We start from the raw sequence: 60,948 nt of genomic DNA, 5'->3' as shown, positions 1-60,948 counted from the left end.
ACAGGCGGTAACACAGCTGGGACAAATCAGACCTAAAGAGACAAGGGGAAGCACAACCAGACACACTGCATACAGGACAGGGCCTATCAAAAATAAAACAGGAAACACACGACAGGCGCTGACGAGACACTGAACAGAGGGAACACGGAGCACAGGGACAGGAGTAACAAATTACGACATGAGACACGACTGACTGGTGCAGCAAGAAAATAAACATGAAGACAGAACTAAACCTATACTAACTAAACCTACATGAGGGGCAAAGGAACAAAACCCAAGAACTATAAATCACAAAGCAAAGAAGAATTAGAGAAATACAGAACTATAAGCCAAAAGACTAGTAATGATAAACCATGATGAACTCAAATATTAATAATAACACAGAACACAATACAGTGGGTCACCGACCCAGGACTGTGACAATATTCTTTTAATCATTGGTATGGGAGCAAAAACACCAAAAAGAAATACAACACAAGGTATAGAATTTCTTCAACAATGGTGGAGGTAGTCATAGATTTTAAATAAACAAAAGTACTAATATTGCTACACAAAAATACAACATCACAAGATGATGTTGTGCATTAAAGTGTAATTAAGTAAGTTTATGGAGATTAAATAAATAGCTATCAAAAGTACACACTGGTCTGAAAACAGGCTCCTATATTTGGGAGGTTGTTTTTTTTTTTAACTTTACCACAGGTCGAGCCAGTGCAACAGATTGCGAAAGATATAAGAAGTATCTGAGCTCTCCACCACTGAATGAGAAGTATTTTTTTATATTTGGTGTTGTTGTTCAGCACTTTGGTCAGCCTTGTTGTTTTTAAAAGTACTTTATAAATAAAGCACTGGTATAGTATAGTAAGTAAGGAATAATATAATGAATTGCCCGACTGGTTTCCATTTTTAAAATAAACTGTAGACAGACGTTATAAGTGAACTTTTTTTCTGCGCACTTCCTCTAACAGGTCTCTGCGCGCCCCGGATGACGCCTTCCTCTTTTACGCCGCGCGCTCCCGTCCTCTTACGCTGGGCGCTGTGACATTCCTCCCGGTCTCACGTGTTTTGTGTGTATAAAAGGGTCCCAGTCTCGCCTCATTATGTCTAGCGGGTCACCAGACAAACGGCGAAAGATGGAGTCGGCGCTGAACCAGCTGAAGAAGCACACTGTGGTGGTGGCAGACACGGGAGACTTCAACGGTAAAACCCGTTTTATCCCATGCTAACGTTAGCTGGTTAGCATGCTAACTAAGTGACAAGGAAGGATCCAGCGTTGAAGTGAATGACCGCGGCGGTGTCGATGTCATGAAGTGGGTGTGAGCATCGAAGTGACTGTGTTTAGTTAGCCAGCTAACGTTAGCTATATAACTGTTTCATGTCAGTTGGAAATTAGTTTTCCGGTTAACTACTGAAGTAGATGATCCTATTACTGGTTATTAACGTTACTTAACAGTATCTACGTACTATTAGCTGCACTAGCAAACAATGCAAACTGAATAATAGCACACCTCTCTTTTAGTCTAATAAAAATGTTGTTATCTTTATATAATAGAGTATGTGTGCGGTGTGAGCGCAAAATTGATTAGGCAAACCAAAGTTGCAGACTACTGTGTGCACACTGCCTGTGTAAGTGGTTGTAAAATCAGACTATCCTTCCTCGTTTGTCCAGTTCTTGTAACAGAGGTAAAGCTCATGTTTCTCAATAGGTCAGAATGAGGAACAGGGCTGGAAAAATATTAGATTTACACTGTGATGCAAAACCAGATGGTTCGTCGTGCACCGCCTGCGCAGTCAGGATGACACGACAGAACTGGACTCATGTTGCCAGGCATGACTCTGGAAAGCTGATACTCCCAGATCCGTATACTTTTTATTTCTTTAGCCTTTTGCTGAACTATAAACTTAGTTTATTGCCTGTAATTTAAACAAATATGTTTGTGAATGCCTCCATAATAAGAATGGGCATAACAAAAATGCTGTGCAATACAGTCCAGTCCATTTATGTTAAAATTAGAGTTTTACCAAAAATTGGTCTGTGGTGAGAACATTAAGAAGGCTTTGGCTTTAAGTATATATTAATCTGATTATCACCAGTTATTCATAGTTGTCTGTACTTTTAGATTTAATTGTACTTGGAGAAGTATGTATTTTTCCTAGTACAGTTTGCAGATGCTTTACAGCAGGAGTGTCACGTTTCACTGGTCTGTTGAGGCGACAGTTGTGATTTGATGCTATTTAAGTGAAATTGAATCGAAATGGTCTGACCCACTTTAAGATCAAAGTAGGCTGTATGTGGCCCATGCTATGAAATGGGTTTGACATCCCTGCTTTACAGGAAGAATAATGTAACCCAGCAGTTTGTACTAGCAGGAGTAAAAAAGTTGAAGAGCAAGAATTTTCCAGAAAGAAGCAGATACTTTTTGTGATCAGCTGTCTCTGTCACTCAATGCTGATATACACATGTTAATCTTAACTGCTTTGAATACCTCTGTCACTACCACCATCAATAAAAAAACAAAGATGTTTTGCAGAGGGTTGCGATAAGAGAAGTGGTCAGTCGAGATTTGCCCAACAGCTCATCTGTCTTTTATGAAATGCATTTCTCGTCTTTCACCTGTTGCAAGTTTAGACATGCGTGTTGCAAGACCAGGTCAAGCAGAAACATGTTTGCTTTCACATGAAGACATGGTGAAACACAGTTAACCAACACAGTTTTGCTTAATTTAATGAAGTGAGGGGATAAAAAGTTCTCAGCAGTGGACTAAAAGTTAGTGGAGGTTGCTCTTATGAAATTTGGCTACTTAACTAATTAGCCGGCTTGAATATTGACGTTTTAAAGGAAAACGTGCATTTTGTTAGGGTTTCTTATTGAACAAAGACTCAAAAGTTTACATAAGAAATATGTGATTTGTCTACCAGGATCAATACAGACTTTGAGTTGACATTGAGATCAAGGCAGTAATGTTTATGTATTTGCAGGTAGGTTATGGATATATGTTTAGTATACAAACGTGTCTTTATGCACACAACGTTTTAACTGACCAGTCAAATTAAACTCATTCACTGATTTAAAACAATGTTTTTATTTTCTTATCCTGTGGGTAATTAGATGTGATCTCCTGTGCTTTTAAATGTCCCTCACCTACCAAGTCATGCAAGTGCCATCATCAGTTTATTTGTAGGAACTCTGAAGTATAGTGTGTGTAAATGTAATTACACTGGCACATATACACAGTCTTGTTTATGATCAAATTTATGTCGAAACTTCACTGTATTTTACCTGCTTAAACACCTTTGGCAGTGGAAGTTTTTTGGATTCCTTTTTTTTTTATTTTTTATGTCAAACCTTAAGTATTGGGTATGTTGTCATAATCAGCAGTACTTGAGCAGTTGATGACGAGTGTCCAGTTCAGACCTGCTGACCTGTAGAAGGAGGGGGTTGAGAGATAACGTGCAACAGGACAGACACAGCCTTTGTTCTGTGGATGAAGAGTTGGCAGCTCTGACTGAACCATGCTGCTACTATTCAGTGCTGACATAAAACCCCTGTGGTGTGTGAAAAGGCCCCACCACTCATGCATTTCAAATAAAATTTCTGTCCTGTGAACTGCAACAGGTTGTTTTCTTTAAGGCCTGTAGACTGGGGCATACATTTATTATATACCTTGTGAGTTAATGTTTTGCATCAAAGACATTAGGTTCTTTTAATTTAACTTTTTTGGAATTGTAGTAAGTTGATGTTGAATATTAATTATTAGATTAGGTTTGCACAACAGCCCTGCAGTATATTGGTAACCTGTCCAGGGTGTACTCTGCTTGGCCTGGTACAATTTAATAAAGTCTTATTCAATGTAGAATATAAAAATAACAAAAATCAGTTTTCTCTTTTTTTTTTCTTTTTGGAGACTGTACATGTTTGCACAGTAGATGGCACCATCTTCTACCTGCAGGTAGCAGTATGTTGATTCAGCATGAGTGAGTTATTTTCTTGTTCTGTCAGTTCTTTTAGTCCTCTTTAACACTGATATGAATTTTAGTTGAAAATAAGGAAGATCTAAACTAGTTGTTTAGTGGGATAACCAGTCTTAACTGTGCTATTGACACACACGAATACACGTGTCCTTGTTGCAATACACTGTGTCTTTGTTGGCAGGTCCTAGCTGTTACTCCTGATGGCCTAGCTTGGAAGTTAAAATATAAATTTGTATGGCAGGTTTGGGTATTTTTAATATAGATCTGATGTGTGGAAAGGCTGGTGTTTATATAAGGTAATACATTTATTATTAAGCACAGCAGCCAAGAGTTTCTTGTCCTTCTGTTTTGCCCCATATGATCCTGAGAACATTTCCAGGTAAAATGTTTCCATAGGCCTTTAGTTTTAATTATACGTTGTAAGCTAAGGTGGTGGAATATTTAAAATTATGTTTTTTGCTTCATGTAGTATTTAGCAAACTTTATTACCATTAGATATGTATTGGCCATCAGTGGTACAGTTTGCAGGTAAGTTGGTGGATACTTTCAGTTGCATCATTATTTCCCCAGGGGTCGCCACAGTAGATGGATCCACATGTTGATTTCGAACAGATTTAAAAAACAAACACAAAATGAAAACACCACATGCTCTTCCTGACACAACTTTGATTTATCGAGGTTTGGGACCAACACCAGTACAGTAGGTTGTGCTCTCCATCCTCAGGCTATATTTTTGGGTCACCTTCTGACCTCAAACCAGGGCTCTTTCATGTGTTAGATGAATGTGTTAACCACTGTACCACAAAGGCATTGCTTTTAGTCACTCAGCAGCAGTCTTTAAAGGGCTACCAATTAGCATAGCATTATTTCAGAAGGGGCTGCGTCTGAAACACCATCCCCCCTGTGGTCAATGCTGTGTTTGTTTTGTTATGTTTCATCTGTAATTTATTATTGCAGATTAAACATATTTAAACACATGGTTGGTACTTCTCTGTACTCCTGCTTTAATCTAGCCTGGCTAACGGGGTGTTTATGTGACTGAACTGTTTTGATCTGTGTTCCAATACGGCAGCCATTGATGAATACAAGCCTCAAGATGCAACCACCAACCCATCTCTTATCCTGGCTGCTGCTAAGATGCCAGCCTACCAGCAGCTAGTGGATCAGGCCATCAAGTATGGCATGGCCAAGGGCGGGTAAGTACAGTGCACAAATGGGTCAAACACACTGTGGCTAAACTGTCCTTTAGTTAAATAGATGTTGGACTACACTGGGGGATATTTTGTGCCTCTTAGATGTCTGCACATTACACAGCTCGTCTGTGGAAGCTCTCAGGACATTCCTTAATTTACAGCAGTGAATCCAATAAAATGTGCATCTTTTCTGCTTAAACCTGATATCTGATGGATTTTTTTTTTTCTTTAATATGTTGTCGATTCATGTGGCATGGAGTTTAATTAGACATTACACACCTTAGTATTTAAAAACACCTTTCGTGCCTCTTGGAAAATATGATGGGTGATAGGAAGCGCGTTTGTCTTGTTTTCCCAAAGCTACATGGTAAACTGAAACACTGTGTGAACAGAACATGTTAAAGACATAGTAAACACCTAGACCAGTAGTCTATGATTTTACTAATGTGGACTTCTCAGCCATTGTGTAATGTGTTCTAAAATTAAACAATTTGAAGAAATGTTGATTGGTTTTCTGACTTGTTGTCATTGTAACTGAAACGTGGAGATGGTCAGCCTTTTTGTCTCTGTCTCCATTAAGATCCGAAGAGGAGCAGGTAGCAAACACCATGGACAAGCTGTTTGTGAGTTTTGGGCTTGAGATCCTCAAGAAGGTCCCAGGCAGAGTCTCAACTGAAGTGGATGCCAGGTACATGCAAACCTATAACAAAGTGCTATTAATGACACAAGATGTGAAATGTTTACTGGCTTGAGCTTTTCAAATCTACACAGTAGACAAAGAGAAACTTTAAGCAATGAGGCAAATTTCAGAGGAGTTTCAGATAAGATGCCATTCTTGCACAAAAAACCTTTTATTAGAGGGCAGCACATAAGTGTTTCCTAATATATTAGTGTCATTCAGAGCATTAGGGAACATTTAAGAGCCTGAAATTTGAGATTTTTAACCACTTGTTTTTTTTTTAACCAGCAGCTAAGTTGTGTTATTGATAATAAACAACTGGTAGAAGCTAATTAACTTTCTCTGAGAAATACAAATTGATTTAGCAAACTCTTATCATTTATGTGTTCTCTGTAAAACCAATGGGGGGGAAAAAGTACCTGAATGATTGAGCTACAGAATATGGCATTTATAGCAATCTCTTAAAAGCTGTTTAGCATTTAACTTGTTGTCACAGGAAACACAGTCGCAAAACAAATAAAGCAAAGAATACTTGCTCTTAGATTTTAAAATGCCAAACAGCTGTGTTGGTTCTCATTTATGTCACAGGCTGTCTTTTGACAAAGATGAAATGGTTGCAAAAGCCCTGAAGCTCATTGCGCTTTATGAAGAGGCAGGCATTAGCAAGGAACGCGTACTCATCAAGCTGTCATCAACATGGGAAGGAATCCAAGCTGGGAAGTGAGTATGAAGTGTGCTATACTCTCGGATGCTGCACTTGCGTATGTGTGAGTGAGTGTATTTCATTTTGAAAGCATAAAGTCTTCTAGAGAAGGAGCAGCTTTTTTTTTTTTTTTTTTTTTTTTTTTTTTTTTTTTTTTTTTTTTTTTTCAGTCCTATTACTGATAAAGAGACCCCAACATATATGAGCCCTTTAACTGACCTCAGATTAAGCACTGCTTTCCAATATTTGTTAAATGAATTATAGCAAACATGTAATGGAACATCAAAACACGTTCGCATAAAATCACAGCCGGTGTATTTCACTGGTTAGTCACGTCTGTGTTTACTTCTCCCCACAAACAGGGGCACATGCAGCATGAGTGCAATAACAGCTACTCAACAAGTGTGAAACCCAGCAAACAAACCACTATTTGCTGTTAAATCATCACATTTTGTTGTAAACCAGTGTAAAAAAGAACATGATGTAGCTTTTTACCCTGACAACATGGCTGCTCATATCTGGTGCGACAGTACCCACAGGCTAGAAAACAAAGTGAAAGAAAGAAACCCCTCAGAAGTCAGTGGGCTAAAGAACAACATGTTAGTGTTTTCATGATGAGCTTGAGCTTGGCCCTTTGAGATGATGTTTGAAACGGGAGCTGGTATAACATTGTGTGTAACTTATTTCTGTTATTAATGTGTTCTAAATAAATGTTTTTGTTTGTTTTGCTTGTTTGTTCAGGGAGCTTGAGGAGAAGCATGGTGTTCACTGCAACATGACGCTGCTGTTCTCTTTCGCTCAAGCCGTAGCCTGTGCCGAAGCAAAGGTAACACTTATATCGCCCTTCGTTGGACGCATCCTTGACTGGTATAAGGAGAATACAGATCGCAAAAGCTACGAGCCACATGAAGATCCAGGTAAAAACACTGCAGTTATCAGACGATATTGTCAATCACCAGTTTATTTGATACACATGGCTAAAACGGACTTGCAGTAAATCTTGTGTTTTACTTTATCCATTGACTGTATCATTCTGTGGTTGCTTGTGTTAGAAACGCAACAGCATCACAAAGCTATTCAGTGAAAAGAAATGTTTAATCACAACTCTGCTCGTCAGATGAGAACGGTTTGATTTGTGGATGGGTGTGCATCATATCCCTTTTTTCTGCATTATTGTATTCTCACAGTTTAAAAACAGAGCTAATAGAGATAATTTGTTTAAAAAGAGGTGTAATTAAAATAAATGAAACTTCATCGAAGCTTCTGCAAGTGGATTACAAATTACTGAAGAAAATGGTCAGAGACACAGCAGCTCACTTATAATGCATGTGTTCAGTGTTGCTTTAGCTTTGTGGCAGTGCCAGATGATATGCAGTTAGGGAAAAGCATTTATACAGGCTTTAGTAAGTTGATGAGACATCGATTAAATTATAACTTCTACAGTGACACTGTGTGACAGCTTACCTGTCTGAGGTAAAGAATGTGATTTGATGTTTGGATCGATCACCTCTGGGATAATTAATTAATGTAATTACAGTTTCTGATGTTGCAGGTGTATTGCGTGGCAGTATTGTGTAATATAATAATGAGTCAGCCATGTAGCTGAAAATTGGATTGATTGACACCATTACCTTAAAAATCAAACTGCTACAACAGTTGTATCTTGATCAATTGGTGACCTCTTCTTCTTTGGTTGTGTATTTCTTCTTCTCAGGTGTGGTGAGTGTGACCAAGATTTACAACTACTACAAGAAGTTTGGCTATAGCACTGTTGTGATGGGGGCCTCCTTTAGAAACACAGGGGAAGTGAAAGCCCTCGCAGGCTGTGACCTGCTCACAATCTCCCCCGGTCTGCTGGCAGAGCTCAGCCAGGATCACAGTGCTGTCACGGAGATGCTCAGTGTGGAGAAAGGTAGTGCTCTCTGACTTTAAAAAGATGCAGAATATTGCTCTCTGAAGTATTTTTGCCAGTTTTGTGTTAATTATGTTAGGGTGGATTAAAAAATGAGAACTTGGTCTACCCTAGATTATTGTGGTTTGAAGCTTTTAACTGGATTTTACCAAAAACATATTTTCATTTAGTTTTAAAATCATTTCTGGCTAGAGTACATTCTGTGCCACTGATGAGAACAATGTGGTTCTCACACCTGTTTAATTTACATGTAACAACAAAAACGTGTGTGCAAGACATTTCCTTGTCAACAGAAAGGGCGTTTGCTCTAAACTCTAAACTAAACTCTAGTACCACAGTCACCTTATCTAAAAACTAAACAGACCTAAAAATGCACTTTGGGTTTTTTTGGACCAGTCACAAGTCTGCCACACATCCCATCTTTTCTGGAGAGTTTCACCTAACCATTTAAAACAGATTAAAAGATCAGAAGCACAAGCACAAGCTTTCTATTGCTCTGTACAAGTAGGACTTGTTTAATTATCTTCTGGTTTATGTTTCCCCAAAACCTAGGGACACTTTCCCTAATGCAGAGAAGAGTATTCTAGATGCATCAGGACAGCTTTTGATTGAAATCTGTAAGCAGCCTTTCTCTGCTGCCACATTGAACCTGATGTTTTTGATTTTTGCAGCCAAGGCCTGTGATCTGGAGAAGGTCCACCTGGATGAGAAGACTTTCCGCTGGGAGCACAACGAGGACCGCATGGGTGTGGAGAAACTGTCTGACGGCATCCGCAAGTTTGCTGCTGACGCCGTGAAGCTGGAGACCATGATCAAAGTAAGATTGTTTGATTAAACAAATAAATATTACACATTCATTATGCTGTCTGCCTAAGCTATCTCCAAGTTATCCTTTTTCTTGATTTTATTTATTTATTTATTTATTTATTTATTTATTTTTCCTCTCTGAAGGAGAAAATTCTGAGTGTGAAGAACGGGCAGTAATTGAAACACATGTGGTGTGTCATGCCCTGTGACAAGAGGTATGAGGAATTGGGGACCAAGGCAGTTAAGAAGGTTAACTCCTTCTTAAAAGATCCAAAGCAACGGTGGGCCTTCCCCTCCTCATCTGATCAAACTCCAGAGATCCTTCTCCCAAATGAAAACCTTTCCTCTCGTGGGCTGGTACTGACCAACAAGCTTGTTTATAAAATTGTCTGATTATTAACAGAAATTTTTACCTGAAAGGAAAAATAAACAGCTTCATTGAAAAGATGTTATGAGGCTTAACCAAGTCTCTGTGAATGATGTCATGTGACTACTAGAAGGGAACATGGATGTTTGTTTTTTTGGCAAGACAGGACCATAGTTTTGGCACTAACTTTTTTTTTTTTTTTTTTTTTTTTTTTTTTTTTTTTTTTGCCCTTGACTATGTAACAATTACATTTCTACCAATCATTCCTCCTAATGTTTGATCTTTCAATAAAAAAGCATCTGTCTTCAGAGTTGTGTTATTTTGTGTGTTTGTTGTGTTATTTTTTATTTTTGGTTTTTCTCTTGCTGTATTTAATATAAAAGACTGCAGCAGGTGTCATATATACGGGGAAGGCGTACCTCATGCAGGGCACAATAATCAGAGCTTAGTCACTTCAGTTACGCTTCTCTTGGCATGCAGTAATTTTCATGTTTTCTTTAGAAGCTCTGGTTGAACCAGTTCAACTTCATTCTGTCGTTGCTCAAATTTAGTTTGCTTACATCTCAGCGCTCAAGACTGTATAGAAAGAGAATGGAGGCTGTAAGCTCCTAAGTTGGACTTTTGAAAATGAAGAGCTGACGACTGATTACGGTAAAAAAATATATCTGTTCCTTGTCTGACATTTTCATTTCAGAGTGCGCGTTTTCTATATCTGGCTTTTATTCTGTGGAGGTTTTCAGGGCAGAACTGCCTGAGTAATTGACTGGAGTTTCATTTGTTATTCACCAACATTTAGAAACCTGATACTTTTTAACAGCATACAGTTCGGAAGTTTACCTACATTCAGCATGGGCATGAATGTCATGGTTATTTGGGCTTTTAGTTAAGTTTTTGTTTCCCAGGATTGTACAAGTTACATTTTTAATCATTTTAAAAAACAGTAATTGGATGTAAAAGTTTTAATTGATTTTGGATTTTCTGTAATCAACACTGTGAAGAGCATACATATAGGCTCATAGATACACTCAGATCTTTTAAAGGTTCTCCAGTGTCTTTTGACTTGGCTAGCCCAAGAACTTTGGCTTCTCATTGTGTAAACCTTATGTAGAGGTGCTTAGAGAAATGTATATTTAGCCGGTGTAGCACATTGTAGTCTGCTGCCATGTCTCAAAGCAGTTGCATAGTGCAGTTCACTACCTGGACAAATTTGTGACTGGAAAAGACCTAAATATTTTCCACGGGACACAAGATTTAAGTTAATTGTAATGTCTTATGTTTTCATTACATACACCTGTCAATATAAAAATCAGTTCTGTTTTTTCCAAGTCAGTTTGCCTCACAATATCTTTGACAAACATGGATCCAGCTCACTGGATATATGTGGACTAAAAAGAAGAGCATACATTTTTGGACTTTTGTGTGTTTTCTCATTAGTTTTGCCTTCTTACTGACAAATAACCCTCTCAAGCACCAAAGTATGAAAATATTAGTGTATGCACAAGGAGCTGATGGGTTTCTTTGTAGTCAGCAGCATTTCTTCACATAGTGGAAAAACTGAGATGCATCTTTAAAAAAAGATTTCTGAAGATACCTCAGGGTTTAAATGTGTAGCTTAATCTTTATCCTGGAAATAAAAGAAACTTTAAAAACAAGAAAACTGTTTATTGATAGGCAATAGCTTTACTGGTCAGGCCCACTTTGAATGAAACTGGGCTCTATGTGGTCCATGATGTAAGATGAGTTGACATCTCTGATTTAGTTTCTAAAACTAGAAAATCTGTCACAGAGCCTTTTAAAAGAATGGAAATAAAGATATACACCATAATATGTTGAACTATTTCTCCAGAACAGATTTTTATCACACCATGGACTTTTAAGTACAAAAGCAATGTCCCACTTTGCACACAGACATCACAAACAAATAAAAAAAACAAAACTCCTGTCATTAGAACATTAGTGAAGCTCAGAAAAAAAGCTAAATAACGCAAGTCACTACCAGCCACTTCCCCCTCCGTGGCCACTGCCTGCAGGTATTGCTGCTTAAGAGATGACGCCGCTGCCTTTGAGCCTCCAGCTTTAGGTTCTTATTAACAATTCATGTATTAAAAACACCACCAAACCATGCTGCTCCCACCAACCATGTTTCATGTCAGGAAAGAGTTTTTGATGTGAATCTGTAGTACTGTTTTACATCCAGACATCGTGTTTTGCATTTTTGTATCGATACAAGTCATTTTTTATTACTTAATTCTTTCATTTTGTCCCACCATTCTCATTTAGGGTTTTGCACATGGTGGGCATATGTTTGCTGGCTGTTTTATACTGTTGCCACACTTTTCAGTGTTAAGAAGATTTATTCTGCTATGATGGGTGGAACCTAAGAATTTGAAATGTGTTCCTTTTTTCCATTGTATTTATTTATTTGATTGATTGCTCTATCGGGTTGTCATTTATGATTTCCAGAGGTTGTTTGCTGTTGTCCTCAGGTTCTTGTACCCCTCTCTCAGGATTACTTATTGTGATTGGTGGGGGATTCCCAAGTGCAGAAACAGCAGGTATGTCATGGTCTTTTCATTTTGATGCCACTTAAGATCATAATTATTCCACAAAAACTGCAGGTGTTTTCTAATTTGTGACTGCTAAAATGGTTTCTATTCAAGTGAGTTTTGATACGAGGTTGATGTTTCACTCTTCAACCTGTCAAACTTTTATAACGTGGTATTACACACCTTGAATTGCAGAGCTGCCAGTTACAATATCATTATTAAATCATAAATAATATAGTGAGAGATTCCGTTGTATCATCTCTCACTATCCTGTCAGATATATAACGACAGCCTTGTTTCAGAAATACAATGCGGGATCAGTGTTGGATTGACTTTAAAAGTCAAATTTACTTAAAAGTAAATCCTTGAGTGAAGTGTAGATAATTCAGGATTCAGGGCGGGGGGTTGCAGCTAATGAAAAGTGAGTTAGTGCTCTGACTCTTGACTACTTCACCTTCCTGTCTTTGTATTTGCCAAAGGTTCAGACTCGCTCCTTGCCTGAGAAGCTGAGATGCTGGACAGATTCAAAATGCATATCTTATTGCTGGGCCTGGCTCTGTTGATGCTAGGCCTGGCCTCTGACGCCTCTTCTCTTGGCCTGACTGTGCATGTTGTGCCCCTGGACAGTGATGGAGGAAAAACAGTGAGCAACATTTTCCCTCTTTAATTTTTTTTCCTAAAATCCAAGATCTCCCACACTCTCAGCTGTTCCTCATTATACATTTTTACTATCATGTTTTAGTCATGTGTTGAGATTTTCATAAACTCAAAATTATAGCAGGTAAATAATAAAAGACATTTTCCATGATTCATAAACCATATTATTTTATGCCTCAGCATTATTATTTATTAGAATTATTTATCAAAACTGTGCTTCTGTAATTTTACTTTACTAAAATTATACTTTCCTTGAAATATCCTAATGAACGTGTTTACCACTCAATTAGTTAAAACGTTTCAGGATTCACTACAAGAACGGAAAAAAAAACATTAAAATTGACATGCTTCAAAGTGAACCCTTCCCCTTCTTTCTTTATTTTAGTTGCTACTTACTTATGTGTGCAAATAATTGATTATTTTAATTCTACAAAACAAATTCAGTGTCAGTCATTGTGTAGTGTGTTAGGTCTGTTGTAATCTAGTTGGGCATTCTTCTATGCAGTCCTGTCAGCTGTGTACGTCTTAATTACTCATGGCTCCATCTATCCTCAAAAACGAACCCTTACTTTCATATAGATTTAATAGCTGAACTAAGGATAATGTTGATATTGTTGTTGTTTTTTCATAGTTGTTGTCTCCCATTGTTACATCACACTGGGCCACAAACATCCCATAAATTAGTGCTTCAACCCAAATTCAGTTATTTTTAGTTGTTTCATTCGGTTGATGGGAATTGAAGTGTAGCATCCTACTAATACTCAACATTAGTGGGTAAAATAAAAGTAACAAATACTTTATTTATCTCAAAGGGTAGGAAATTACGCTTACTAATAACTGTCAATTAATAGTCAACATACTAGTTGTGTGGGTCTCAGATTGATATTTGGTGCCTGATGAACTACATGCAAATGTTTGTAATGTTTGTTTAGTGCAGACATGAGGGAGTTTGTCTCTTTACTTCTTGCAGGTGCGGGCTCATTTCACTGTCATTGCTCCTAGTCCTTGTCCGTCTTTGTCTGAACTCTGTGCTCCAGGAGAGGACTGTCTAGTCCACACCACCCCGTTACCTTTCACTGGGACCAAACCCTCTGACTGGTGTGTCCGCCAGTGGCAGAAAACTGTCCCCAGTGACTACAGAGCTACCATCAGTTTAGGGTATGAGACCTACAATGCGAATACCCTTGACCTCAGACATGCTAAATTTTGTATATTAATTTTTACATTTTAAGTGTCAGCTCCATTTTTCATCTTTTTAAAAGAAATTTGCGCAGTCTATTTGGAAATAACTCTGAGATTATTCCAAGTGACATTGTTTTGTTTCTTAGACAACTACGGAGGACTTTTATTTGTATTTATTTTTTTTGTTCTACTAGATCAGCTTTGCATAATTTAGAGTTTTTTCTCATTTGTTGCCCCTCGCAACAAAGAATGGGTGAAGCTGGGGCTTCTATGGTCCCAGCGAGAGGTTTGTGCTTGAGATAACCACATTAGTGATATCCCACAATATCTGAAATCATAAAGCGCTAAGAGTACACAAAATCATTTAAAATTGACTATTTCAAGCAGTCTGGAGCCCAAACAAACTGACTTATGATTCTTCAGTCCTGTGCGAATCAAACCGTTTGCTATGGAGCATTGTGTTTACTATCTGTGACAAGATCAATGATGTTATTTGTTAAATTAAAGGAAGAAGCCATTAATACAGTTTTTTTTTTTTTTTTTTTTACTGTTTTAGGTCCGGAACAGAATTTTTTGTGTCTATAAATGCAGGACCAGTGATCCGGGCAAACAGCGGGAGACTCAACCACCCTGCTTTTGTGGCTCTCCCTCCTCCTCTAAGGTAGTGTAAACACCTACTCTCTGCTCTCCTTCCTCCCGACTCCTGTATTCAGACATGAGCTGAATTTGTGTTAATTAAATTAAGGACATTTAAGCTGTCATAAAGAGATATAAGCTACATATATCTGAACAAAGAGCCATACAAGATTTTACATGAAATAGATTTTTAAAATGTCACTTGGTTATTCGGATGATTTAAATCTGAGTGTAATCTTTATTTTTTTGTTAAAAAGTCCATGTAAAATCAGAGTGAAGCCTGAGTCTGCAGGTTTATGCGATCAGTTTCCGCTGATTTGTTTATCTGTTACTCATGCTCACCACTCGCAGTGGCTTTTTCAGCTCCAAAAGCCAGCTGTTGCTGGAGGCCAAGTTTAAGATCAAAGAGGCAACACTTCGAGAGCTTATTGACGTCAGCCAAAGTCTTTGCTTCTCAAAGACTTCTTCAGAGTGATGCCTTGCCCTTCAGCTGTACAGACTGCACCAAATCCACTTTCATTTTTGTTTTCTCTCTTGTTGTGATTTATGATTCAAGAAGCTGATTATCTCTTTGTCTGCATGCCACCAAACAGGGCCCGTGTGAACTGTCCTCACGACTTCCATCTGTCAGTGAAAGACTTGGATGGGGACAAGGTCCGATGTCGATTTGCCAGTTCTGACAAGGGAGAGTGTGTCAGCTGCACCCAGCACTCTTTCATAGAGCTGGATGGGGTGAGTTGTATTTCACGAGTTCAAGGCTTTATTATTGTAGGCACTGAAATCTATTTTATTCTTAATTAAAAACATATTTTACTATTTTAAAGATGATTACAATTAAACATAAGTGCGGATTAGACTAACATAAATATTTAAATATGTTCAGCACCAACCAACACCCAACCCACTCCATCTTTGGGGTTTCATCAAGACAGAAATCTGGCGTAAAACTCTGCCAAATCAGACATGTGGAAATACCTGCTGTGGTGAATGATGTGTCTTAAATTTGTGAAGAAAACCCCCCAAAAACCAGGGAAAAAAAGCAAATCTCAGCTTGGGTGAAAAAAGAAAGGCTAGATACAAAGAGGTTGCAGGTGAGCTGGGAGGAGCTGTAGGTCACATACTGGCAAGGGGAAAGTAAACAGCAGGGAGTGTTAGACTGAAATAACAAAAGCACAGTGTACACAGTGAAAGAACAAAACATGTAACTATGACAGTGACGTAGAGCATAAAAGTATAAAGGAGCTTAAAATTTAAACACAGTAATAAAATATTTTACATCCTTGCTCTTTAACAGAATGTTATCTATTGCTTCCTTTACCCAAAGTAATCTACCTCCTCTCACCAATGAGAATCTGGAATTCTCATTGCCCATAATGTCAAAGCTATTCTACGGCTGAAGCGTGTTGAAGACATCAGGTCACTCTGTACTAGCAGAAGTCTGCCTTTCCAGTAATCACATTCCAGTTAATTTGGAAGTGCAACTGAATTCTCTTTGGTCTTTGATCAGTGAAATGGTTTCCAAAGTAAAAACTTGTTTGGTTTAGCCATAATTTGCTTAGTTAAAAGCACCATTGTGTAATATCGTTTGCATACAGTCTGGAAACAAGTTTAACCACTCAGTTTTTTTTGTTGTTTGTTTGTTTTTTTGCCTTGTATTGATGTCATTTACAGTCAAACATTGCCCACACATACCATTGTGGAACTTGTTCATCTCTGTTGTTGACATTGTTTCATTCTTTTACCAGGAGAAATGCATTTTGTCCTTCACTGGACAGGCACCTGCAGGACAGTATTTTATTTACCTGATGGTGGAGGACCTGATTCCTTCGCCCAGAGTAAACCATGCCACAGATCTGCCCCTCAGCTCTGTCCCTGTCCATCTCTCTCTAACTGGTGAGGCTGACAATCGCTTAGATGACATTTTGGTTCAAGTATAGAGAATAATAATTGCGCTTTCTCTCATCATCTGCCAAAATGAAAATAATAATTTTACCAGATTAATAATAACTTATAGCATAATGTAATAAATGGTTTCATTTTGTCTTTCCAGTGGAAGAGTCATATTTTAGTTGCTCTGATGAACCAGTGGCCATAGACAGGACCCCAAAAGATGACTCTGTGCTGTTTCTTCTGCCGTACCAGGAGGAGAAAATCAACACTGACTATAGGTCGGAGGAGGAGAGGTGAGTCCTGGTGGCTCTTCCTTTGCCATCCCTCCCACTGCTTTTTAAACATCCCAACATGGTTTATTCTTTTATTTTCTGTTGCTGTTGCTGCGTTTTTGCTGCTTATGCATGTATAGGAATGTGCATATGTACAAATATACTTGTATAGAAAAGTTATATAAGAGTCTGCTTGTGTGTGCATATATATGGATGTCTGTGAAGGTTCTCAGTCATCCAGGTCATCGTAGTCAAAGGAGCTTGCAAAGAAAAGCGTCTGGACTTCTTTAAGTTGCTTGAAGACGTTTCACCTCTCATCCGAGAAGCTTCTTCACTTCTAAGGTCAAATGGCGGAGAGTCCCAGATTAAATCTAGGACTCTGGTGGGGAGTGTTAATATAATGGTTTGGTCAAATGAAATTCATTCAGTTGGTATATATTCTATTTGTACCAAGTGGATTTTCTTACATTTCATTTTATATATTTCCGTTGCATTTTACTAAAAAAATATATTCCTTCCTGTTTATTGAGGGTTGCGAGGGTGAAGAATTATTGTGCCTGTGTGGCTTTGCAAGAAGTGCGAGAGGTGTGAAGTATTTTTAGGTGAATCAAACATTATTAAAGGTTTCTCTCAATATTTACAGTGTTTTAGAGTTTGCCGTGGTTGGGCCCCCTGACCTCTACAGGACTGGCTTCACATCAGTCGGCCCCCTGGCCACTATGGCCATGGCCTGGATCCGCTCTGAAAACAACCTGACTCATCTGTTGCCCATCTGCTTTGCTGCAAATACCAAGAGGTCAGCTGATGCTTTATTAAACCTGTATTTATACATTTGCATATATGCGCTTCAGATGAACCTGTCTGATCTGAATGTTTTATCCTGTCAGTTTACAGTCAGAGCCAAGATGTGTGTGGCTATACCAAAGTAAGAGCTTGCTTAGAAATATCTGGCAAAACAACTTCTTTCTTTACAGCAGGGTTTTATCTGAAAATACTCACTGCTTACATGTTCCTTTTCAAACTTTTTCAGGGGAAACCAGAACATTACCTGCTGGAACAGGTAGAAATTCAGGTCTTGTGTGTGAGATTCAGGTGATTTCGAGTGTGATAAGTGTGGGTGCGTGAGTTATTATCAATAATTAACCTTCTGCTCCTGGTCAGAACTGAAGTGTGAGAAGACAGAGATGACTCTGGTGCTCCCCATCACCTCGCTCACAAACATCAACCTTGCCGAACTCCAGCTTAACAGCCCCACCTGCCCCGTCAACTACAACAACACACATGTGACTGCAACCATCTCCTTGGACGGCTGTGGCACAAAGACTGTGGTAAAATACTACGCAATTATGTCTTCCTTTACTTTTTTGGTAGCTGTGGCTTTCTTCTTTTATTTTAATATGAAAGGCTTTTATTCAAGAAAGGAATCACAGCAGTATTTAAAGAGCAGCTTAACGTAAACTGAAACTCTTGTCTTTGCTGACACCATGTGGTTTCCTTTCTCCTTGTATAGATGTGTTTCAGGAGTCTTTAGAAAGCAGTTTTAACTAAGTAACGAATCAATAACTATGAACTATGAGTTGATGAATATCAAAATGGTGAAATAAAGCTTAGCTGAATTAGCTCAGTCAGCTCTGAGAATGTTCACTCTGAGTTAAGCTTGTAAGAAGAGTTCAGAGATTTAGGCTCAAACATGCAGCCTAAGGGCTGTAGCCTTGTGATTGTACCTCCGTATGGACTGAATCAAATGTAAGACATTAAACAGTCATATCATTCAGTAACAATTCCAGCGTAATGTAGCTTTAACCCCCAGCAGATTGCTCTTTCAGCACACATAAATGTCCTCTAGCCTAATATATATTGCCTACTGGACTTGACCTCTGTTCAGCTAAAAGAAAAAGAATTTGCCTCCATCTATCAAGACACATCCATGCTGTGTAATATTAGTGCTGTAAGGCTGGATAATGCTGTTCAGTGAAATTATAGTGGGATAAAAAAAGAAGGCTGTAAAGTTTAATTAAGTAGTCATCAGAGAATAAGAGAAATCCTTCTCATGTTTGCTTCAGGCTATAAAGGAGGGAGACGATATGTAAAAACTGAGGTGTTAAAATAAACTTTCCAGCGAGCAGTGTCACAGAGTCACCTGCAGTAGACCAAGAGTTTAACTTATCTGTCTTTTCTTAAAAAAATAATTTCCCTTATTTGAAGCTCTGTCATCTGGTTACACAGAAGATGAAACTTATTGGAAACCTTTTATTCAAAATAGATTTTCTGGCCTTATATTAAAAATGATTTCTCAAACGATAAGATATTTTGCAGTGATAGATTATTTGTTTGGATTTTCATTTTCTCTTTTCTCATTCTCAATTTTTCCCAGCACTCGGGCCCAGAGCTGGTTTACACCAACACCTTGAAAACCGTGCGTCCCTACTCTATGATTAGCCGCCAGCCCTTACTTATCCTGCCTTTGGCCTGCCGCATCCCAGGAGTCCAGGTCAAGGGCCCAAATGCTTCAATTGAGATGCCCACAGAGAAAGAGACCTTTGGTGAGTTTCGTGTTTGGATTGAATTTTACCTCCCAGGAACAGGGCCCCTGGCACAATTCACCAGAAATCCCACGTTTCGCTCTAACGTCAACTCACCACAAAGAGTGCGTAGAGCTGTTGACTCGGAAACAGGAAGCAACTCCAGTAACAGTACCAGTGTAAGTGAAGAAAGTGGATCCAGGATCAAACAACTGGACCTCTACGTCAGGTCCAATTGCAGTGTGGTTCGAGCCGAGATGATAGTAAACGACTGCATCGAGTCTGAGACTGAGGACTTTGCAATAAGCCGTCCTATTCTAGAACAAGGGTCAGTAACATTCAGCTTGTGTCCTGTCATTTTTTCAAAGTTACCACTTTGGAGAGGACAGATGCTCTTAGAAAATCTTCTCAAAGAAATGTTGTTTTCAGTACATGAAGCATATCATACAAACTGAAATAGCAGTCGCATTTCTCTCTTTCAGGTGCTTGGCATCCAGCAACACCTTAGAGATTATTACTACCCAAAATAATTCCAGGGTTTACCGCCTTGATTTGAGTACAATACAGACCAATGGAACAACTGTAAGTGATGTCATATAACACACACATAAGCATAAGTGTCACTTTGCTGTACTCTTTCTGTGTACCAAAGGCTTGTTTCAAATAAAAGTTGAAACTGAGAAAGAAATCATTTTGACCAGCAAAATACAAAAAGTATTCAGGGTCATTCAATGTCAATTCATCAAATCAATGTTAAAGATACATTTCTTAAACGGCATTATGCAAAATTTCAGCATTACTGTGGCTGTTTTAGACAATTTTCTAAAAACTACTTGAGTTAGCTTTTTTCACAATTTCTGTCTCTAAGAACACTTAGGAACGCAGCTCAAGCTAGGAGAGCATGAAGGATGCTTGAAGTCCCTTAAATATTTGGATGTCTGATCTCCGACAGCTGATTTGTATTCCAGCAGAAACCACCGTTTTGTACACAGGGGGTGATATTTTGTTTACAACTAGTCAGATACAAGGAGGATGATATTATTTAGTGCAGTTCAAGTCAGGTGAAAGGATCTAGCTCAAGTAGTTTTCTAGATAATTGAATTTTAAAAAGGGGGCTTCACAAAAACGGTGCTAGAAAAACATTTAAAACAGCCCTGGTGTTTTCCCTTCAAATACTTATCTGAGAGCAATAGTGGCATGATGTTTTTCATGATTCCTATTAAGAGTGTATTTTTGCCCTCAGTTTTGTTTTCAAACAAATTTGTGATGGTCGAGTGGGAAGTTGACAAATGAGGTGCTCCTTAAAAGTGATGCAAGCCCCTGTGAGTTTTGTAGTGTGTTGTAGCCACGGGAGTCATAATAACTCATAATAACTGTTTACTTAATTAACAGTTCTAGCATTTGAAAAATGAATTTTACAAGCTTTCCAAAAAACATTGTGTTTAAATTAAAATTACGATTTATTTTTATGTATGTTTTACCTTATTTATGTTTTAAAATAAAGTTGATATTTTTAGTTTGGAAGCCAGTTTTAGGGAAATCCCTACAATTTTTCTCCTGTTCAGTTGCACATATGCTGTTTTCCGCTTTTTTAAATTTATTACATTCTCAGATGCAAAAATAAACAAATAAATAAATAAAAATTAAATGTTGGTGTAGCTGGTTCTATCCCACTGGGCCAAACAGATTTCCATGAGACTTTGTTTTATGTAGCTAGCACCATCATCTGCTCAATGTTTGAACAATATGTTGATTAGTTACCAAATACCTCTAAAGCAAATTGCAGATTTTAAATTAATTTTACTAATCAGTAAGTGCTATCAAGCATGCTATGGAAATGTACTGACCACTGCACACATCATGTGTGGTGGCTGGCTTGTTCTGAGCAATTTGTCTTGATTGTGCTTTAGAATTGTTCCAGTATTAATGCTTCGTAAACAGCTGTAGTGCTCTATGTGGCGATAGTGTGAAATACTTTAATCTGAACACTGCTAAGTGTGGCTTTTTGTGTTTACAGCTGTATGTCCAGTGCACAGTCAATCTGTGCATTACCACCATGCCCTCTCTGTTGTGCCCAAATCTATGTACCAGCTCCAGGAGTCAGAGCACCCTGGTTGGCAGTGTGTTCACCAGCAGCTACACAGTCAAATCAGGACCTGTGAGCCTTGTGCTCACCACTCCTGCTCCAACCACAACAGCCGTGGCAAACACAACAACCGCAGCAAATACAACAAGTACTAATGTAACAACCGCTACTACAGCCACAGTTACAACTACTCGTACAACCAATACTGCAAGTACATCAGCAACTCCAGCTGTTACAGCTGCAACTACTGCAACCAGTATCACAACCAATACTGCAAGTACATCAGCAACTCCAGCTGTTACAGCTGCAACTACTACAGCTGTCCATAACACCGCAGGAAGTGGTAAGACAATTTATTTTAAACAAGACTTAACCTCTCCTCTGTTTTTAAACATTAATTCACTAACATGTAAAAGACAATATTAATGAAAATAAAAGTCAGTTTTAACCTTTTGGGTTTCCTGCAACAGTGGTTTTGATTTTCAGGAAAGTAATGAGCAGTGGCTTATTTCAGGGCCACTGGCTTATTCATTCCTGGCCAGGTGCCTAAATATAAGCAAATTAAAACATGTAGGTCACACTCAAGTCAAAGATGACAAAAGTGCTTTACAGGCTATGCAAATTATACATTTAATTAAGCGTTGGTCAACTTTTAATATTTCCATCGTTTTTAATACATTTAATTAAGAAAATGTAAATGTTCCTGTGTCTGAAGTACTTTGGGTCAACTTCTGTTGTTTAAATGTGCTACAGGCTCTAAATAAAAAAAGTGTGAGAGTCAACATAAAAAGATTTTAAAGTTTTTCAAGTTGCATGTTTGATGTACATTTTTTCATTTCCATAAAACAGTTCAGTGGGCTGCATACTGAACTTGAAGGATAGAAACAAAGTATCGATCCTATCACACTAGTGTCAACCTTACACCGATACAAGTGTTGGAATCAATACTATCAATATTTTTGATTGATCCGCCCCTCTCTACCTTCTTTAAGGAGTCCCAAAGAGATTTGTATCCCTTCCAAGTGTCAAACTGGTGATCTTTCACTTGTTAGGCAAATGTGTAAAATATTACCATATTCAATTATATAATCTTGCTTTTAATGTTTAAATGTTAATAAGTGCACAGTGTTAACTGTAAACTTAACTCACTGACCTCATCTCTCTTCCACTGCAGCTCCATATCAGGCCTCATCTCTGGCAACAGGAGTGATTTTGACAACTTTCAGCATATTTCTTCAGAAAATGCTCCTTTGCTGATCCTGCATCTGGAGTTATCTGTCACATTAGGGAGCACCTCATTCGTTTCCTTTGGACATTTAGAGATAGAATCACACAAATGATTCCAGTGTGTATTTTGAGCTGTTTCAGATTCCCACATTAAAGTGAGATCACACAAAATACTGTCAAAGGGAAAAGAAATAGATTGCATAGAATTTTCTTAATTCCTCTATCCTCTATCTATGTTTTTAGAGTAACATAAATATGTTGCTAAGTAGTTATTATTATTAACCATGTTTCTAATAATTTTTCCTTTTTACAGTTCTATTTTATTAATCTATTATAAGGCCTTTCAACTGTGTTTGTTTGCCAATATGAATAAAGCATGAATTATTATTTGATGAAAGCTGTACTGGTATTGGATCGATTTCCTAGCTGTTGTAGGAGATTTTGTGAAAAGAAGCCACTTTTTTCCCCTTAATCAATCTCTACTGATGCCAAAGAAAAATAGAAAAAAAAATTTTTTTCCAGGAGCACTAATCAAGGTCCTAGGTCTAATAATAAGATCAGTGGTATTAGAAAAATCTCCAGGGTGGTTTTAACAATGAGGCAGAGAACAGCAAGTAGGAGGGTTATACAGGTATTTTAATTGTGAGTATGTAAATATGTCCTCATCCTTGGAGATCAGTATGTGCAATTAAATTATTTAGCTCTAAGGTACACTTACTAGCCATATCTTATTTTATCAACACATGTGTGGTGTCATATCAGAATCAGTTGTAGAATAATACTGCCTAAATAAAATAATAAAATAAGCCTAAATATCAGTGCAAATAAATACTTATTAAATGCACTAACTGTATACGTTAGTCATTGTAACTGACAAGAAAGTTACTGAGCTTATCTGTTGAATTCAGTATATTGTGCCGTACACGTAATGCCATGGAAGGCGTGCTGCCGTCCATGGCATGCTGATGACCCTGCACTTGGCATGACCATAGACGCCTTTAACCAAAGGTATGGTACAGGCCTGGCCCACAGCCTTAACTGTATTTGTTTTCATTCTGTAGTGCTGACCAATCCCGGTTCAAACTGGGAGGAGACCAACCCGCCCTTCCCAATAGACACACCTCTATGTTCAAGGAACAGCGCTTCACACACACACTGTTGTTAGCGACGTAGCCACTACGGCCAGTTTGATTTTCCACATTTCCAATTACGGCTACTTCTTAAAACTTCGCTTTTTTTCCACTGTCGGGTGAATGCACGAGTAGCGGCGTGTTGGTCGAGATCCCTTCCACTGGTGGGTCAAGTTGTTGCTGGTGGCGGTTCCCCGAGGTAAGTTAAAGTGGTGTTAGCTGGCTAGCCGGAGAGTCTGTAGTGATGAGGGGGGTTGGTTGTTGTGCTAACATAGCAATCAGTTAGCTACTAAATAACCTTGTCTAGTCTCCAAATAGTGAGCCAACGCGGATTACTTTCTGTTGCTGGTGTAGTTTAGTGTTATAGCAGAATAGTGTGGGAGTTTATTTGCGGTTGCGTTAACTTGCAGTGTCGACAAGTCAGTGGAACCAAGTCGCTGGTTAGGTTAGCAATCTAAGAGCGGCGACCATGAACTAGCTTACAGGCTAACCTGACAACATGTATTTTTGATCACAGTTTGTTCTTGCTACAACTGATTTTTATTGCTGGATCGGGGTGATGTCAAAGTAACGTAACTGACAGATAAGTAGTTTTGGCTGGGAGGAAAAAAAATCATTTTTGCAACTTCTAGCTTAACTTGCCGTTTATGCGACATTTGCATTAGCTGTGCGAAGTGTTAGCTTGTTGGCTAGCTGGTGTTCTTCTTGAGCTAACCACCTAGCATAGCCAAATTAATTACTGACCATGAAACTTAATTCAACTGCCCCAATTGTACCGGTACCCCGTACGCTACAAACTAAGCCACCGACTGTGTTGCCGCGTTATCTGATGCGATTAGGCATGGCTGTTTTCTTTTCGACGTCTTCTACCCAACGGCAAGGGTAACGTCAGGTAGCCAGTATGTTTTGCTCGTCTAATGTTTTACTTAGACTCCCGTTTACTGAGGGCTGTTAACGAAGACCCGGCTGTGACAAACTGATATGTTCCGGTTTTTTCTCTAACATTTAACTGTCAGTCTGCACGAAGCAGAGGGTAACTTGCTTTCCACATAACTTTGAAGCTAGAACTGAAGTCAACGTCAGCCATCTGACTAGCGAAAGCGGTCAGCTCACCGAAAACCGATAGCCTTACAAGCTCGGTGTTTGGGAGAGAGGGGGAGGGGATACGGCAGGGCTACAGCCAGCAAGAGAGAGACAGCGCCTACATGCCTGCAAAACGTTGACTGTCGGCGAAATTTCAAGTTTCTTTTAGTCCTACTTAATCAGTTTCGACACAATTTACTATCTGCCGTATTTGCGTAGCGCTTCGGCATAGAAATTCTGAAGCTGGATACGCTACAGACACGATCTCGGCGAATGAAGACCGTACGCTCAGTCACCGTGTTTTCCGAAATTGGTTGTGCGCGGCAGTGAGGCACAATGTCTCCTCTCCTCTTAGCAAATGCGGTGACGTTTGCTTAGGAACCGTCGATAAATTTCTTTACTGTATACTCATGGTGGGCGCTGTGCTTGCAGCTACAAGTTTAACTTGTTACGTTTTCTCAAACGTGTTTTTTCCACACCCCCGTGTATTTTTTAAGTTGTAAAATATACAAATAAAACGTAAAAATATTAACTTAAAGTCTAGTCATCGGCGGTGTTCGCATATGCTTAAAGTCTTACATGCGACGAATGCTTACAGGAGAATGAATGGCATAACCAATAGGTTTGTACCTGTGTTATAAAAAAAATATTACAGGAGAAAAAAAATGCACATAATACATGTGCATTGAACGTTATCATTATCATTTGTCTCACTGAGTCGACTCAATGACAGCTCTGGCAGCGTCACTCTGTCTTAATGTCTTTTGAAAGACGGCCCCTAGCCAGCCGCCACAGTCAGTCTGCTGAACATGATGGCATGTCTATTTACGGACAACCTTAAATAATCACTTTTGCTCATAGCTTTGTTTTTTTTCTACTACTACTTTTATGGTGGAGTGCGTTGGTATCTGCATTTGTTTTTATTATAATAACTCAGTAATAAATAAATACAGAATTATTTAAGTTAATTAAAATATGTCACTGTAATGGTTGATGAATTAATCTTATCAGTTAAATCAGGACTATTCAGCCAAAAAATGTACACAGACTATATCTGTCAAAGAAGGTGTGTTTTCACACCACTGTTAGTTCTCTCAGAAGACCACCAAATATCATTGGGTTTAACCTATCTAGCTTAAGTCCTGTAAAGCCTCTGTGTACACTGAGGAAGCACAATGAAGCAAAACAGATTGGTGTCACATTCGGAGCTTAATTATGTCAAAGGAGTGTTGTTTGGAAGCCACTGCTTAAAGCCCAGCTCTTAAGCCACTTTGCAACAATTGTCCTAATATTTGTTGCCATTACCTATCTGTGTGACACTTGTGAGAAAAGTTTTGCTTGAGTTGTGAAACTCAAATTTAATTTGACCATTGTGAATGAATGAGTACTTACTGTTGTTGTCACTGTTAAAACAATGCAGGCCAGTTTATTATCTATTTAATCACATGCAGTGGTATGTTAGACCGCTTTGGAGATCACTGTCTAAATCAATCAGCTAGCCAGAGAGAAAAATGCTAATCAGCATGTTGCAGTTTCCATTTGTAAGTTGCATTTTATATATATATATATATATATATATATATATATATATATATATATATATATATATACACACACATATATATATACACATATATATATATATATATATATATATATATATATATATATATATATATATATATATATATATATATATATATATATATGTATATATGTGTGTGTGTGTGTGTATATATATATATATGTGTGTGTGTGTGTGTGTGTATATATATATATATGTGTGTGTGTGTGTGTGTGTATATATATATATATGTGTGTGTGTGTGTGTGTGTATATATATATATATGTGTGTGTGTGTGTGTGTGTGTATATATATATATGTGTGTATATATATATATACACACACACACAAATAAAATGTGGGTGTGTTTAAAAAAAAAAAAAAATTGGCAAATGCTAACAGCTTGTAAATTGTCCATTGTTGTTTACCCCCCTCTAGCCCTTTTGACTATGTGTATATAATGAAGAGGCGTGTGGAGGACCAGGAACCAATACTTGCGCCTCAGCAGCAGCTATTACGCCGACCTCAAATACAAGGAATTACAGAAAACTTCCAGCACCGGGCCCTTGCCCCGGCCCCTACTGTAATAGAGGCACCTGCAGACAAGATGCAGCCATCGACCAGCATCCAGTACTCTCTTCCCCAGGGCTACCAGGTATGATAAATCTGCACAGATACCTGAAGAAGTGTTTATATTATATATATTAGGGCTGCTCGATTATGGCAAAAATTATAATCACGATTATTTTCACTGAAATTGAGATCTCGATTATTTGACGATATTTATTTAACAATAACAATGTATTGAATAATGACTTTAAAGATTGTCAAAAAATAATATAAAATAGTGTGCAAATACTGATAACAGTGCAAATGTTTGCAATATAAAAAATAAATGAAAAATGTAAACATCTATGTTTAGTGAACTTTGCAGTGTTGCTCTGTGGTGCAGCTACGACACTGTAGCAAAGTTTACACACTATGTCTACTTGATCCACGTCTGACTCCGCCAACCCATAATGTTTCCACACCACTGAAGTTTTTTTTTACCTCTCTTTTCAACCAACAGCAGTCACTCTCCTCTCCAAATAACTTCTGCTTAGCTTTCGGAGCTTCCCTCGGGTCCTCTTAATTGTTGTGACACGTGTTCGAAATGCAGAGAGGTGCACTCGATTTGCCACACGGAGCAGCGCGATAGTAAAGCACGAGGGAGGTGCTAATAATCGACTCAGTCATTTATAATGATCGTTGAAAGCCCAGATCGTAATCGTGATTAAAATTCGATTAATTGAGCAGCCCTATTATATATATTATATTATTTAACAATGTGTTTAAGAAGTAGGTGTCATTTTGATTTGATTTTCTTTACCTTTATTTTGCAAGAATGTAATCTGTAATATTTACAATACTGCTAGTGACATGGTTAATCTTGTCTAAATGTCTATATTATATAAAATATCTATTTGTTCCTCAAAGGTTTCTGCAATGCCTCAGAGCACAAGTGGACATGGGCATGGACACAACAATACAGCACCACACGTTGGTCCTCACTCACACGCTCTAGCAGTGCCGTCACAGGGCCCTGCAGTGGTCCAAGGTCATGTTCATCCACCTGCACCCATGCCTTCAGCCACAGGACAGCAGCAATTTCAGCGGCTGAAGGTATCTGTACATCACCACATATATGAAAACATGAGGACCAGAATAAACCAAAACAGCTGTTCATCCCAAGTGCACAAAGGCAAAAAGCGAATGCCTTTAAAATTACATTGTGTCTGCATGCTGAAAGGACAGAGTGAGGAGTATGTTTTGTAGAGCAGCAACAAGCATCATCTTTCTACACAGGAGGCATTCAGATACATACACATTGTTCACCCTTCGTTAGAGGTGAACAAAGTCCAATAGACAACGGCTAAAAAGGGAAATAGTCTTGAAGCTGGCGTGCTTGTTATATATATCTTTTCATCAACATCCTAAACCTTTTCTACTTATCAACTTATATGGTTGGGCGATTAGTCGGATTTTAATGCCAAATTAATTACCGCTGTGGCTTCCAGCAGTTTAAAAGAAATCAGATGAAACAATTACTTTTAACATTCATTTTTGCTACATGGACATCTTTTCTCTCTCTCCCTCTCCCTTATAATCAAGTGCACCACTTCCCTTTTCACCAGTGAGCATTTTTCCCCCCTCTCTAAAAGCTCAAAGTCCCTGGTTAATACAGCAAGATGAGAGATTATAGACATGGAGCTAAAAATTCACAATATTTTTGAAGGTTGACGCTGTTAAAGGATTATTAAAAATTGCCTGCAGCGACCTTTGTCTCTACGCCTTTGAAGTCATATACCTAGACCACATTGGGTGATGCACAGCAGGTAACACATCTGCACAGTTGAGTCAATATTGAGTCTTCTGTTCGGGTCTTCTGGGACACATAAGTCTTTTGCCACCTTGTTATCATATATCCCAGTGTATTTTTCGGTCCAGTGAAAATCAGCTGTTGCAGAAAACAAAGCCTAGTCAGGGCACTTCTTTTCAATTGATTTTTGTTTTTCAATGGAATTATATTTAAAGTTAATGTTTAGTTAATTTAGTCAATCATTAAGTTTTTGGTATAGTTGAGCAGCTTTATATGATTTTGCCATTTTAGAATAGAGTAGCCCTTATATTTTCATTGTACCTGTACAATAGGGCTGCCACAAATGATTATTTTGATAGTCAACTAGTCACCGATTATTTTTGCAATTACTTTAATCTCAGCCAAACCGATTTACTCAGGAACAAATAAAATACTAAAAAAAAAGCCAAACAATAACATTTTAAGTTATCTAAGTGACTTATATATCATGTTTAACCTGAGTAGCAAAAGACGGCGGTAGGTTTGAAAACAATTTTTCGGGAGTCCGGTGTTCTCACCGGTTCTAGTGAGCCTTGTCTCCGGCTAGCTATCGAGCTGGTGGGTAACAGATGTCTCGTCGGAGTGCTTTTGAAAATATGTGGCGTCCTGATAAACTGAGCAGATATTTGAGGTTTACAAAGCTACATTCTCGCCTGAAAATATGTTAAACGTTTATTTTGTGACCCAGAAAGAATAATAAGAGTAATATTAAAACTAACTAGCTGCCGCCATTTTTGGAAACTGAGCTGGGCCACGCTATGAATTCTGGGACACAGCTTCTTCTTCTTCGGGGTTTAACGGCAGCTGGCATCCTTGTACATGCAGTGCTGCCATCTTCTGTTTAAATCCGTTATTACACTCTTAAATCCTACTACTCATTCCTGCGTCTTTTGGGATCTTACAAAGCTTCAAACGACGCGTCGACTATTAAATCAGTTGTCGACGATTTTGATAGTCGACTAATCGTGGCAGCCCTACTGTACAATAAATAATGGGTGCTCCAATGCCAACTGTGCAGGATAAAAAAATATACATAGCAACGATATCAGGAATGAATAGCAAACAGAAGAGTCAAACTAGAGGAATATGTACAAAACAATAGAAGGGCACACAATGGAGAGCATAGTGACTGGAGGTAGTGCAAAGAAAAGACTCGATCTGAATAGGGTCCATATGTGAGTGGCCTGAGTGTTGACGGTTACTCAGACCATGTCTCAGATTGGTGAGGCGGGGGCCTGTTAGTGGGTCTGGAGGTGTGGGACCTGATTGTCCTGAGGCACCGACCACTGGGCAGAGGGTGAAACGGGTGGTGGGCGGGGTCCAAGGGGGTCACCTGTGATGGCCCTGGTTTTTCTGAGACAGGAGGCTCAGAAAGGTGGCATAGGGTGTTAATTACCCTCTCCACAGCCTTACTGTTCTCAGTAGTGGCCCATGCGTACAAAACACCCAGGCAGTAGGAGAGCACGCTCTCCACTGAGGAGCGGTAGAAGGCCAGCAGCCGTTTCTGGTCCAGATTATTCATCCTCAGGACAGCCGCTGTTGGGCCTTCTTTACCCAGGCGTTGGTGTTGTGGGTCCTGATGAGATCATTGGAGATGTGGGTGCCCAGAAACCTGAAGGTGGAGACAGATTCCACCCATTTTCCATTTATAATAACAGAGGAATGTCCGTGCCTCCTGAAGTCCATTATGAGCTCTTTTGTTTTAAAGATGTTCAGCTTCAGGTTGTTTTCTGAGCACCAGCGGGACAAGTTCTCTGCCTTTGCCCTGTCTTGCCATTTTGGTGGTGATCATCTGACAATCTTCTCCATTCTCTTTTTGTAGGTTGAAGATGCCTTGTCTTATTTGGATCAAGTAAAACTGCAGTTTGGGAATCAACCTCAAGTTTATAATGACTTCCTTGATATCATGAAAGAGTTCAAGTCGCAGAGGTGAGTTTTTGTTTTATTGCCAGTTTTTCTTAACATCTGATAAGAAAAACTGGTATTTTACCATGACACCTAAGTGATCTCTATGAACCCAAATAACAGTGTTTCAGAAACTAAAGTACCAAAACTTGTTCTGTTACTACAGCATTGACACTCCTGGAGTCATCAACCGTGTGTCTCAGCTTTTCAAGGGCCACCCAGACCTCATCATGGGTTTCAATACTTTCTTGCCACCTGGATACAAGATTGAAGTTCAAACCAACGATCTAGTCAATGTGACCACGCCAAATCAGATCCACTACATCACACCACACGGTGTTTCTGTTCAGAACATCCCTTCAAGTGGAGCACCCAGCCAGCCTGCCCCCAGCCACCACCAGCACCAGAGTCTGCCACAGGCTGGCTCACTCACTACTACCACCCAACCACTTATCCCTGCCCAGCCTGCTCCAAATAAAACCAGCAAGGTAGATAACGATGTTCTTTATTTGTTTACATCTAGTATGACAGATGCATTAAATGACCTTTTTCACTTGTTGTTCTTCTAAACAGCCAATTCAGTCTCCAGCCCATACACCCACCAGCCAACCCAATCCATCTATCCCATCTTACGCCTCGCCCCGCTCTCCTTCAGTTCAGTCCCACACTCCTGTCAGCAGCACACCATCCAGTGGGCCACCTATCCAAAACAACCAACCCGTGGAGTTCAACCATGCTATAAATTATGTCAACAAGATCAAAAATCGCTTCCAAGGTCAGCCAGACATCTACAAAGCTTTCCTGGAAATCCTGCACACATACCAGGCAAGGAAATATACACAGCATTAAACTGTTATTAAGATATTATAAGATATATGCAGCTGCAAAAATAAACGTGAAAGTAAATTTTAATTATATCATATCTTGTATATTTATAAAAATATATATTTTTAGAAGGAACAGCGAAATGCTAAAGAAGCTGGAGGAAACTACACCCCAGCACTGACTGAACAGGAGGTTTACACTCAAGTTGCAAGACTTTTCAAGAACCAAGAGGACCTGCTCTCAGAGTTCGGGCAGTTCCTGCCTGATGCCAACAGCTCAGTGGTGAGTCTCCAGACATCACGGTCAATTATTTTATTAAACGTCCCTGCAAATATACGTGGTATGACTAGGAGTTACTGGATCCTTGTAACTGTCTGTCTTTTGATCTTTTCCTTAAAACCACTTGTTTGCATTGGATATGAAATTGATTTACAGATGGGTGCCAAGTTAAAAGAGAAACCAGCATAAAGTATTGTAGTATTGTGTTGGGCCACCACGTGTTGGCAGATCAGCTTTGGTGCACCTTGGTGTGGATTCTCCAGGTCTTTAAAGATCTGGACGGTGCATCCGTGCTTCCAAAAATATTCCCGAATACTGTTTCGAGCGTAGGGAATTCACTAAGCTCAGGTCTAGGTTGTTGCAAGGTTTTGTTCTGTCCTTCATAAGATTTCTCACAGTGCAGATAGTGTTTTATTCTGAAAACTCATTAGCTGTTATATGCTATTCTTGCGTTTGGCTTCCTGCTTTCAGGAGGCACATTTCTGACAGAAAGCTGCTGAGGGACTTATGAGCTCTTAGTAACTACAATCAGCTTCAACTCCACAGAACTGCTTTTTAGTATGTTTACAGTTTTCTTTTGTTTTTACAGTGTTTGTGCAAAACAAGCAGAAGAGAGTTGGTTTGAGGAGCTGGTGCTAAAGGGCTTGAGTCACACAATAGGTGCACAGAGGCCCAGTGTATGATGCATTATTTTTAGCTCAGAATCACACATCACTACTCCGGTAGAACTGAAGCATAAAAATAGAGCTTGGAAGGAAAAGCACTGGTTCACTTAATCGAATCAATGGTATTTACACAGGGCTTGCAAAATCGCTAGCCCGATGTCCCGGAGCTAGCGATATCTCCAGTCGGGCGACCAAAATCTATCTCAGCCCTGCCCCGCTATATGATAACCCAACGGGCGGGGCTGAGATAGATTTTGGTCGCCCGACCGGAGATATCGCTAGCTCCGGGATCGGGCTAGCGATTTTGCGAGCCCTGTTACATAATTCTCTTTGCATACTGTTAATTTTGTTGTCTTGCTTTGTTGAGATCATGTGTATTGCCCTTTTTTTTTTAGCTACTGAGCAAAGCAACACCAGACAGGGCAGAGTCGGTCCGTAATGATCATGGTGGCACAGTAAAGAGACACTTCCTGAACAACAAACAGAGACTGAGCCAGAACGGCCTTCCAATCAGGAGACCCTCAGGCGTGGGTACCACACCACCTGTCAAGGTATGTAACCATCTACTCTCTGACTCTGCATATATTCAGCTGTTTGTACTTTAAACCAGAAAGGTAATATTTCATATATTTTGTATGCATTACATGTAGGGGGAAACAGGCCTTTTTTGTTTCAATCAGTGAAAGCCTACAATTAAGAAGTATGGACAATACATTGACTCCAGATATCAGCCCCCAGACAGTTTTGACAAAAGCAAAACATCTGTAATTTCATAAAAAGAGGATTTACTACAGAACATGTTTATTAGATTGTGTTAGTAGTACAACCCAAGTTCATCAGACAAACTGGCAATTAGGGTTAGTAAAATCTACCCAAGACTCAGAGATATGAGGGCCTCCAACAGTCAACATCTCTTTACACCATTGCAGAAGAAACCTAAAATAACAGGGAACGTCATGAGTGATGTGAGCAAACACAGCACCAGCACTGAAACGATGTTCTTCGAGAAGGTCAGTATTGTCATTTTGAGTGTTTGTATAAAGACTTGCACTGATCTGTGATGAAAATAAGGCTACGTCCACACGTACACGGGTATTTTTGAAAACTGAGATTTTTCGTTTTAAAAAATAATCCCGTCCACACGTAAAGGCAGAAATGAAGGAAAACGCTGCTAGGAACATGCCAAAGCAACAGGTGGCGATATATTCCTAACCATGTAGAAATGTTGACCAATCAGAAGTCTAGAAGCCTCGGTGGGAAATGGTAAACAAAGATGGGGCATAGAAGCAGAACCCAGTCCTATGTGTGGAGGGACAGTAACGGTGTGTGTATATGTAAGCATTTAAACACTGCAGAGAGTACAAGTAATAGTATTGTAGAAATTCATTTCACCGAAACAATAACGTGGCGCAAAGTGTGACGTCACAAAAGGCGCACACCTTTGACGCTGCGTTTTCTCCGTTTTTCTCGTCCACACGTAAACGCAAAAACTGAGTTTTCGAAAATATCCACCCTGGCAGGCGTTTTTAGAAATCTCCGTTTTCAGTGACCGAAAACGCAGTTTACGTGTGGACGAAAGGTGCAAACGCATAGAAAAATCTGCGTTTTCAAAAATACCCGGGTACGTGTGGACATAGCCTAAATCTCATTTTGCTTTATTTGTCATGGCTGCAAACACTTTAACAGGTAAAGAAGGCTCTTCGAAGCTCTGAGGCATATGACAACTTCCTACGCTGCTTGCACATCTTCAACCAGGAAGTCATTTCACGCACTGAGCTGGTCCAGTTAGTTATCCCATTTCTTGGGTGAGTTTAAACATACAGTTTTTAGGTACTGAATGGGGCATACCTGTAGTCCAATTTTGCAACTGACTGGTTCAGTACGTAATTCTTGAGTTTTTATCTTCTTCTTCTTCTTCTTGCCAATAAGTCAGATTTGAGTTGAAATCAAACAGTTTTGATACATAACATTACATAATGAAACTTTAATCACCCAAATGTAAACCAGTAAACCACCTGCATTTGTTTGAAATATGTTGCTAACATTTAAACCCTAACCGCACCAATAACTCTGTATTTCACATATGTTGTGCCATGACTGACAGAAAATTCCCCGAGCTTTTTACATGGTTTAAAAACTTCTTGGGCTACCGAGAGTCCAGTCACGGAGAGTCGAGCCATGCAGAGAGTTTACCCAAGGAGCGTGCCACAGAGGGTATCGCCATGGAAATCGACTACTCTTCCTGCAAGAAGCTGGGGTCCAGCTATAGAGCGCTGCCAAAGAGTTTCCAGCAGCCCAAATGCACAGGAAGAACACCGCTGTGCAGAGAGGTGAGTCGTTAAAGGAATTCGGTTTAATAAAGGTATTTGTCTTACAGTGTACATTTTATCCTTTGTCCTCGGGCCACCAGGTACAACAACAAATGTATTTGGCCCACACAGGGTGCTCTGGAGCAGAAACTGATGTAAAGTTCAGATGGTACCTGTAGTTAAATATGGCTTGAGCAGACAGCAGATGCCAGCAATCTTGTTCTTAGTCGATCAGTGAGTTGGTGGAAGTGTTAGCGATCATTGAACTGTTTGGCTACATTTAATGTTACCTTATTATGTTTAAGTGTCTAGATAATAAGTTAGGATATGATCTGCTTACTGAAAAACATATTTTTAATTTTATAAACTACATGAACTGTTTTTGGCTGTAACTAGCCATTTAAATTTAGATAATGAGTGATTTCTTTGATCAACTGATGTTATTGAACCCAGTGTTTCACCACACAATCAAGACATTTTTAACTACATTAAATTTCATGCATTTTTATTTTACTACTACATAAATATGAAATGCATCTCATATTTAGAGTCACAATAATGTGTTTTCACTGCATGGTGTAACATCCTGTTGCAGGTTTTGAATGACACATGGGTGTCATTTCCTTCATGGTCTGAGGACTCCACATTTGTGAGCTCCAAGAAGACACAATATGAGGAACACATTTACAGATGTGAAGATGAGCGCTTTGAGGTAAAACATACTCAGTCCACCCACGCTCCAAATGAAAATAAGACCCTTGGATGTAGAAGAGGTTAAGAAGATGGAATAATGGAGGTTCTTTTACATAATATGTATCTTTTACATAAATGTCTGTGTGATGCGATTTGCTCAGGAGTCAAAAAAACACAGGAAAAGATCTCACACCACATGAACTGTCCAGGTGCCCATTTCAAAATCTGGTTCTGTTGAAATTATTCATTTGAATGTGATTGTTCCTTTTGTAGCTGGATATTGTGTTGGAGACCAACCTTGCCACAATCCGAGCCCTCGAGACAGTGCAGCGACGGCTCTCTCGTATGTCAGCAGAAGAGCAGCTACGCTTCAAGCTGGACAACACAATGGGTGGCTCCTCAGAGGTCATTCACCGCAAAGCCATCCAGCGGATATATGGGGACAAAGCTCAAGACATCATTGAAGGACTCAAGAAGAACCCTGCTGTGTCCGTCCCCATAGTTCTAAAAAGGTAACAGTTAGATTTTAGTGTGTCCTCCTCAGCTCACACCTTTACAGTTTTATAACATCTGTTTCTTCTGTTTTCAGATTAAAAATAAAGGATGAGGAGTGGAGAGAAGCCCAAAGGGGCTTCAACAAAATCTGGCGGGAGCAGAATGAAAAGTATTACCTGAAGTCACTTGACCATCAAGGCATTAACTTCAAGCAGAATGACACCAAAGTATTACGCTCAAAGACCATGCTCAATGAAATTGAGATGTTATATGATGAAGTAAGTAAATTGTTTTTAAACAATATTATTATTTGTTATTTGACATTTATAAATGCAGAATAAATCTAGACTGATTCTAAGTTTATGGCCGCAGTTATCCTTGAATCAAACAATAATGCTCCACTTTGTTATATATTATGATTCTCTAATTGTAAATAAAAATCAACAGGTAAATGGTTTTAATGTATTTTGCTAAACTGTAAATTTCGTAAAACATTACAGTCTAAAATGCTCCTGTATTTGTCCTGTAGCGCCAGGAGCGGGCATCAGAGGAGTCTGCTACACCGCCACCAAATGGCCCACACATGACTCTGACCTACGACGACAGCCAGATCCTCGAGGATGCTGCTTCCCTCATCATTCACCACGTCAAAAGACAGGTCGGCATCCAGAAAGAAGACAAGTGCAAGATCAAACAGATAGTCCACCACTTCATCCCCGACCTGCTGTTTGCACAGCGAGGTGAGCTCTCTGATGTGGAGGAGGAGGAAGAAGAGGACGAAGACACGGAGATGGATCAAGATGACAGCAAGAAACACAATGGCCTGCCAGGCAGAAGCCCAACCAAGTCCAAGCTCCTGTTCAGCAACACGGCAGCTCAGAAGCTCCGGGGAACTGACGATGCCTACAACTTGTTCTACGTGAACAACTACTGGTATGTCTTCCTTCGTCTTCACTACATCCTCTGTTCTCGTTTGCTACGAATTTACGGGCAAGCTGAGAAGCAGATCGAAGAGGATGCTCGTGAACGAGAGTGGGAAAGAGAAGTGTTGGGGTTCAAAAGGGAGAAAAACGAAAATCCAGCCATCCAGCTGAAGATGAAGGAGCCAAGTAAGTGAGAAACTGACTTTTTTAACTGTTACGTTTTGCTATGAACCCTCTCAGTCATGGTGCGTCATACTCCTCAATTCCTCCATGTATTACTCACTGTGTGTGTGTTTTCTGTCTGCAGTGGATGTTGATGTGGAGGACTACTACTCAGTATTTTTGGAAATGGTTCGCAATCTTTTGGATGGAAACATGGAGCCGGCTCAGTATGAGGACTCCCTGAGGGAGATGTTTACGGTCCATGCCTACGTTGCCTTCACCATGGATAAACTCATCCAAAGCATTGTCCGGCAGGTCAGCACATTTTAAGATTTTCTCATTTTATTTCATCTATTTGTTTACCAATTTGTTTATTTGCTCGTCTTCAAGGTAAAAAATACATTTTTAACCTTAGAGTGGCATCGCGAGCTGTAGGCTCGTTCTTAAATTTGGAGAAGAAAAAGGGGGAAAATAAAATAGACATGCTCCTCACGTCAAAACTCAGTAATGCCTCTAGTCGATGATCAAATGTACGCATCTATAGTCACTGAAGGTGCTGCTGTTTTGATTCTACATGCTGATGTGGACACACCCGTTGCATACTAACCTACTCTTACAGCTCCAGCACCTTGTCACTGATGATGTGTCTGTGCGTGTGACGGACCTGTATCTGAGCGAGAGTTCCAATAAAGCCACGGGGGGCACACTGCCCACACAGGCATCGAGGGCCACCGCAGAGGGGGGATACCAGCGCAAAGCAGAACAGCTTATGCCGGATGAGAACTGCTTCAAGGTACAACACAGCACGGAAATGAATAATTATATTTTAAAACAGGCTGACTTTATTTTGTTTTTCTCCCTCAGTATTTTTTTCTAATTCTGTGTGTGTTGTCTGGTTTTATCCAGATGATATTTGTGAAGAACCAAGCCTCTGTCAGTCTGGCAGTAGAGCTCCTGGATACAGAAGAGGAAAACTCTGATGAGCCTGCAGAGGCAGAAGTAAGACTCACAAAATGCATTTCATGTGCACAGCAGTTTATTAAGTAGACATGTAGTATATGTGATGCTGGGGTGGCATTGCTTCGTGTATCTCTTAATATGTTTTGCCCTTCAAGAATTTTTAGTATAGCACTAGTTATCAGGTAATAGTTTGATATTACAATTTAATAAATAGTCAAGCACTAGTCATCTTGGTTTTAAACTTTTTAATCATATTCCTGTATTATAAATTCCTTGTACTTGGTGGTTTACATACACATGTACCTCTGCAAACTAGTGTTGGCTATTAATTTGTGCACCTATGATTTTAAACCCTCCGACACTCTGAGGAGTGTCACATGGTCCAGAATTAAAGGCTATAACCTCCAACCTGCTTTCATACAGAACCTAAATGTATGTCTTTGTTATTTACATGGTTGGTTGCTGTTCTGCTCTGTCCTCCACAGAAGTGGTCAGACTACGTAGGCAGGTACCTGAACTCAGATTCCTCATCCCCAGAGCTGCGTGAGCATCTGGCCCAAAAGCCCGTGTTCCTCCCCAGGTGAGGCTCCAGCCATGTCTCCCTCTTGTCTGCACACTTTAAGCTTCTGTCCCGAGGCGAGGCTCTAGTCAGCTGAGCAGCCACTCAACTGTTGCCGAGCCAAACCAGCTGCCAAACACAAGTCATTTTTGTCAAGATAGAAACAGAGGCACCTCAGCACAAGCCTGACTTTGAAAGCTAATTGAGAAAAAAAAAAAGAAAAGAGGAAACTGTGTGGATGTGAGCGTGCTGCCTGTTTTTTGTAAGAGGAAGTTTGAGGAGTTACTAGTTGTGCTCGCGGTGCCTGAATGTCCGCCTGCTAAGAATCTCACTGGCCGTAAATTTAACTTCTTCAGTTTGTTTTGTGACCTCTGCCTCACATGGAAGCACTTTACACGATCATCTTTTTTCTTTCTTTTTTTTAAAGTGAATTTATTTATTTATTGATTCCTTTTAATGGGAATTTTATTTATAGTAAGTAAAGTTTTTATAGATGGTTTTTGGCTTGATTGTGGGTTTTGAACTTTTCTCCCCTTAGAGTGCTAAAAGAAGAAGAATCATTAGTTCGATTATTCACATTGTATTGAACTGAAGTGATGAATGATTATGTGACGCACGAATAGAAGTCGATAAATGCAAAAGCTTAAGGCAAAACAAGGATTTGTTCCCTTTTTATTTTCCTACGATGTTTTGACAAAAACAGATTGAGAGAAACTTTTGTTAAAAGAAGAGAAGGGACGTCATGGTTTCCTTATCATGCCCTTTGTGATTGTATTCAGATCAAAGGTCCTGTATGTGACTTAATCACTGTTTGAAACTGTAAATGTTCAAATGTTCACTTGTTCACAACTGTTATACCCAGTGTTATGTTTGTAACAATTTTCAGGGGAAGCAGTGCACTCACGTTACAACTTTTTGTTGTCAGTGAGATTTTTTTTTTTTTTTTCCTGGTTTGAAAGAGATTAGTGATCTTAGGTTTTCTGTTTGGTTTTTTTTGTTTGTTTTTTAACTCTGGTTAAGCACATTATCTGCAGCACTTGTACAGAGGAGTAGGGTTTGTAAATAAAATGATTGTCTAAATTGTATGCTCATATGTTGGTGTATTTCTTTCCTGACACCTCAGAGCTGTGCATGAAGGCGTGAAGGCTGAGTGTTGCACATGAACATCTTTTGAAGCATCTTTTTTTGGTGTTTTTTGTGTTTTTGGTTTTGTTTTCGTCTCGTTACTTTGAGATGGCTGTCCATTACCATATACGTATCAAACAACTTCTTAAAAAGGCAAAAAAAAAAAAGCTCTTGAGTTTTCTCTTTTTTAACCCATTGCATAAATCTGACTATGATTTCCTCAGTGGGCTCACCCACATCATGTCTTCTTTTTTCTTTCATCAAATCTATGAGAGATCAGCAGCACAAGAGATTTAAATAATAATAATAATAGTAATAATTGGCCTTTCCTCACTCAAAAAAGAAAAAATCAATTTTCACTTCTGTTGGGTCTTCATCTCATTTTCATGACACTCTGGTCAAAGACATTGAAATACCCTCTGCTCATATTTTTTGGATTTGGTATCTGGTCAGGCAGCAGTTTCCTTTTTTAGTGTTTGTGATGTGACCGTTTTTACTTGAAATTGGCCTCACTGTCATGTCTTTTAAGTGGAGCCCTGAATGCAAAAAATGCTTCATGGTTTCAGTCTTCGCTCACCTTTACCCTCTGTGGTAAGTACACATTTAAACCTTTCATTCAGGTGGGGTGAATAATTGCATTTTTTTTAAAAAGAAAAGAAAAGAAAATTGCCTGCACAAAATCGGGATGAATCCAATTGTTTGCCAAGCATAAGATTTGGAAAAATGTGGCTGTGCAATGGAAGTGCACTGTACAGAGAAATGACCGCTGCCTCTGCTGCTCTTATAGATCCACATTTCCCACGAATGATTTGACTCCCTAACTAATTATCGCTGGTTCTTGGTGAGTTGGATTGCATGGGTTTAAAAAAACTACAATTCTTTTAAAGGGACAGTCCTCTCAAATTTGGAAATACTGTTCTTAAATTTGTGTACGTGTATCGTCTCTGACCTTACATCTTAGGCTTTAAAATTGACCAGTAAGTACTGTCAAGCACAAAATCGTACCATAAAACTTTCTCAAGTGAAATTGGATATTTCCTTTTGTTTTAAAAACAAAAAAAGAAAAAAAAGTGATGTATTCTTCTGATGTGTGGTGTAATCAAGAAATTTTCTGTAGCGTCGGTCAGTATTATTCATGGCTCTCGATCTTTTTTGGCCTTTAGGAATTTGAGACGGATAAGGAAGTGCCAGAGAGGTTGGGAGCAGCTGCAACAGGAGAGAATGACCAAAGGCTCCTCGGACAAGTCGCAGGACGGCAGCAGCGAGCTGAAGATGGAGTGCATGTTCAAGCTGAACTCCTACAAGATGGTTTATGTCTGCAAGTCAGAAGATTACATGTACAGGCACACAGCGCTCACACGGGCTCATCAGGTAAGGACGAAAATTAAGAGGCATGTGTTTGCCATGTTGTTTTAGTCTTGTCCAATAAGCTTCAGTGTTAGAATTGTATGGTAAGTAATCATAAAACAACCACAAGTATTTAAATTTGCCTGTGTGGTCATGCAGCAGTTTTTTGTGATGGCTAGAAGTACAAAGATATTTTTCATTTATTTTATTTGTTTTAATTTAGATCAGTCTTATAAAGCGTATGTGGAGTACTATGATGTACTCCACATTTTTCTCATACAGGATAACGTTCACTTGATTTGTATCCAATTGTCGATGGATGAGAATAATATGAAAATAATAATTTTTATAGTCTTTTGAGACATAGCTGTTTCCCCCAGACTTTACTTGGGCAAGACGCCCAAGTACATTTGGCAAATTTCTCTCTTTTTTGTCTTTCTTGTTTTTTTTTCTTTCCCCCCTATATCGCTGACAGAACATCCGCAATCGGTTTTGGCTATAGGACAGCCCTTGCAGTTCATGTACACACAGTTTGTGACGTTCCTTTGTGCCGTGTTCCTGTTATCTCTTTCAGTCCCACCAGCTTGTGAACACACGCCTGCACAGACGCTTTCATGCCTGGCTGGATACTTGGGCCAAGGAGCACGTGACCAGTGACATGGCCGCTGAAAGCCGCAAGTGGTTCATGGGAGATGGACAAGAAGGCCTGTTGGCCTGCACCACGACTTGCAGCCCTGAGGTGCTCCATTATCTCAACATTAACAAGTACCGGGTGAAGTACAAAACACCGTAATACTTGTGTCTCAGCAAACTGGCTGTTAACGTGTCCACACAACAAGCTGCCAAGGATGAATTCTCAGAGCTGCCGTTACTGGATTCAGTTGCCAAACTTTTTGTGAGGGTTTTTCAATCCATGATCCAAACCGGATCTAAGTTTTCCTTTTTTCTTTTTCTTTTTTTTTTCTTTTTTTTGCACCTGTTGCAGGAATTTGTCTGTAAAGCGTATGCTGCAAACTCTGCAGCAGATGTAATATGGAACTTTTTTTTTTCAAAATTTGCTGTCAGTATATTTGAGTGGGTGGCAGCAATTTATAATGTTAAAGGCAAATTTTTACATGAAATGACTATACAGAGGAAAAACACTCAGAGCATCTGTTTTCATGGTGCAATTCAGTGTAAAGGTTTTCCTAACTAAAACTCAGCAGCTTAACAGTGAAAAGTGTTTGATAAGGAGCAACTTATCATTTTACAGAAGATAAAAACAAAACGACCTCAGCTTCTGTCTTTAGGTAGCAAAAACAAGTTCAAGTTACCTCTGTTAAAGTGTGTGGACGTGGAACTTAATATGGGTTCCTGCTGTAAACTTGTGTAGCCTGTGAATGTTCTCCCTTTTGGTGGTAAAGGTGCAATGGTGCACTCTATATATTAAAAAAAACATCTATAGTGATTGCTGGGTAGATGCTCGGCATTAGTTCCAGCATTGTGTATCGAGTACAATAACTTATGACTGCCCAAACACTTTGTGTAAATATGTTTATAAAAGTAGTTTTTTGGGTTTTTTGTTTGTTTGTTTGTTTTAAACAGATGTCACTGAGGTGTAGCGTACATCAGAGCGCACAGTAATCAGTCTTTAGCTGGAAATTGAATAAAATTTTTATTAAGAAATACAAAATTTTACCTATTTTTTTTTTTTTTTTTTTTTTTTTTTTAAACCAAAGGCTCATGTTCTGCTGAACATGTGATCCCTGAAGTCTTTGTTTCTACATGATTGGATCAGTTCTGTGTATTTCTACCTTTTAGTCTTCAGACATCACTCGTGGTTTTAAGATGATTGAATGTAGCTGAGCAACAATTTGTCCTTTTTTTTTTTTTTTATATATATATATAATTTTTTTTAAGTTCAGTATGTATGTATATGTATATAGTACTGAAGTCTCATCAGTACTGTCTGCTTTTTGTGTATTTAAGCAAAATGGTTAGAATCTGTAAGACAGGTTCAGTGATGTTTTGCCACCTATGAAGACTATATCTTTTTTTCTTGTGTAAGGTAAGTGCTAACGACAAACACTGACTGATGTATAGTATGAGACTGTCAGTTATGTGACTTGTGTACAGATTAAGGAGCAAGGAAAAAGCAATAATTCCTTCAGTCACAGTTTGTCTGTTTGTATTTGTGGCTGAAGTACAAATGTGAATGTTGTATGCCCTTAAAAGAGGGATGTAAACTACGCATTTTGCCTTTTCCTCTCAGCAGTTTAATAAAATTGGAATTGGCCCTGTAGATAATGTAGGTGAGGTTAGATGGAAGACGGATATCTATCACATTAAATGCTGGAAAGCATGTTTCACATTAGAAATATACATATTCTTAATATAAACTTCAACACATTCAGTTCTTCATTGTTAATACTTTTCACGTGGATCATTACATAAGCAGGATGGAGGTCCAGAGAAGAAGCTGCCTGGCAACATGACACCCTTTGACACTTTCCTTAGCTCCATTAAAAGCAGTGGTCAGTAACCTAACCAGCTGCAGACAATCTTGGAGCAGTTTATATATTACTGTGTTTAATATAGAATACCACAGGAAGCCCCGGGGAGCTGATTGTACATTAAGACATTGTTTGTACTGCGTTTAATATGTCTCTTCTCTTTTATGATGTTGTACATGATTGTTAGTATGGTGTTTTGGCATTAAACTATCCTTTGAGTAGACAGAAGTTCAGTTCACGGTGTCCTTTTTCATTTCTGGCATTGTCACTTATGTTTAATCCTATGTCCCAAGCCCCAATCCTATCCTTCATTCTGGGTTCAGTTTTGCCATAAAAGCCTGTTAGTTACTTTTAGATAGTTGATTTACCATCACTGGGTTATTAGGTGCACATAATGAGCTATTTATTAATTTAAGTATGACATGACAGCATCTCAGTGTGTTAAGGAATGTAGACACGGGCAAATTGAGCATCTTTGAGCTGATCCGTTTCTGAAACTGACCTACTGGGAAGCATCTGAGCTTTTTAGAGAATGGTCTGATAAAAAAATCTCCAGTGAGCAGCTGCTACAAGCTGATGGGGGTGATGCCCAGTGTGGTCTTCTGCTGCTGTAGCCCATCTATTTCAAGGCTGAATGTGTTGTGCATTCAGAGATGCTGTTCTGCATACCTTTGCTGTAACAAGTGGTTAGTTACTGCTGCCTTCCAGAAGAGGACCTGAGGCAAAAATTTGCATGAGCTTGTCAAAACTAGACAATAAAAGGAAAAATGTCGCCTGGTCGGATGAGTTTCAATGGCTGGGTTGGAATCTGTTGTAAATAACGTGAAAGCATGGCTCCATTCTGCCTCCTATCAACAATTCAGGCTGTTGCTGGTGGTGTGATGGGAATATTTTATTGTATATTTTTTTGAGCACACTAGCAAGGTGTACCTAATGAAGTGGTCGTGAGTGTATATTCTCTGTCTAAAGCGACTCTCATCCACAGAACCCGAGGGTGTTCATGCTGACCTCGCTTTTAAAGCAATTACTAAATTATGCCCCCCAAGAATTCAGTGTGCTCCTTGAATATTGTTTTAAAAAATTTATTGAGGGAAAGTTTTGACACTAGCAAGTTCTTCATTACGTTTTCCCTGTAGTATTTACTATGTGGCCTACTGCTGCTGCTCTTTTTTTGTATAAAAGAAATCATACTGAACGTTCACTTCGCTAAAAACAAATATATACAAAAAATGGCGGTAGAACTAACGTCTAATATCCTGCTAAGATAGAGACTTGCACAAAAATGTAAGATGCTATTGAAAACGGATTACTGGCAATTTCTCACACTGACAGACTATTTGCTGAGCGAACTTTGAATTTGGACAATCGTGGTCCTCTCCTATGCGCGTACGTAGATCCGTGTGCAGATCACATCATCGGCTCCAAAGATCTGAAACAAGATTTAAAAAGCAAAATTAGATTTTGTTTCTAAATTTGAGGACACATCAAAATAAAACCGCATCTTTCAGCTCTTCTTTAATACACTGTGCTTTTTACAGCCCACTTATCATCTAAAAAAACAGCAAATAAAGCCCTTCTTCAGAACTGTATCTGAATGAAAGTGCAGTGTAATATGACAGGACCTTCAGCTTTCTCTATCAGTGTGGCTCATTACTGGAAAGAAAACCCTGTCTTCTAATCAATGTACTCTAATGTCAGGCAGGTGTAAGTCACTTCGGTGAAGTGTTGTTTGATTATTATTTCTTTTCTCTTTTACTCTTAGCCGCGTATTGTGTAGTAACTATGTTTCATCGTCAAAGTGCTCATCCTCTGCCGCACATCTATGGCATCATTTTTATTTTGATATTTTGCTAAAAGAGACAGATGCACAAACACTGATATCAGAATAGAGGGTGGGCGTTGGGGCGGTTGATATTGGCTGTAGGGGCGTGTGCCTGTGCGTGACAAAGCCCAGTGATTTATGGGAGTCCCTGGGGCGTAGCATTATGGCCAGCTGCAGCGCTACACATCATCAATATCCCAGGCAAAGCTGTGTGGCAGGACGGCGAAGAAGCAGAGCTGTGAAAAATGAAGCCGAGGAGACTCCATCTGGCGCGTGGCGTGATGCCGAGGGAGACATTAATGGAGGTAACACCGGGGTTCATTGGCACTTCTCCACAGCGTGATCAATGAGACCAATTAACCCACATGAGGACACATACAGATCCGGAACCCCCCACCAGACAGCCTTGCAGTTTCTCCCAGCTCCTAAACCATCACAAATGAGTCGATGCAAATACTCTATTCATCTTTCCTAATCAATATTTATTGGCTTTGAAGTGAAATAAGAGGACATACGTGAGGTTCCTCATTTTTTCCCCATCTGCATTTTACACTAGACTGCCCTGATTATAGTCCACTCATATTAGATGACAGTAAACGCAATGAGCCACCACATGGAGTCTTCATTAAGCTCCACTTTCATCCATCTCTCGCCTAGAGCCTCATTTCCTCATCTGCTGCACGGTGCTTTAAGTCAGCCTCATGTGTATGTTGTTGGGGTATTTTGTGTGTTTACACTAAAAGGATCAATCCTCTGTGAAGTACAAGATGGGATGTGGTTGCTTTTAGTTGTCCACAAAATGAGCTTCATGTTTACTGATGGGCAGCAGAGGAGGGTTTTGACCTTTTCCCTTATTTGGAAAAAAGAAATTAAAAAAAAAAGCCTCAAGTGTTAATTTAATGAATTCAATGAGATAAGAGGAAAATAAATGGACGTGAAGGATTAAAAGCATGAAATATTTACAATGTCTGATTGATCTGCTTCTTATTGATGTGACGTCTTCAAATCTCTTTCCGTCTGGCAAATACTCCAAAAGTGAAAGAGAATCATTGCTGACACAAAAGTAAATATTCACATTAAGGAAGCTGGAGCCACCAGATGTAAGGACGATTTGTCTGACAGAAAGGACAGCCTCACGGGGCAAAGCCAAAATGCAATGTTATTGCTTCAAACTCATTGATTTCTTGACTAAACAGTCCTCTGCAGCTGTACCCCAGACCGCTGGCCCTTGAGGAAATTATGTGAGTGTGCAAAGCAGGAGCTGGATTGTTTCACAATTATTTAACTATAGACTCTAAAGGCTGCTTTGAAGCAGCTACACTGAATTTAGCGCCATTTTGTTCAATATTTGTCTTTATCGTTCCCTTTAAAACGCCCAGAAATATACACACCTTTAAATGGGATCGACTTCTGTTCTGCCCATGTGTGTACAAGTAATCCCTGTGTTTCCAAAGCTGTAGCTGTAGGCAGAACAAATGTGCATTCACAATATACTGAGACTCAGTATAATTGAGAGAGCATACCTTATATGGACAATTCTGCCTGTATTCATATTGTAGATTTATCTATAATGTTTCTCAGGGTAATGACTGTGTGGTTACAGCCATTGAGCTCATAGCCCAATTCATATTGTAGGTTTTATTTTACAGTCTATTTTATCTCTCATTATTATCTGCTCCAACATCAGATCTTCACATCTAAACAATCCATTAGCTGAGATGAAATATGTAGGCGTTTTGCTTAAGTTACTGACAGCAGGGAATCTGTCTGATCTCCCCCTTCCCACCGGTATCACACATAAAGTCATGATCTTTTCTTTGAAAAATCACATTTTTCTCCAGTGATTCATTCCCACATGCCTATTAGGTTACAGTCCATCAATCCAACGTGGACAGACATGCACGCCCTCATCTTGAATAAAAACAGACTTGGCCCGTTCAAAGCTTTTTGTTACGCCTTTGAAAACCTGCATTCAATCCAAATAGCAGGCCATCTCAAAGGTTTTCATGATTGCCTCTCTGCAGAGTCACAGCCAGTAAAGAGGAGCTCTCCATCAAAGCCAAACTGGACACAGCTTTGTTGTCCATCTGGCCAATAAACCCCAGGACCAGATGTTTACAGGAAAACTGCTTTGTGTTAGTGATTTCAGATTGCCAGGGACGGGAGGGAGAAGTGTTTCTGATAGAATGTATGGCAGTGAAATCTTAATTTGCCCCTTTGAAATATACAGTAAGTATGTGATATTTGAGTATATGAGTATACGATTATTTGTATCTATCTGAAAGGAAGAAGAAAAGAACAGTTTTGGTTTTAGGTAAACCGTTCTGGGTGGCTTTTGTTTTGTCCTTGATGCACATACATCATTAGTCATGCATCATTATAATGGGATGTCTTAAAGACACACCCTTCTAAAGGGAAAATGAGGAATGGATGGTTTCTCCAACTAACCATGGGAGCTTAACCTCTTAAGCCCCAAGCCTACCTGATCTGCTGCCTTTTGCCCCCGTATCAGGGGGCGTTGGGGCTTAAAAGGTTAAAGACATTTCCCATGAACTACACAGTATTTTAGAAAACTGGTAAAAAATTGTACATCTGGTGTCACCACCCATTTCTGAACTCCCTTGACCATCTGCCCGGTTTGGGCTTCTGCTCTGTTTTTCTGTGGAAAATGACTACTTTCTGAGAGCTGAATAAAAAGATTGATACTATTGTTAACTGTATATACTGATTTTCATAATAGAGCTACTAATTGTTTTTACTATTAACAGATTGATCTGTTGGACTTCTGGGTAGTCCCCAAAGTCAGAGCTAACAGCTTTGGATGATTTGTTTACTCTAATCAACGCAAAAGCCAATTATATACAGCATGGTATCAAAAAGGACCAAAGGTAAAGTCTGGCCACCTCATATCCTCTTTGACTCTAGAATACTTTGGTACAGAGAGGAGTTCATGGTCCACTCTGGGACTATAAGGTGCCCAGATCATCACCCCTCCACCACTGTGCTTGACAGTTAAGTGTGTTTATGAGTTTTTGATGGTTTGAGTTTTACCAAATGTGGCGCTGTGGATCATGGCCAAACAACTCCACTTCTTTTATTTGTCCAATGGACATTGTTCCAGAAGAGAGAAGAGGCTTTCACCTGGCAACCCTTTCATGCAAAAGCAATACAAAAACCATAATGCCAAATTTCTGCTTTCATAGAAGTGCTCACACTTGCTAATATTTAGCCAGTCATGCTCATTTGATCGGCAGAATCTGACTGCTACTTTCCCTCTGAAATCCTATGAAAGCAGCAAGAGTGTACTTAGTTTTTTACAACTGCATTTTCATATACAGTCTGTGATAGAGGTAAATATTAACCTTCTAACTCTTGTGAAAAAACTCTCAAAATGGTAAACTATTCCTTTAAGAAAAATGTTTTGCTGAACTATTTGAACTGTGGTTTTGATTTTTAAAGCACCCATGTGAATAAAGACCTCCAAATTTGACAAATTTGAATTTTCTTCTACAATGAAAAACAAATGTGATCATCTCAAAAAAGACAAATGCCCATAGTATAATGCATTCCCTATACTCCACAGCTGCACACACTGTCGCCACATTTCAAGTTAGAGTATAAACTTAAAAATTACTCACCAATATCAGTTCATCCCCTTTGAGTTCTCGGCTCCAGAAGGTCTTTGGGCCGTTCCCGCTCAGAAGAGTCTGTTTGCTGTAAATCTTGTTTTCCGTTTCCCAAGTGGCCAAACTCTGTCGAAAAGCATAATTTTATTGAGTTTCCTGTATTTCATCACTTTGGCTTCACCTGGCTGTTAGCACAGATGTGAGGGTTGTTTATCTATGTCTGTCACACTAATGTCTTGGTTTTTTTTACTACTTCCTGTCACTTTTAAGGCTTTGCAGTTTGTTTGTTTTCCCCCCAGCATCCATAGCTTCAGCATAGGTACATTTCAGAGTTCAAATTTTGACAGGTCAATTCACTTACCTTACACTTTCTGCCATCCACTGTCTCCTCATTAAACTCTTCGCCAATACAGAAGTTGATCTCCGTGGTGCGCACTGTGGTTGAAGTCTTGATGTAGAAGTGCTCTCCGTTCTGTCTTATCTCCACATGGGGCTTGGATGCGGCTGCCACGGCTACCTTCCTCAGCATGGCATTTACACCTGAAAGCATGCACCAATTTCCCAATGAGGCACTTTGTGGCTCACCTATCTCCACAGCCAGTCATACAAGTCCTCCAAGGAAGTCCTCCTCTGCCTGCTCCACTCTGTGTGTAGGGGGAGGGGCACACACAGGCTTTTTGGTTGGCTATCTTTGTGATGACCTTCACTGAAATCAGTGTCAGTGAAGAAACTGCCAATCAGTGCCATAGTCTTTGTATAATTCATGGTTCTGTTATTTATTCGTTTGTGTTTTTGAATGTTGCTTCTTTAATTATTTTTTTATTTTAATCTTTAGTTGTAATTCTCAATCGTTTATTTTTTAAGTACCTTCTGTGCTGCCTTATGTCTGGTTATCATTGCCTGTGTGAGTTTGGTCCAGGTCTTTTCTTTCTTTTTATTTTGTAGTTTAGATCCTCCTGTGGTTTTCTGTGTTTCTTATTTTCCTCCTTTGCTCTTTTCCCACCATTGTTCGTGTCTAAGTTCACCATCTCTTATTACTTTTCCCTCATTTTGTGTGTTTACTTTAGTGTGTTTTTGCTGTAGCCTCTGTCAGGTTTTCGTTGCGTGCTCTGTTTTCTCTCTGTGTTTGAGATTCATCTTATTTGCCAATTTGTTTTTGTTTTTTATGCTTTTGTTGTCCAGTAATTTGTAAAACCTGGTTTTCAATATAACTTTTTCAGCTCTTCTATCCTCTACATTTAACTATTAAATCTAAATGCCACACCCCTACATAGTTCTAACCTAGTGTTCTTTTTAACCTGAAAAACTAGGTTTTAACTCTAAAACAGGCCTTAAGAAAGAGAACCAGGCAGAAAGGTCCATCTTTGACAGAATCCCTCATGACACTGATGGTCTAAAACTCTATTTGGTACCAAGTGGTTTTATTTATTTTATTGTTTTGTTCGCAGCTGTCCTCTTTTCGAAAAAGAAAACATAACTGTAGTATGATTGTACCTATAAAAACATGGTTACACTCTCTGCACAACTACAGCACATAACAGTGGTGTTCCATAAGGAGAGCATCTATTAAAGCAAAGTGATCTCTGTCCTTGCATATCTGCTTTATTGTCCCTGCTTGCCTTTGTTTAGAAGTCACCCCATGCCACTGATATATACATACATTAAAGTGTGTCAATGAGCCTGTAGAGGACTAAATGAATACATTTCGGATATCTACTTCTTACTGCTTTCTCTATATTCTATTGTCTGGTGTTGACTTGTCACCTTACATTTTTTCTGCTCCCCTCTAGGGCCAAAAAGATGGTAAGAAAAATATCTGAGCTCATGTTTCTAAGTAAAGGTAGAAGATGCCTGTCCCATCTATCTCAGTCAAACGAAAAGTCATCACCTTTTAGCTGTCGGGAGAAGATGTTAGAGTCTAAACTTGATGGTTTAATTATTTAATAATCGGAGCGTTCAGCGTGTACAACTGAGATTTTTATCACCAGATGTTGTCAATTTTGAGAGTGCAGTGCCAATGTGATGACATGGAGGAATGCTTATTTGATTTGTTTAGCTGTCCTGCAATACGTGATAGATTCTGTCTTTCAAATTAGTGGAAAAACCATTAACCAGATCTGTTGAAGTGCAAACAGTCAGATGACAGAATTCTTCAGCCTGTTTCCACTCAAGTGCACCTCTAGAGCTTAAGTGCGGTGTTTGTTCCAGTGTTAAATTTGTCTCCTGTCACTATATTTTCCAATTAAAAAAAATAAACAGCAAGTACCAGACTAAAATTAGGCATATGTGGATTAGCAAATGACTTCTATTTGTATCAATTTAAACAGCCTTTTGTTTTTTTACATTTATAAACCACAATTTCACTGAACTTGCCTTTATTTCAAAGTAATGCATTTCAATTTAATTGGGGTAATAAAAGATAATAACCCACTAACTAGAATACTGAATTTTCAGTTATGTTTGAAATAAACCTTTGAATAAACTCACACCTTAAGGTAAGAAAGAGTCATTTGTCCTCACCCAAAGCTTTGAGAAGCTCGTCGAAGTTCTCGCTGCTTTTCATTTTCCAGGTGCCTGTGAAATTCTGCATTTTGTGCGGTTTTGATTGTGTGTCAGCCGAACGCCTCCTTTCTTCTGTCTCCTCTGCTGCCTTTCTTCAGGCTTTCTCTCTCCGCTTCTCTCCGTCTGTCCCTGTGCTCCCTCCCTTTCTCCTCCCTATGTGTAATGATCCCTCATGGCAGACCAAACCCCCTCGACCTCTGCCTCCTCTCCCCCTCAACAGACACATTTATACACCTACACACACACACACACACACACACACACATATCTCTGATGGTTTGTTCTGATTAGAGAATTCTTTTCATGACCTCAAACTGCTGTTTAGTTTCAAGGTTTTCAGGTCTCATCTCATCTGCAGTGGAAATAAATTCAAATCTTTTTCGCTAAATTTCTCAGAGCTGATTAAACAAAGAGCGCTATCATGTACTGAATAGCAAATCCGATTTTAAAGGATGTGTTTGAAGTAGCAGAAATCGTGTTTTTGCTTAGTTTTTGAGTAGTTGGAGGGGTTTCCACCTCTACAGAGGTGAACGTGGTGCGTTATAAGTTGTTTTCTGGATTTGTTACAAGACAATAAAAGCTGTCCATATGAAGACACTGTTTCCCAAATTTTAACACCTATGTGGAGTTCCCTTGCAGAAGCAGTGTCACAATCTGTTGCATGACCTTTATTTTTGCTTGAAATGAGGACTGATTGAATTAGGACCCCCATCTTATGTCTCCCTTCTGTTTGTTAGGCTGCAAAGGAATCACTTTACAGTATAAGGTGGAGAGGAGAAAAGATTACAGCGGTCTTCTAAAGATGAAATTTTCATCCACACAATGAACACATCATCATCTCATCACTTTCGCTGAAGATGAGACATAGACTTATGTAATAAAACTCCTTTGTGGTCACTATTTGCCCTCTCTTCACATATCAAACAACATTCTTGTGTAATCGTCTTTTCAATACCACGCTCATGTGGATGCTTTCAGTGCACCACACACCCTACACAGCTTCCACCAATACATCCCATGAGAATGAGGGGCCCTCCCTTTAACCCTGGCCAAGTCAGATTTGTTCTCCGTCTGACGGCCCCTCATCAATCTTTTTGACAAAATGCCTCCCAGACATGGCTTGATAATTAATGTATAGCTCAGAACAGGGAGCACTCTGTCATCCCACCAGGAAGTGTCAGCTCAAAGGAGGCCTCTGCCGTCTTCACTCGGCCTCCTTGTTTGTTTCATTCATCAGTAGATTTGTCCGTTGGTCTCTGGGTGGCTTTATTTTCAAAGGGAAAGTGAACGTTTTGTTTGGCATAGAGAGACAGTTGGAGGATGTGTGACAGGCTCAGAGGGAAGAGTGTACGCTGTAAGAGCATTGCCTTTTGCCATCTGTTGTCCAGCTCATGCAAATTGAGCTTTTTAACGTACGTGTCAGTTGCGTTGGTGCTGCAATCTGTTTAATCTGATCTTAAAGAGTCAGGGTTTTTCACTCGTGTAGGTCTCCAGTGACCTTTCTGAAGAACTGAGAACGTGTGACTGTACACTAGCACTTTTATTATTATGATAACAAGGATTCCAGTCTTCACACTAAAATATTTGCAAAGCTATTCTATTGGGAATAACACCATTTAAACCCAGTGGACTTTGCAAAGTAGATCCTTTCATCTCATTATCTAACTAACATAATGAGATATGACCTTTGGTGCCAGAGCGTCACCTTGGATAAGATCTATGGATGCCTTACGGTTAGGTGAACATCAAGGAAACACATTGTCCCATCAGACCCTCTTATCTGCACGTTGAACTCCCCGAGGACCGTACACAGGAATGCACAATATTGACATGCACCCTCATTACAATAATAATTAAAAAGATTTTAATCTCAGTGAGATTATTTCCTTGAATAACTAAGATAAAAAACAATAACAACACTAAAGCCAACACTGAAACTAATCAAAAATTAAACTGGAAATAAATAAAAACTGAACAGAAACAAGAAAACCCAATATGGAAACTACTGGATTAAAAGCAAAGTCAAAGATTCAAGTAGAAACACCCCCCCCAAAAAGAAAAAACTATAATAACTGACAGACTCCTTTTTATAGCTCTTATGTTTTATTGAACAAATACCTGAAGACACACTGACACATGATATGAACCCAGGTGTATTCTGCGTGACATAATCAGGTTTAGATTTACAGTAAAAGACAAAAATATATCACTTTCATTAGTCACTCGAGGCTGCATAAATGAAAATGGGAAAAAAAGTATTAATCTTAAAAAACCATTTTGCATGAATTCCCAGCTCATCCATATGGAGTCTTAGTTTTGGTTCATTCCAAAGTCCAACTGGGATCCCGTGAGTTATTCCAACACAGCAGACGTACGCGTAACTTAACACATGGACAGTTATGGCTCCACCTAAACGTTTAGACACGTTACCTTCTCCTGTCTTAGAATCCTTTCTACAATCTGACCATTTCAGATTATTTAAAATAAATGTTTTGTTTTGTAATTGACTACCTTCTACAAAGTGCAACTAAAAACACCTCTGTGAGCCCAAAGTTACTCCTCTTAAGCAAATGTTAGTCACCATATTCCCCAAAAATAAACCTGAAAAAATAATAATTTAGGTCTTTTTAAAATTCACACAGCTTAGAGGAAACATACAAATACATTGTGCTGAAATGGACAAAGCATTCACATTATTGCACATATACTGTCACAATAGCGAAACAGCAGTTAGTTCACAACCAGGTTAGAGTCACAGCCCGAGCATAATGGAAAGATTTCACTTGTAGTCGCCTTCCTGTTAGATAACAAAACACTAAATGAGCCTTTTACTAACCAGCTTGATCACAGTGATATTTTCAACACTGCTAATAAAACCCCTCAGTAAAGTCAGTAAAAAGTGTAAATAAAACATTATACGGTATATGTACCATGTTTTGGATCGTGTCAAGTGCATGAGGACTTTGAATCAAAATAAAAATCTGTCACATTGTAGATTCTAAAGTGAAATGTTTGAATGCAACCTGGCTGATGCACACAGCTTTAAAAAGCATTCGCATTAAAAAGGCAGGTTTTAAAAAAAACAACAACAAAAAAAGGCCAAGAAAAAGGAACTTCAAACGGAGATAAAAGCCAGTCTGGTGAACATAAGGACACAAACACTTGGGAAAGATTTATTTACTGCTGATGTGAATGCGTCATCGCCAGTTAAATGAACTTCATCCAAACCATCATCAAAACACATCTTGGCTTTTTTTAGAAGAGCACAAACACAGGTTACTACAGTAACCATCTGGTTATTCACACAAATGATCAAACATAATAACTGTCAGCAATCAACTCTCCACAGCAAAGGTCCTCAAACAAGACTTTCAATCATCAAAATGCCAACACATGAGGATCAAATATATAAAGTAAATATATAAAGTAAGTCCCATTAGGCTGCATTATCTTCCATGCCCTCGCCATTACTGAAACAAAATGGCATCACCCCTTTAATTCGTACCAAACAGCAGCAGGTTCTGTTAATCGGCAACACATAAAAACTGTAAACCTGGTTAATATTCTTAATAACCAGGTAATTCATGTTAAGGTTACTGGTTTGTTTGTTTGTTTGAAGTTGGTTTGAAGTTTGAAGATTAGAATTCATAGTGTGTATTTAAATTACTCCATTTTGACCCCAGGGCTGTTAAATGCAATTAAAGCAAATCCTTTTTCACTCAGTACTTACACACAAAGTCTAAATTAGGGTTGAGGGCTACAAGTGGCACAACAAACTGGTCCTTATATTGTCTCTCCAGATATCTTCTACCAGTGTCTTGAATCCACCAGCTCTGGTCGCAAACTCAGTTTCTTTAGTGTCTCATAGCCAACCACCATGACGATGGCGGTGGGTGTGGATGAAATGATGCGTGCAGACAGTCCTTTGGTCAATCCCCAGAAGCCCTCCTCTTTGATCAGCTCCCTGAACGTCTCAATGATGGAGTTCCTCCCTTCAACCTAAACACATACAAATCCCATTACCATTTAGAACCACACAAACATCACAGCTAAGAGTAGGGCTGGGTAATGTGTTTAATCTAGTCAGTCAAGGCAAACATTTCCTTATTTTCGTTTAGTAATGTAATATTTACGCTTTAAGGGAGAAACTGCGAGTTAGTTCAAAAAAATAAAAAAAATAAAATTGTGAGTCATTGTCAAAATAAAGTTTTACTCTTTGGTCATGTTTTTTTTTGTTTGTTTGTTTGTTTTACAAGCTGGACCTGGGCCCTATTTCAGGAAGCCGGTTTAGAAAACTCAGAGTGAAAAACGATACTCAGGGTTGAGTAACCCCGAACTGTCCAACTCTGAATATTCGGTTTCAGAAAGGCTGATAACAATTAGTTCAGTCAACGCGGAGTTGCTTTAACCCCAAGTTAAGCGCACGCACGAGGATACATAAAGCCCTGATTAGTGGAGCACAGATTGAGCGAGTCACCATGGAGACGGAGGGAAAGAAGGCGCGGTCAATGTATTTTACAGCGCTTGAGGCCGAAATTCTGATGGCAGCATATGCCGATAACATGCAAATTTTGCGGAAAAAAAGTAACACAGCCTCAGCTGCAAAAGAAAGAGAGCATGCATGGCAAAACATAGCCGACAGAGTCGATGCGTGAGTGTTAATTTAAACATTGATCTAGGGATTTCCACCCATTTAACACGTTATTTCATTTTATTTTATTTTATTTTGTATTTCATACATTTGATTTTGTGATGTGATGTGAGCGCAGGTGCAACCCAACAGGCCCCAAACGTTCCTGGCAGCAAGTAAAAATGAAATATAAAAATATAGTCCAAACAGGTAAGGTGTAATTGTATTATGAGCCATAGTGCTTGGTCTGTTTGTCCGATGTAAATCAATTGCAGTTAGAGGCTACATTAATTTCCCCTCTGTAAGCACTTATTGAAATTATCTGAGCACATTACAAGTACATATTTGCTTACTCTGTATGCTCAAATGTGACCCGTTATAGCCAACAGAAAAAAAGCGGAGGCCCGAAAAACAGGTGGGGGTCCTCCACCACCACCACTCACAGAGGCTGAGCAGTTGGCTTCCACATTTGTGATAATGTTGGCAGCATCACATATGATCTTCACAGTGCAGAGAACACAAATTAGCATCCATTACTATAATGAAATAATTTGTTAGTTTGAAATGCTACAGGGAACTATGTACCTGTACATTAATGCTGTGGAAAGACTTCCTGTTCACATAGTCTCCTTCATTTACTGAAGGAGCAATGATTGGAATGTGAGTGCCATCTATACAGCCAATCACGCCTGGGAACCGTGAGAATAAATGCAAAATGTAAGTAGTAGTTCAAGTATCACCACATCATGAATTAAGTTTCGTTCATCCTGATACCTGCAATTTTGTGGCATCCCTCTTTGATGAATCTTGTGGGTCTATGACCGGGGAACACCACAAACGAGTACACGAGACGTTTCAGTGCAACTGTAACATTCCTGACTGCCCGACAGACGGTAGCCTTGGAAACGTGCTCAGCGTCACCAATATTATACAGAAAGCTCCCGTTTGCAAAAAACCGAAGTGCAATACAAATAATATGTACAGAACTGAGAGGATGTCCGCGATGTGTCACATGAGCAATATTAGGCCTGAGGATGTTATTCAAATAAATTATAGATTGTGCTGAGAAACGGTAACGTTCACACAGAAAATCATCAGGAAATGATAAAATGTCCAAACGCGCTCTAATCACTCTCTCCTGGCGGAGAGCTCTGCGGAGAATTTGGGCTTCAACATCTGCTGGCTCTTCAAGGAAGGGGCACGCCATGTCTGACACTTCCTACAGTCAGGTTTCCGACAAAGAGGCGGAGAAGGTCAGGGTTAGTTGAAGTAAACCTGCTAGGGGGCAGGTTAGCTTCACGGAGTGTGTCGTCATAGTAACTCACTCAGAATTAATCTAAACTCGCTTTGTGAAACCGAAAACCCAGAGTTTTCGTTAACTCAGGGTATACTTACTCAGAGTTTGCACTAAACCGGCTTCCTGAAATAGGGCCCTGGTCTTGAAGTAAGGGCTACCAGATCATCTATGGTTTAGAGAGAACTTAAAGAAGAATAGCACCGATCCAAAATAAATAAATAAATAAATGACATTTCCTGATCATGTTTGACTCAAATGAGACCATCCATTAAAGGGTGGTGGAGGGGGACGACGCCTCGGACAGGTTGCCAATTTGTCACTGGGCTAATAGCTGATTTTGACTTCTGCATTGAAACATCACTGTAGGTATGTCATAACCACAAACACCTCTGAAACTCTACACTATCACCCATGGCATAACCCGACATGACATGCACCTCTCTGGAAATGTAACTACACGTCACATCAATGGAGCAACCAGTGTAATCGGCCTTTTCTGTACTTTCGATCCCTCCTGTGCATTTCTGGCTACATTTTCTCTGCAGTTCTTCAGTTTATCAGTGACAGAACCATCACCACCTCACCTAATAATCACAGCATTATTTATAATGACTTTATAGATTTGTTTCTATCAAGGCTGCCATCGCATATAAGACACCTGGACATAATTACAAGGTGGTTAACACCCGCAGGTATGAATGCTGGTAACAGCCTCGGCCACATGTGTACGTTACATCACAGACTCTACAAGAATTCAACTGTAACACACACACCCAGACAACTCTTCACATTTACACTTACAGCCAATTTATAACTACTATTTATGCTAGCATGGGTGTTTTTGGACTGTGGCAAGGCAGCCATGTGGGCAAGAAGGCCACATAAGCACAGAGGGAACATGCAAGCTTCACATAGAAATGTGCAGTTGACTTATGCACATGAACTCTTGACTTCAAACAAGTGGATTGTGTTGGACTCTGTTGTGTATATAAAATGTTTATGTTTGTTTAGTGTAACACTGAGGGCCGTGGGAGCGCTGCAATTTAAAATTCCTGTGTATAATCTGTACATATGGTTTTTGAAGATAAAGCTAACTTTGACTTTAGTGCCATTTTTTGCAACACATTCAACTTGCTATACATAAATATAACTTCTATATCCTAAATTTTAATCATATGTTTGCAATAAGTCCAGAGAGACTAAATAAATTGCTTAAAAGTGCAACAGACCACCAAAAAGCTTAAAATGTTTTTTTAAACACATTATTCATAACTTCATTTTGAGGTACTCTTGCTATAACCTGCAGCAAAAATGAAAATAAATGTATATTGTGGCCAATATGCAAAACGTATGCATGCACATCAACACAGACCATTTCCAAAAGTGCATTCAAACTTCTAAGGCACAAAAGTCAAACATGACTTTTTAATAACACAAGTGAAGCTGTGATAAGCCTTGGAGAGGGAAAAAAGGGGGGGAGGAATTACATCTTTTTGTTTTCGCAGTTATTGGCACTCATGAAAACATTTAACAGTTTATGATGAAAACGTGGTGATATATATTGCGACACAGGAAGCGCTGTGAACAGCTGATCATATTGATAAAACACCTGCATCAGCATTATAATGTTTTTGTTGTTGCACATGCTTTTCACGTGATTGACATTAGCAGAAGGAAACAGCGGTCTGGGACACGCTGAAGGCACGATATAAGCACAACTCCTGGAGTTTTATATGCAAAAAAAATAATGCTCTAACTTATTTGGTTGCATTTCTACCAGCATTTAAAAATGGATATGCAAAGCTGGAAGCACAGGCAATCCTGCTGGTGATAAAGAATAGGAAGGGTCATTTTCACACAGACTTCTTTTTGCAACCAAAGGTGCCACCACCTGTATGCCATACGACAGGAAGCAGTTTTCCCTTATATACAGTCTATACTTCCAACATTTGTATTTGGTGAGAAATATAATAGCTTACCTGGACTTGGGGCTGCTCGATTATGGCAAAAATTATAATCACGATTATTTTCACTGAAATTGAGATCTCGATTATTTGACGATATTTATTTAACCCTTTAAGACCTACTATAGAACCAAGTCCACCAGAGCTTATATTATTTTTTTTTTTTTACATGCTGTAGTGCCATTTCAAGTGAGCATTTCAAGTTGCTATACATCAATACAACTGTTATAGCCCATATTTTAATAATATGTATGCATTAAGTCCATAGTAATTACATTAATTGCAAAAAAGTGCAATAAACTACAAAAAAATTGAAAATCGCTTTTGTTTGGTTTTTTTTTACATATATTTCTACTTGGGGAAATTTAAGAGGCTTATCCCTCAAAACTTTAAATACAAAAAAGTTGCAAAAAATAGTTTCCCACCACAGGAAATTTATTTTGAGTGTCTTCATAGTTTTATTTTGGAGATACAGCAATTTCTATATACTGCAGGAAAAACAAACATATGATGAAAATTTGCAAAGAAAACAGCATATCCATCAAAATTTTAAAAATTTCCAGCAGTGCAATTCGAGTTCTAAGCATCCCAGAAACTATTCAGAAAAGTATAGAGTCAAACATGACCTATAAAAACACCAGTATATGCTTTTAAGGCCTACAAGTAAAAAACTACATTTCCTGCGAAAATGACGTCACTTCCGGTTTCGGACAGGAAATGGCAGACATGCGATAGTTCGCTCTGACGTCTGTTTCAATGTGGGAAGTGTTATGAACAGCTGATCAGATCGGCAAAGCCTGTTTCTGGAATAGGGCTTTGGAGCGTGATGTCACGGGGGTGGGCGTGGAAAGGATTTTGGCCCGATCCGCCATTTTGGGGGTCTAAGTAAGGAGCGAAAGCATAGCCATGGTTCGTACTTGCTGTGTGCTCGGCTGCAATGTTCGATCTTACGACCGGCACGGGAATAAGTTTGGATTGTCTTTTTATGCTTTCCCAACCTGGAAGCAACATGAAGGAGCTCATGTATCGGATATTACCAAACGAAGGAGTCTAGCCTCGATAGCAGCCGTGAGACGAGCTGATATCAAGTTCTGTTACGTCTCCAGATATCAGCTGGTGTGCTCAAGACATTTTCATTCCGGTAAGTTCTAAATATGTTCACATCACACTTTATAGCTGAATAATATTATCGTTGGTGGTCTCGGAAGTTATAGAAATTGCGATCAAATATTGAATGGAGTGACTTTGCAGACATATGTGCTATGTAAAGATTCGCAGGAGGAGACAGGGAGGACACAAATTGGCGTTAATAATTTGCCCGATTATCAATGTGTTAATTTGCATCTACTTTACAATTATGGGCACATAATATGATAACGATATTTTAGCAGTTTAATGATAAATGTATAACATTAATTATGGTGGGGGGTGGAAAATGGCTATTTCACTCGATGCACTCCAGCTGACTTACCTTGGTATGAA

At 39.2% G+C, this 60,948-nt stretch overlaps 5 protein-coding genes across 7 annotated transcripts in view; 3 read left to right on the top strand and 2 right to left on the bottom strand.

Annotated features, from left to right (window-relative positions):
- Positions 1 to 1,007: 1,007 nt before the first annotated feature.
- Positions 1,008 to 9,861, top strand: taldo1 (transaldolase 1). Its single transcript, XM_085406534.1, has 8 exons — positions 1,008 to 1,200; positions 5,045 to 5,168; positions 5,746 to 5,853; positions 6,433 to 6,564; positions 7,289 to 7,464; positions 8,262 to 8,459; positions 9,131 to 9,276; positions 9,411 to 9,861. The coding sequence occupies exons 1-8, from the start codon at positions 1,101 to 1,103 to the stop codon at positions 9,441 to 9,443; spliced, it is 1,017 nt and encodes a 338-aa protein (XP_085262660.1). The 5' UTR covers positions 1,008 to 1,100; the 3' UTR covers positions 9,444 to 9,861.
- Positions 9,862 to 9,927: 66 nt separating this feature from the next.
- LOC146679021 (uncharacterized) lies at positions 9,928 to 23,052 on the top strand. Of its 3 annotated transcripts, none has more exons than XM_085406521.1 (16): positions 9,928 to 10,284; positions 12,141 to 12,188; positions 12,659 to 12,822; positions 13,807 to 13,994; positions 14,575 to 14,679; positions 15,248 to 15,386; positions 16,400 to 16,547; positions 16,705 to 16,837; positions 17,460 to 17,612; positions 17,704 to 17,741; positions 17,847 to 17,876; positions 17,978 to 18,144; positions 19,191 to 19,666; positions 19,821 to 19,920; positions 21,356 to 21,767; positions 22,599 to 23,052. In XM_085406521.1, exons 3-16 carry the CDS (start codon positions 12,691 to 12,693, stop codon positions 22,679 to 22,681), a joined length of 2,304 nt encoding a protein of 767 aa, XP_085262647.1. In that variant the 5' UTR covers positions 9,928 to 10,284; positions 12,141 to 12,188; positions 12,659 to 12,690; the 3' UTR covers positions 22,682 to 23,052. The 3 variants fall into 3 exon arrangements, with proteins under 3 accessions (XP_085262647.1, XP_085262639.1, XP_085262631.1); XM_085406513.1 differs by having other exon boundaries at positions 12,120 to 12,188; XM_085406505.1 differs by having other exon boundaries at positions 12,097 to 12,188.
- Positions 23,053 to 23,784: 732 nt separating this feature from the next.
- LOC146679020 (paired amphipathic helix protein Sin3a-like) lies at positions 23,785 to 42,779 on the top strand. The gene is made up of 21 exons (XM_085406481.1): positions 23,785 to 23,980; positions 26,867 to 27,083; positions 27,905 to 28,090; positions 30,649 to 30,755; positions 30,898 to 31,219; positions 31,305 to 31,556; positions 31,686 to 31,838; positions 32,896 to 33,051; positions 33,430 to 33,510; positions 34,187 to 34,305; positions 34,605 to 34,830; positions 35,405 to 35,521; positions 35,776 to 36,014; positions 36,092 to 36,275; positions 36,527 to 37,106; positions 37,228 to 37,397; positions 37,702 to 37,875; positions 37,989 to 38,081; positions 38,528 to 38,622; positions 40,890 to 41,097; positions 41,648 to 42,779. Exons 2-21 carry the CDS (start codon positions 26,889 to 26,891, stop codon positions 41,864 to 41,866), a joined length of 3,876 nt encoding a protein of 1,291 aa, XP_085262607.1. The 5' UTR covers positions 23,785 to 23,980; positions 26,867 to 26,888; the 3' UTR covers positions 41,867 to 42,779.
- A 1,854-nt stretch (positions 42,780 to 44,633) lies between these two features.
- Positions 44,634 to 51,743, bottom strand: LOC146679019 (cellular retinoic acid-binding protein 1). The gene is made up of 4 exons (XM_085406494.1): positions 51,534 to 51,743; positions 49,375 to 49,553; positions 49,026 to 49,139; positions 44,634 to 44,994 (listed from the first exon to the last, which is right to left on the bottom strand). The coding sequence occupies exons 1-4, from the start codon at positions 51,601 to 51,603 to the stop codon at positions 44,944 to 44,946; spliced, it is 414 nt and encodes a 137-aa protein (XP_085262620.1). The 5' UTR covers positions 51,604 to 51,743; the 3' UTR covers positions 44,634 to 44,943.
- Positions 51,744 to 53,648: 1,905 nt separating this feature from the next.
- The window catches only part of LOC146679018 (solute carrier family 25 member 44-like), a 10,040-nt gene continuing 2,740 nt past the window's right edge, over positions 53,649 to 60,948 (bottom strand). The window contains exon 4 of the mRNA XM_085406451.1: positions 53,649 to 55,574. Within this exon, the coding sequence (XP_085262577.1) occupies positions 55,383 to 55,574 (192 nt within the window). The 3' untranslated portion in view covers positions 53,649 to 55,382. The remainder of the gene's footprint in view (positions 55,575 to 60,948) is intronic.

Source organism: Rhamphochromis longiceps, linkage group LG1 (assembly GCF_057381845.1).
Source record: "Rhamphochromis longiceps isolate RC_006_pf linkage group LG1, R_longiceps_female_GT1.1, whole genome shotgun sequence".
Taxonomy (NCBI): domain Eukaryota; kingdom Metazoa; phylum Chordata; class Actinopteri; order Cichliformes; family Cichlidae; genus Rhamphochromis; species Rhamphochromis longiceps.
Note: the sequence above shows the minus strand (reverse complement) of the source record. Positions and strands in the feature narration are given on the sequence as shown.

Coding starts and splice junctions, on each gene's coding strand:
- LOC146679019 (XM_085406494.1), bottom strand. CDS start 51,603: ATGCAGAATTTCACAGGCACCTGGAAAATGAAAAGCAGCGAGAACTTC. Junction 49,554..51,533: donor CGAGCTTCTCAAAGCTTTGG/GTGAGGACAAAT, acceptor GCATGCTTTCAG/GTGTAAATGCCATGCTGAGG. Junction 49,140..49,374: donor TGGATGGCAGAAAGTGTAAG/GTAAGTGAATTG, acceptor GCTTTTCGACAG/AGTTTGGCCACTTGGGAAAC.
- LOC146679021 (XM_085406521.1), top strand. CDS start 12,691: ATGCTGGACAGATTCAAAATGCATATCTTATTGCTGGGCCTGGCTCTG. Junction 16,838..17,459: donor TATAGGTCGGAGGAGGAGAG/GTGAGTCCTGGT, acceptor CAATATTTACAG/TGTTTTAGAGTTTGCCGTGG. Junction 17,613..17,703: donor TTTGCTGCAAATACCAAGAG/GTCAGCTGATGC, acceptor TTATCCTGTCAG/TTTACAGTCAGAGCCAAGAT.
- LOC146679020 (XM_085406481.1), top strand. CDS start 26,889: ATGAAGAGGCGTGTGGAGGACCAGGAACCAATACTTGCGCCTCAGCAG. Junction 27,084..27,904: donor CTCTTCCCCAGGGCTACCAG/GTATGATAAATC, acceptor TGTTCCTCAAAG/GTTTCTGCAATGCCTCAGAG. Junction 37,398..37,701: donor TCCAAAGCATTGTCCGGCAG/GTCAGCACATTT, acceptor CTACTCTTACAG/CTCCAGCACCTTGTCACTGA.
- taldo1 (XM_085406534.1), top strand. CDS start 1,101: ATGTCTAGCGGGTCACCAGACAAACGGCGAAAGATGGAGTCGGCGCTG. Junction 6,565..7,288: donor GAAGGAATCCAAGCTGGGAA/GTGAGTATGAAG, acceptor TTGTTTGTTCAG/GGAGCTTGAGGAGAAGCATG. Junction 8,460..9,130: donor GATGCTCAGTGTGGAGAAAG/GTAGTGCTCTCT, acceptor TGATTTTTGCAG/CCAAGGCCTGTGATCTGGAG.